Genomic DNA, 72,089 nt, shown 5'->3' with positions numbered 1-72,089 from the left:
GAAGAGGCAGGCCCAGGAGTGCTTCAAGCTCTGTCTCAGAGTCCCAGATCCGATCCTCCAGCCGTGTCCACCCTCCGGTGGCAGTCAAGAAGGGAACTAAATGTAAACTTGGGGAAAGGGCACAACTGCAGCCAACTTCTCACACACTTTCTTTAGGTCTAGACCTGTGCTGTCCAGTACCCAGCTTGGAGCCACCTGCAACTCCTGGAGTGTGGCTAATCCGAATTGAGATGTGCTGGGTGAGATCCACCCTGGATCTCGAAGCCTTAGTATGAGAAAAACATGAAATATCTCAATAATAATTTTCATATTGATTACATGTTGAAATAACAAATATTTTTGATATATCGGGTTAAATAAAATATATTATTAAAATTAATTTCACCCGTTTCTTTTTGCTGTTTTTAATGGGATATTGGAAATTTTTTTATATTTCATATATGGCTTGCATTCTATTTCTACTTGACAGTGCCATCCTGGATAAAGGACACAGCCTAGGGTCCAGGCCCTTGACACAGCCACAGCTGGAGTTTCTTTCTCCACCCCTGCAGCCCGGCAGGCACAGTCACAGCCCCACCTTCCTCCTCTTTAAAGCCTGCCCCTCCCTTGCCCCAGAGCTCACCAAGGTTCCCCATTACAGGTCACGACAACCCTAAACTGCTCTCCCTAGGCTCCCAGCCCACCCTGGTTGATTCACTGGCCCCTGTCCTGACTTCAGGAAGTGACCCCTGGAAACTATCTTCACCTTCCTTTCATCCCTTCTGCCTTCCTGGCACGCCAGGGCCCCAGGTAGAGAACAACCCCCTCCTGCCCCCACTCTTCATGGTCTTTACCTTCAGAAGATTGCATGTAATTGTTCCTTCCCCTCCTCTTTAATGAGCTCCTGGCTCCCAGGATGCAAGGAGCACAGGCCCATACTTGCCCCTCCGTCTGGTGCCGTTGCTGCCCAGCCACACCCACCTCACCCTAGTGCTAATGCCCAACAGGTGTGGGCCCACTGAGCCCAGCCTCTCACCCCTGAGCTGCGCACCTGTCCAGCACTGACACTAGGCAGAGAACGGGGATGGGGTGCTCCCTGCTCCTGCAAGTTCTGCCCAGGACCTCCCTCATTAGTGACCGTCTCCCTGCCTGCTCTTCCTCCAAGAGTTCAGGCTCTGCCTCCTCCAGAAGCCCTCTGCCCCCTCTCCAGGCTTCCCTTCCATCAGATCTACCAAGTCCAAGTCCATACTTTCACTCTTAAAAACTCCAAAAGCTATCATCACTGGGGCAGAGGAAGCCTCTCTTGGCTGAGGTCTTTTGATGCTTACTAGCACTTTCACCTGTAGCATTTAATCCATGCAGCAACCCTGTGTGGTGAGCACCATACCCATTTTACAGAAGAAGAAACCAAGGAGGCTTAGAGTGATAGATGAACATGCTCAAGCGGTCTGTCTATACTTCCATGTTATTTAGCATCATAAGAGCACAGATGAACGAAGGTTTGAATCCCAGCTTTACCATTTTCAAGGTCTATGACTTTGTGCAACTTTCTTAGTCTCTCTGTGCCTCAGTCTCCTCATTTATAAAAGAGAGTAATTATCTTGGAGTTGTGAAGATTAAGTGAGTTTATGCAGGGATTGCACTTAAAACAGTACGGGTGCCGTGTAATTAGTGCCCAATCGATGGTATTGATATTAACGAGGACCCAGTCTTGTTCTCCACTCGGCTGTGAGTTCTTGGAGCATGAGATGTGCCCTGGGCCATTCTTAGTCTCCCTGCTCAAGTCTCTAGCGATGGTCTGCGAGGGTGCTGTGACCATGCCAGTGAGACAGAGGGATTTGGGTGAATGTAGTTGATATGGACTAAATGTTTGTCTTCTCTCAAAATTCATTGTTGAAACACTAACCCCGATGTGATGGTATTTGGAGATGGGGCCTTTGGGGGTAATTAGGTGAGGTCGTGAGGGTGGGGCCCTCATGATGGAGTAGTGCCCTTATGAGAAGAGACACTACAGAGCTTGCTTGTGTCCCTCCTTCCCCCCATGTGAGGACACAGGAAGAAGGCAAGCCGTCTAAAACCAGGAAGAGAGGCCTCACCCAAAACAAACCAAGCTGGCACCTGATCTCAGACTTCCAGCCTCCAAAATTGTAAGAAAATATGTTCATGTTGTTTAAGCCACCCAGCCTATGATATTTTATTACAGCAGCCCAAGTAGACTAAGATAGTAGCTTAGTCTGCTTTCGCTCCTTGATGAGAAAAGGTCAGAAGGTGAGAAATGATGCTACCCAGCCACACAGGAGTCTCCCAACCTCAGAGTTCCTCAGCATGGAGGCCCTAATAGCTCCTGCAGGAAGGCAGTCTTCTCACCACCTCCCTTAGACCCCTTAACCAAGAAAAACCTGGGCCATAACAGTCTGTTGATGAGAAACAAGCCCAGGACACTGACCAAGTAGGGTGTCCTGCCTGAAGGCTTCACCCATCATGAAGCCCAGACCATGCTTTAAAAAATAACCACCACACACAATTCCTTTTCCTGATTTCAAAAGGAGTAGTGAGCATTGTAGAAAATATTTTTAAGTATAAAGAAGAAAATACATGTTAATCCTACCATCAAGAAACAACATGCTATTAACATTTTGTGCATTTGCCCCCATCTCTTTAAGGCCTATATGAAAAGGGGGACTTCCTTTGGATTCTTCCATAGCTGGGCTCATGCTATAGATACTTTTCTGTGGCCTGGGTTTCCTCTTCAATATTATATCAGAACTATTTTCCCTTGTCATTAAAAATTCTTTGTAAACCACATTTTAAGGGCAGAATAATATTTTATCATCTGGTTGCACCATAATTTATTTAACCATTTTTCTATTTTTAGACATTTAAGTAGTTCCTAATATCACACTACCATAAGTAATGCTGCAATGAACATGCTGCTACATAAATTTTTATTCACCTACCTATCCCTGATTATTTCCTTACAATGAATTCCTAGAAGCAGGATTACTGGAACTGACTGCATGAGCCATTTTATGGCTCATTACCCACACTTATGTATAAATGGCAAATGTACAGAATACTCATCTCACCATATGCTTACCAGCATTGAGTATTACCTCTTTTTAATCTTTTCATGATGTTTTATGATACTTCTTTGCACATTACGTTGAATACTAGTGAGGAATAATTGGCACTTGGGTTTTGATCATCAGGCTTTGGAGAAAAAAACAAGCAGGAGAAATGTTCTATTGAATTTGATACCAGCCAGAATTAGACATTTGTTTTCAAGAAATACAATATTATGTTTAACTACAGTTTGTGAGATTAACTTGCAACTTGCAAACTAAATAAAGCAGAGGTTTGAACATCCCAACTTTATCAAACAGATAAGAAAAAAGGAAGGCAAATACCAATATGTATTGAGTGGTTTCAAGTAACCTGCTCTTAACATTCAATACTGTATTTATTCTTTAATCCTGTGAAATAATATTGTTTCTAGTTCTATAGACAGGAAAACTGAGGCTGAGAGGGGTTGGTAATTGACCTAGATTACTTGAGCAGTGGCTGTGCAGCCAGGAGTCAAACCCAAATCTGTTCCAGAGCAAACACCACTACCCCACGCTGCAGTGCAACTAGTGGGTAGAAATAAAGGTGACTTAGTCTGAAGGTCAGCTCCCTTGTATAAGATAAAATAGCCCCATACAATCTGCTTATTTTACTAGATTCTTCAGAACTTTTCCCTAAAGAATAGGAAAGAAAACTTCATCTAACCTCATCTAAATTATCATCTGCTGAAAATAGCAATGAATCACAAATAAACTTATACATTTGTCTGTATTGAATTTCTAAAATTAGACATGAAAATAACATGTAAAAATATTTCAGTGAAGGATAAATATGTGTCAAAAGGGAATTCCATTTACAGAAAGATAAAACCAAAAGAAATCCCAGTATTTTAGGGTTGTAATTGGTTTATGAAATCTCTAGTTGCTATACAACATGAATATGATTATTTACAACATACTAAAACACATAAAACCCTGGCTCATAGACAATAAAAATTAATTTCCTGAAATAATTTGGTATTGAAAATCTAGCACTGCCCGTGTGTAACTCAAAGTTACATTCATAAGGTGGAAACACTGATTCTAGTGTTGGGAAGAGGGACTTGATCATGATTCAGGACACAAGCAACGAATGTAACAGGAGATTGCTAACACTGACTTTAATGCTTTTAACCAACTATTTTGAAAACTTGGCAAAAAAAAAAAAGGTGATCATCTATCTTTCTCTTCTCATGATAAAGTGAGCTGCAGCAAGCTATATCTCTTTCAAGAATGCCCCAAAAGGCAGTTAGATGTATTCGTGGCTACAAAACGTTAGCGGGAAAACTTGGATAGCACGAGCCTAGGACTTCAGGCTGGGTCTTGTCTGTTCCCTGAGAATCAGGTCTGTCTGTCTGTTTGCCCGCTTTTCTTCCTTCTTTCTCTCCTTCCTTCAACTGCTCTGCTGTGAGTTACAGATAGAAATACAGTAGTCCTCCCTTTTCCATGGTTTTGCTTTCTGTGGTTTCAGTTACCCATGGTCAACCACGTAATTAAATGGAAAATTTCAGAAATGAACAATTCATAAGTTTTAAATTGTGCTGCACCATTCCGAGTAGTGATGAAATCTCTCGCCATCCTGCTCCATCACTCCAGTATGTGAATCATCCGTTTGTTCAGCATCTTCCTGCCATCTATGCTACCCACCCGTTAGTCATCAACATCGACATCATCATGGCTCGATGACCCAAGCTCATCCAAAGCAAATGATCCTCCTCTGACCTATCATCAGAAGGTCAATAGTAGCCTAATGCTGCATCATGACACCTAGGCCATTCCCCTCACATCATCTAAGCACATGCGCACGGCATCACAAGAAAAAGGGTGAGCACAGCATAATAAAGTATTTTGAAAGAGAGAGAGAAGCCACATTCTCATAACTTTTGTTATAGCATATTGTTACAATTGTTCTATTTTATTAACAGTTATTGTTGTTAATCTCTTACTGTGCCTAATTTATAAATTAAACTTTATCTTATGTATGTATGCAAAAACTGAGACCATTCCCAACAACTCACTAAAGGAACTCCTAAAGGCTGCACTTCAGGTACTGAGGAAAGTGAATCCAGATCACAGAAGGTAAGAGAGATAAGATGTTGGCAAATATGTTAGAAAATATAAACAAACATTGACCATATAAAATAATAATTACAAAGTTTATATTAGGGGATTAAACAGCTAATATACCAGTCAAATAAGAGCACATGCATTAGGAAGATGGTAATGAATTAAAATGATCTAAGAACCTCACATGGTTTGAGAAGAGGCTCAAAGTACTGATTAATATTAAACTTTATTAAGTATAAATGTTTGAGTGCCTAGAATATCCATATAAAAAATAAACATGGAAAATATAACTACCAAAACAAAAAGGGGGGAAATAGAAAGAAAAAAAGGAAAAAAAATCAATCCAAAAGGACAAGAAAGGAGGATAAACAAAAAGAAATTAAAAGTAGGACAAATAGAAAGCTCAAAATATATCAATGACCATAATCAATATAATGAACTAAACTTTTTCATTAAAAAACAAAGATTGTCAGACTAAAACTACGGATGTTTTAAAGAAACACCCAAAACCTAAAGACACAGAGCAGTTGAATAGAAGGATTGAGAAAGACAAATATCAACCAAACAAAGTCTACAGTAGCCACATTAATGCCAAACCCAAGAAATTTTGAGGTATAAAACGTTATTAGGTTATAAAGAGGGTCACTATATAATAAAAGTTTCCATTTACCAGAAACTTATGAGTAAGATACGATCAATTCATTAACAGGTTCAAGTCATGGGGAAAACATATCCATGGAAAGGGAGAAGCACTGTCCAAACCAAGGGGGAAACTCTTGATGAGCTGGCTGAGGATGCATCCCTAAGCTAGGAGCCTGGGGTCATCCTTCACCACCTTCCTCAAGCAAGGGAAGAGCTCTCCCAGATCAACACAGCTTCATTTCTCTCCACCACTGGCCAGGTGGTCAGGCTTCTGCTACCATCTGGCACAGTTCCTCAAGCACCATCATGTAAGGCCCAACTTCCACCCAATTGTCAGTAGGTCCTTGCTCTTCCAGCATCAGGTCAGAAACCTAAAGGAACCCAAATGCTCTGTGTCAGATAACCATCTTTCAATCCTCTCTCCTCCAAGCTTCACCATGTGAAATCATAAGTCTGACTTAGATTCTTTAGATTCTTAGATTCTTCATTCATTCATTCATTCATTCAATGCTTTTGCAGACTTACTAGGTGCTGAGCACTGTCCTAAGTACACAGGAAAAACTTCTTGGGAGTCCCCAGTCTGACTCTCAGGAGCTAGCCCAGAAGACTGTTCCTATTACATCCTGGGAAGTGAAGTGTGTGATACCAAATTGCCAAACTGCTGGGTAGTCCTGGGTCCTTGGAAGCTAAAACTTCTCCCAGCTTCAAGCATGAAGGTAGCCCTTAATTAACAGAGATTATTTCCCAAAGTTTTCAGGAGATGTAGTTACAAACATGTCACTCATTTTTATATTAAAAAGCAACCTTTTGTTACTGCAAAAATAATTCATGTTCATTGTAGAAAAATTATAACAAAAGTTTTATAAAATTAAAAACTAATTCTGCCGGGCCGGCCTGGTGGCGCACTAGAGAGTGCGCCGCTTGGGAGCTCAGTGGCGCTCCCGCCAAGGGTTCGGATCCCACGTGGAGACCGTTCCCGCTCACTGGCTGAGCGTGGTGCGGGAGCAACACCGAGGGTTGTGATCCCATTACCGGTCAGTAAAACAGACAAAAAGGGGAAAAAAAAAAAAAAAAACTAATTCTGCCACTTAGACATAATTACTGGGAACACTGCAGTGTACCGAATTTTTTCACACGAATAATTTTACCCATTCATTTCCATTATGAAATAGAACATTCAGTCTGAATGTAAAAAGGGGATAAACACCTTTGAATAGCAACAAGTCAGGCACTTAAAGCACTCCTTAAAAATCAGATTAACACTGGCTCATAAGACAATACACTGTGCAGTGTATTGGACTAATTAATGTTCAACAGATTAACCGTAAGTTTTGAATTAAAACATTGCAAAATTAACAGCACATTAAATAGTAAGACATACTTTCAAACGATTTCCCCAAAAAGCAAATAAACTCTAGCTAATAATTATGTGTTGCTGCATAATAAGTTGCCTCACAACCCCTAAAGTCACAAAATAAAGCAATGAAAATAGCATCGCTCCCACAGGAGGTGCATTTGTGCTGTCTGTACACTTCATTAAAAGTCTCCCCTTCTCTGTCTCTCCCTCTCTTTTCCTCTGTCACTGTGATAAGAACACTTAACATAAGATCCACCCTCCTAACATTTTTAAGTGTACAATATGACATTGTTAACCGCAGGCACAATGTTGTATGGCAGATCTCTAGAACTTATTCATCTCACATAAATGAAACTCTACACCCATTTAACAGCAGTTCCAGGATTTCCCCTCTCCTGAGCCCCTGACAACCACCATTCTACTCTGTTTCTGTGAGTTTGACTATTTAGATACCTCATATAAATGAAGTAATGCAATATTTGTCCTTCTGTGACTGGCTTATTTCACTTATTATAATGTCCTCCAGGTTTACCTATATTGTCTCATATGGCAGGATTTCCTTATTTTTTAAGGCTAAATAATATTCCATTGTATGTATATACCACATTTTCTTTATCTAGTTCATATGTCAATGGACATTCAGGTTGCTTCTGTGTCTTGGCTATTGGGAATAATGTTGTAATATAAACATTAGAATGCACACATCTCTTTGAGTTCCTGATTTCAACTGTTTTGAATATATCACCAGCAGAGGGATTGCTGGATCATATGGTAATTCTAGGAATTTAGCCACTGCAGTCAGGTTTGAGCCACAAGACTCCACTCCCTCCCACTCCTGAGCAGTACTGATTAGACAAGGGGCAGGCAGGCGGGCCATCCGGTCCCTCAGGAAGATGGCGTTCAATCTGAGAGCCACGGAGCAAGATCACTAGGAGCACAGACCAGGAGAGCTGGGAATGCAGAGCCAAGCACGGGTTTCCAAATGGCTACTTCAGTCTCACCTGAGGAGACTGGGAAAATACAAACTCCCAGGATTCACTCCAACCATCATGAATCTGAATATCCAAGGGTCCTAGAATCTGTATTTTATGACTATTCTACTCAGTTCTGAAGCTCTGTCAAATTTGGAAAGCACAGCAAAGGCAAATTCATGAATTCCTCACCGGAAGTCCCCAGAGCCACCCTGACTTTTCCTTGGATTCTAGGAGGCATCTCAACATTCTTCCAACAACTCTCTGCCCTGTTGTTGTTTACTCTATCTGGTGCTGGATTCTGTAGTTGCAGTTAAAAGAACCTTCACTAATAGGATCCAGAACCTTTGGCACTCTGAACACCTGTGGAGTTACAGACCTCAGTTTTGCAATCTTTGCTGGTTTTGTGTTTCATCTGCCTCTCTGTTGAGCATTTCACCTTGTTTAGACATTGTACATAGAAGAAGAGGGGTCCACAAGAACAGCTTATCTGAGAGTTTCATATTCTAAATTCTGGGGGACACTGCTCTCTGTAAAATGTATTTCTGACTTAATACAACCCACTGTTGACTGCAGGTGCTTGTGATTTTGAAAGGTAGTGAAGGTCTCAATTCCTCTTTTAGATGTGGAGTGAGCATCTATTAGGTGCAGGCTTGGTTCTAGGCAGTGCTGCCCAGGATAACTTTCTGTGACAATGGAAAATCCTACAGCTATGCAATCATTTGGGGTTTGGGCTATTGAGCATTTGAAATGTGGCTAGTACAACTGAGAAAGTGAATATTCTATTTTAATTAATTCAAATTTAAATAGCCATATGTGGCTAATGGCTCCTGGGTTGGACAGTGGAGTTCTAGATACTTTACCTAATTAATTCTGCAAGGCAGGAAGCACCAGCTTAGTTTAATAGATGAGGATATTGATACTTAGAGAGGGAAAATGACATGCCTGAAGTCACCAAGTAAGACAGGGCAAGAATTCAAAGCCAAATTCAACCCGTGATACAGTAACTGCTACACACACACACACACACACACACACACACACACACAATATGTGTAAAACTTTGATAGAGGATAAAATAAAATGGAACATCCCATTTCTTAGGCATCAGCTCTGTTTTAGTTACAAAGCCAAAACAAAAAGGAAAGCCATGAAGCAGGACACACACTATCAATTCTGCCTAAACATGTACACAGTCTGGCCAACAGGCTTGGCTCTCTCCTCCAGCCATCCTGGCTCAACACAGGCCTTGTGGTCGCGTATGTTTTATTGCATGCCGAAAACTCCAAGATAGCTCAGCCTCCAAGAACAAAAGTGATTGCAGGGTGAAGAGAGAAGGGGGCCAAGAGGCTGTCCCTCCCATCTCCTAGGGTGGACACCACGTCTAACACACCACATTCAGGCCTTTAAAATAGTGTACTGTCGCGGAGAGAGCTCCGCCGTCCTGGGAAGAGGCCCCAGCTGCCTCCTGTGCTCACGGCGCCCAGGGAAAACTCCATTTCTAACAGTTACGGTCAGCCATTTAAATCACATTACACTGTAAGTGGATATACAAATTGTCAGCCCTAATGAAATTTAGGAGGAAGCAGTGGGAGAGGTGAAAACACTTAGAACTGGTTTCTTGGTTTTCAAAACCCGAATTCAAGTGGTTTAAACTGCTCGTTGAAAACGTGCTTGGAGTGCGGTTTTTCTGCCAGCGTATGGAGGCGTCCCTGGGAATTCGCAATTGAGTCTTCTTGCCTGGTTCCGCCTGGAATTACACCACGTAGTAGACCTTGTTCTACTACATGAGGCATCAAGCTGCTCAAGGAAGGAGAGTCTTACTTCTGCACCCAACAAAAGACCTTGCACACAGAGGGAAGTATGGAAGGAAAGAATAAACCCAGGCTGAATCATGAGGGTCAGAAGAGGCCCTAGGAAAGGAAATCCACCTTGATGCCAGAAATCTTCTATCACAGACTGCTGGGGACTGCCCTCTTTCTGTCCATTCTCTCAGCAAATGCAGGCTCATAAGACAATATGCTGAGCAGCATATTGGACTAACTAATGGATTATCTGCCACTAAATAATTTATCAAGCTTCTCTCCAAGGTAGGAGGCCTAGCAGAAGTAAAGGTCTGTGAATTAACATAATAATACTATAGCCACCATTTATTGAGTGGTTACAGGTACCTGTCACTGCAAAAACCTCTCCCTGTGTAGTTCTCACAAAACCCCTGCACAGTGAGTAGGGTTTGTCCCTTTTACAGATGATGAAATGAAAGCTCAGAAAGGTCAGGAAACTTGCACAAGGTTGTGCAAGTGTTTCTCCCTGTGTAGTTCTCACAAAACCCCTGCACAGTGAGTAGGGTTTGTCCCTTTTATAGATGATGAAATGAAAGCTCAGAAAGGTCAGGAAACTTGCACAAGGTTGTGCAAGTGTTTCTGATTCCAAAGCACACAGTTTTCTTGTTCCCCCACCCCAGCTAGATAGGGCACCTAGATGGGATGTGGTGGGTATGTGAGTGTTTATAGGGGAAGAACATGCCAAAGAGAGGCTTTGCCTACATCATGGTGTCACTTAACCAACGCAGTGTAGGCCATATTTTATTAGCATTAATTCTATTTCCAACTATCAGGGTTTGAGGTCCTATTCTGCACCTTGATATAGCATCAACTCCCTGGGGCATGATATTGCTGAACAAGAAATCAAAGTCGCTGGCTGCAGCTGGCATTGTCTGGTCTCAGAGTACTACAGCCTCAACTGCCAGTCTCCCCATTTAGCAGTTTGTCCCACTCTCCACCTAGCTGACATCACTCCCACCACCAGCCCAGGTGCCACCAGCTCCACCTTTTCCAGATCAAGGTGTTCCTGTGTTTTACCAGGCATGAGGAAAGAGGAAAGAAGTGAGCAAGCACAGCTCCATGACCCAGTGGCCTAAGCACAGGGAAAATTATGCTGCTTCTGCAGTTGTGCACCTAGGGGGTGAGAACTACTTGTGCAGCCCACATGACTGCCTTGACCCAGGGAGAGACATGCACAGAGCCACCAGTGAGAACAGAAAGCCAGAATAGCCAAATAGAATGTGTAGAAAAAATCCCTGGCAACCACCAACCAGGAAAAGCCATGACCCAAGCAGAGCCCCTGCCTGCAAGGAAGAGGAAATAGAAACCCTACCCAGTGTGACCCATTCAAGCTGAGGAGCCTCAGTATACCCCAGTGCATCTATCAAGGTCATGGGATGCTAGCCAAGGTGCCAACAAATCTGCCCATGGTCAACCATCTCAGCCAGGGAGTGATAGGGCACCCAGGAACTTCTCCCAAGAACTTGAGATCTCATCTACATCCTCAGTGACTCAACACAGTGTCACTCACTTCAGCAAGGAGTCACTGAGTGCCCCAGTGCCATGGAGGCACTCACAGACAACTCTGACATTGAATACAGCTGAAGTAAACACAGAAACTATACTACTGCATCAACCTGGAACCCAAACTAAAATACCCTACCCAATGATCAATATAAAACACATCTATAGGAGGGAGTTTCTTTCCTCAAAAGCCACTTCAGAATAATAGAAGAAGCAACTGCTCCACCAGATGAAACTCGATGAGATACAAGAAGAGACTCAGATAGACAATGCAACAAAATGAGAAAAGACAATCTAGGTTATGAAGGAGGAAATTTACAAAGAGATAGCTACCTTAAAAAAGAATGTAGCAGAACTTCCAGAACTGAAGGAGTCACTCAATGAAATAAAAAATACAACTGAGAACTTAAGCAGCAGGCTAAAGCAAGGAGAAGAAAGATTTTCTGGTCTTGCAGACAGTCTCTTTGAAATAACCCAGGCATATTCAAGAAAGAAAGAAAGAAAAAAGAATTTTTAAAATGAAGAAAATCTATAAGAGCTATCAAACAACCTTAAGCACAGAAACATCTGAATTATAGGTGTTCCAGAAGGGGAGGAGAAAGGAAAAGGCATTAAAAACCTATTAAATGAAATAATAGTGGGAAACTTCCCAGATAGGGAGAGAGAGACAGTCTTCCAGATCTAAGAGGCTCAAAGATTCCCAAACAGATTCAATGAAAAAAGGTCCTTTCTGAGACACATTATAGTCAAACTGTCAAAAGACAAAGACAAAGAGAATCCTAAAAACAACAGAAATGTGTTGAGTCACATGTAAGGGCATCTCCATCAGACTAACAGCAGTTCTCAGCAGAAAACTTATGGTTCAGAAGAGAATGGAATGATATATTCAAAGTACTAAAAGAAAAAAAACTGCCATCCAAGGATACTATATCTGGAAAAGCTATGCTTCAGAAATGAAGAAGAAATAGTGTATTTCTCAGACAAAAACTGTGGGAGTTCACCCCCTCACAACCAGTCTTACAAGAATTCTACAAGGGAGTCCTGCATCTGGAATCCAAAAAATGATATTCAGCACCATGAATACACATGAAGGAACAAAACCCACTGGTAGAGCAGAGACGCAAACAAGAAAGAGAAGAAACTATATCTTACCACCCCAAAAAACCAACTAAAACTGAAGACAATAAAAGGGAAAGAAATGAACAAAAGATATTTAAAAGAACCATATGAATATCAATAAAGTACCACAAATAAGACAATACCTTTTGATAACAACCCTAAATTTAAATGGATTGAATTCCCCACTCAAAAGACATAGACTGGCTAAATGGATTAAAAATCTAGATCGAACTATCTGCTGCCTACAAGAAATTCACCTCACCCATAAAGACACACAGACTAATAGTAAAGGGATGGAAAAAGATATACCATGCAAATGGAAACCAAAAATGAGTGGTAATAGATATTCTTATATTGGAGACTTTAAACCAAAAACTATAAAAAGACAAAGAAAATCATTATATAATGATAAAGGGATCTATCCAGCAAGAAGATATAACAATCATAAATATATACGTGCCCAGATTGGAGCATCCAGATATATGTAGCAAACACTATTAGACCTAAAGAGAGAGATAGACTCCAATACAATAATAGTTGGGAACCATCCCTCTCTCAACACTGGACAGATCATCCAGGCAACAAATCAACAGAGAAACACAGGGTTTAAACTACATTTCAGACCAATTGGATTTAGCAGACATCTATGGAACATTTCATCCTACAACTACAGAATATATCTTCTCATCAGCACATGGAACATTCTCCAGGATAGACCATGTTAGGTCACAAATAGAGTCTCAACAAATTAAAAAAAAACGAAAGAAGAAGAAATCATTTCAAGTACCTTTTTTTTTCTTTTAACTTCTCAATATACATTGTAGTTGATTTTCATGACCTTTTACTTGTTCCTCTTTCCCCCCTCCCTCTCCCCCCTCCCACCCATCAACATCATATCTGTTCACCTGTCTGAACAAGTACAAGGAATTGTGATTGTTGTGTCTTCTTCCCCACCCCCCTATTTGTTTGTGTATTTATTTATTTATTTGTAGCTCCCACAAATAAGTGCAAACATGTAGTATTTCTCTTTCTGTGCCTGACTTGTTTCACTTAATATAATTTTCTCTAAGTCTATCCATGTTGTTGCAAATGGTAGTATTTCATTCCTTTTTTTATAGCAAAGTAGAATTCCATTGTGTAGATATACCACAGTTTCCTTATCCACTCATCTGATAATGGACATTTGGGCTGTTTCCAACTCTTGGCTATTGTTAACAGTGCTGTAATAAACATTGGAGTGTAGTTATTCCTTCAGCATGATGATTTCCATTCCTCTGGGTATATTCCCAGCAATGGAATAGCTGGGTCATATGGTAGATCTATCTGTAATTGTTTGAGGAACCTCCATATCATTTTCCATAAAGGCTGTACCATTTTGCAGTCCCACCAACAGTGGATGAGAGTTCCTTTTTCTCCACAACCTCTCCAGCATTTATCATTCTCAGTCTTTTGGATATTAGCCATCCTAACTGGAGTGAGACGGTATCTCGAAGTGATTTTGATTTGCATTTTCCAAACGCTGAGTACTGTTGAGCATTTTTTCATGTGTCTGTTGGCCATTTGTATATCTTCCTTTGAGAAATGCCTATTCATCTCCTTTGCCCATTTTTTAATTGGGTCATTTGGTTTTTTTGCTGTAAAGTTGTTTGAGATCCTTGTATATTCTGGATATTAATCTTTTGTCAGATGTATATTTTGCAGATATTTTCTCCCACTCTGTTGGTTGTCTTTTCATTCTGTTGATTGTTTATTTGCTGTGCAGAAACTTTTTAGTTTGATATAGTCCCATTTGTTTATTTTTCCTTTAGTTGCCTGTGCTTTTGGGGTCATATTCATGAAGTTTGTACCCACTCCTCATTCCTGTAGTGTTTCCCCTACATTTTATTTATTGTTTCAGAGCAGAACTAAATGAAATAGAAACTCAAAAAATGATACAAATGATCAATGAAACAAAAAATTGGCCTTTTAAAAAGATAAATAAAATTGACAAACCTTTAGCAAGGCTAACTAAGAAAAGAAGAAAGAAGACCCGAATTACAAAAATCAGAAATGAAAAAGGTGATATTACAACTGATATCTCAGAAATACAAGGAATCATTAGAGACTACTATAAACAACTATACACCAACAAATTTGAAAATCTGGAGGAAATGGATAAATTTCTGGACACATACAAACTACCAAAACTGAGCCAAGAAGATGCAGAAAATCTGAACAGACCAATAACAATAAAAGAGATTGAAGCTGTTATCAGAAGGCTCCCAACAAAGAAAAGCCCAGGACCAGACGGGTTTACTGCAGAGTTCTACAAAACCTTCAGAGAGGAACTGACACCAATTCTCTACAAACTATTCCAAAAGATTAAAACAGAGACCATTCTCCCAAACTCATTCTGTGAGGCAAACATCAGCCTGATACCAAAACCAGACAAAGATACATCAAAAATAGAAAACTACAGGCCAATATCCTTGATGAATATAGATGCAAAAATCCTCAATAAAATACTAGCTAACAGAATACAGCAAAACATACAGAAAATTATCCACCATGATCAAGTGGGATTCATCCCAGGGATGCAAGGTTGGTTCAACATATGCAAATCAATAAATGTGATCCACCACATCAATAAAAGCAAAGACAAAAGTCATATGATCATCTCTATAGACACTGAAAAAGCACTTGACAAAATTCAACATTGATTCATGACCACATCAATAAAAGCAAAGACAAAAATCATATGATCATCTCTATAGACACTGAAAAAGCACTTGACAAAATTCAACATTGATTCATGATAAAGACTCTCTACAAGTTAGGTATAGATAACGACCCTCTACAAGTTAGGTATAGATGGAAAGTATCTCAACACAATTAAAGCCATATATGATAAGCCCACGCCAATATCATCAAGTATCTTTCCAGACCACAACAGATTAAAAGTAGAAATCAATCAATAACAAGTGAAACATTGGAAATAATACAAATACATGGAAATTAAACAACATGCTCCTGAATGATGACCTATGGGTCAAAGAAAAAATTAAACAGGAAATCAAAAAAGTTCCTGAAACTAATAAAAATAAAGACACATCATACCAAAACCTGTGGGATACTGCAAAAGCAGTGTTGAGGGAAGTTTGCTGCAATAAATGCTTACAAAAAAAGAATAAAAAGACTTCAAATAAACAATCTAATGTTACACCTCAAAGAACTAAAAAAACAAGAACAATCCAGGTCTAAAATAACTAGACAGAAAGAAATATTTAAGATCAGAGCAGAACTAAATAAAATAGAGACAAAAAGAAATGATGCTAATGAGCAACAAAACAAGAAGTTGGTTCTTTGAAAAGATAAACAAAACAGACAAACCATTAGCTAGACTAAAAAAAGAAGAGAGAAGACCCAAATAACAAAAATCATAATGAGAAAGGAGGCATTACAACCAATACCACAGAAATGCAAAGAATCATTGGAGACTATTGACTACTGAACAACTACATGCCAACAAATTTGAAAACATGGAGGAAATGGATAAACTTCTGGACACATACAAACTACCAAGACTGAACCAAGAAGAAGTAGAAAACCTAAACAGACCAATAATGAGCAACAAGATTGAAGCAGTTATCAGCAGTCTTCCAACAAAGAAAAGCCCAGGACTGGATAGCTTCATTACTGAATCCTACCAATCCTTTAAAGAGGAATTAACACCAATTCTCTTCAAACTATTCCAAAAAAAAATTGAAACAGAGGCCGTTCTATCAAACTCATTCGATGAGAAACAACAATCACAATAATATGTTGAACTTTCAAAAGGAAAGAACAGAACAGTGGTTACCACGGCTAGGAAAGGGGGAGGAGGAGGGGAGTTAGTGAAAAATTGGTTAAGGGTCAGAAAGAATGATTATATTTTGTAATGATGAATATACTGATTACCCTGATTTGATCATCACTTGTTGTATGCAAGCATTGATATTCAATTCTGTACACCATAAATATGTATAATCAATTATGTTTCAATAAAAAATAGTTATTTTAAACAATCAAACTTATTCATGTGACCTTGTCCAAACCAATGAGGCCCAGAGAGGAGAAAAGAAGTGCCAAAAGCCACACAGCAAAATGATGGCCGGAGGGGGACTGGAATCCAGACACATGAAAGTCCTTTAGTGCCAGTCATGAGGTCTGGGTGCAGGACCCTCTCAGCTCTGGCTCATGAAACCCACTGGGGCTCTCCAATAGCACAAGAGAGAGAACTTGGAGAACCCTGAGGGGACCTCAAATAGAAAAACAGGCCAAGGGATGCTGGGTCAGGAATAAAATGTTAGGTTTCTAGTGTTTCTAGCCATCCATTTTTCTCTTCCCAGCACTTCTGAGTCCCTGTCACCTAGTGTATGAAAGGAAGGGCTGTATTAATCAGAAACTTAGCTTTGCTGCTTACCAGCTCTGTCGTTTGGGGAAAGATACTTAATCTTCTGGAGCTTCTGTAAACGGGGAGAGTAACACTTCTTTTTGCCAGATACCGTAAGATCAAACAAAATAATGTAAATAAAAACATTGAACAACAAGCCCGGTAGATATAAGCACTTAGTAAATGGGAGCAGTTGCTCATAAACCTGGATTGTGGTTGCACAGAATTTATTATTTTCATTTTACAGTTGAGGAAACTGAGGCCCAGAGGGAGCTTAGTGTCTTGCCCAAGGGAGCACAGCTCACTCCCCACAAGAAGCGCTGTGGGGTCCAGGGACTGGCGTGCCTAGGATTCAGGAGCCCACGGCTGCAGCGCCGGGTGTCACCTCACTGCAACATCATCTTCCTCTTCTCGGCCTCAGAATCTTGCTCTGTAGAGAGTAGGTAAGTCCCTACCCTGCTCATGTCATAGGTCTATGCCAAGACATGGGAAAACATTCTGCAACGTTTCCCATAGATGGGGAAGGAATCGGCATGTCTGAGCTGGGGCTCGGCCCATCCTCTGCCTCCCCACCCTCTGCTCCCCTGCCTGAACCTCACCAAGAACCTTCTGGAGCCCCCTCCCAGTGCCTTGAAGGGAGCGTCCTACAATTTGCTGAGTCAGGGAGGCTCATGAGTCATTGACAGCTGGTGATGGAAATGTGGCTGGTTCCTCCCCAAGGCCGGTGGTGGCCACCATCATCCTCCCTCCTACTGCTTGAGTGCCTACCCTGTGTCACGCCTTTACTTACATGGTGAGCAATGCTCAGCATCACCCCATAACATTATCATAGCCTCATGTTACAGATGAGAATACTGAAACAGAGAGATTAAGTAACTAGCCAAAGGACAAACAGCTAATAAGAGCAAAGCTTGGAGCCAGGTTTTTCGACTACAAATTCTTTGTCCTTCTCTCTGCATCATGCTTATGGTGGGTTTGTGAGGATGAGGGAAGGATATCCTACTATAGGTGCTATCACAGGAGAGAGGAGAGGTAGAGCCGTGTATATGCTGTGGAATCTTGGCCAGTGGGGGCGACTGGTAGAGTCTATTTCTCCACCTCTTTGAGTATGGGTGGTCCCTGGGCTTGCTTTGACTCATAGAATGTGGTGGAAGTGATATAGTGTAACTCCAAGTCTAGGCCTCGGGAGGCCTTGGAGCTTCCAGTCTTGCCTTCATGGAACGTGGTACCACAGTGTGAAAGAGGCCAGGCCAGCCTGGCTCCAAGCCAAGATAAGAGGCCACGTGGAGAGAATGGCCCAGCCAACAACCAGAATCAATGGTTGACTGTGACCACGGCCAACCAGGATCATCCAGCCCCTAGCCTACCTGCCAGGGTCGAAGTGAGAGCAGCAGAAGAGCCTCCATCCCCACTAACCCAGCCCAGATTGTTGACTCCCAGAATCATAAGCAAATATAATGGTTATCGTTGTGAGCCACTAAGTTTTGATATGAGTATGGTGTATTATTCAGATAATGGATAAAGTGAGTGACTTCATTTCTCCCAGCCTCAATTTCGTCATCTGTAAAATGGGGGTAATGTTTGCATCCATACTTGATAAACTTGTTATGAATAGTAAATCAGATGAAGCCTGCAAACCATGGAGCAAGGAGTCTGGCACAGAGTTAGCAGCATCAGCATCAAGGAGGTCACCATTGCTATGAGTGGCTCTGGTTGGGGCCTCTGAGGCAAGGGGCATGAGGCAAGCCCTTCAGCGGGTGGGGGGTGGGCAGCTTGGGGACAAGAGTGAGGTAGAACTTACAGGAGTCATGCTGGTGAATCAGTGGGGGGCGAACATCTGGCTGGCATTGTCATAATTACAACATTAGGCCACCCTCAGTTTGGCTGGAAGCCCAGGATTGTGGGGGGTTGGGCCAAGTGGATGCAACACCAAAATGTCCCCAAGACCATGGGGGCCTCAGCGTTCCATGGCCAAAGTGAGGGTCCAAGAACTAAGGGATCAAGGAGACAAAGGTATCTCCACGGGGTCTTTGGAGGTCAGTCCTGAACATGCCCCAGGCCTGCTGAATGCTTCTTTTCCATGGCTCCCTATAATGTTGTCCTCAGCAGGAAGTCTGTGCTCCTATCACAGGCCTGCCTGACTGCAGCCTGAGCTCATCTCCCACCACCCTTCAGCTTCACACTGCAGTGCACCTCCAGACTCACAGCTCCTGGGATGGCCCACATGGTCTCCTGCCTCTGGGCCTTTGCACAAGCTGCATTCTCTTTCCTGAGTGCTCTTACCCACTCTTCCCTGACTTAACCTGGATAACCCCTACTTGCCTTTAATAGCTCAGCTAAAATGTCCCTTTCTCTGGGGTGCATTCTGGATTCCCCATCTGGGTTCGTCTCTCCTCCCTGGCCCCCATGACATCCATCCTTCCCTGATGCCCCGCCGTTATGCTGCTGTTACTAGAATGTTTGCTCTGGGAGGAGAGGGACAGGGTTTACTTTGCTCACCTTTGTAGCACCATCACCTAAGTCCGTGTCCAGCACATAGTTGGTGTCCATTCAATACCCCTTCCTACTATGAAGGATATGTAAACGATAAATCGATAAATGAGTGAAATGGGTCCTTAGAGAGAAAAAAAAATGACAATAACAAAAAGAAAATCAGAGGCTTGGAGAGGGCAAAAATCTTGCCCCACATCCCAAACAAGTTATGTCAGAATCAGGACAAGGGCCTGCCTTGACTGAACGAACCCCATTGTCCTGGATGGCTGGGAGGTTCCCCCATTGATGGAAGGAAGAGCCTTCTTTGTAATGAGCATGGACCAGTCAGCAGATGTCTGAGATCCCGGCAGATGGAGTTCTCCAGGTGAAATGCCATGCTTCTCAGGGTCTGTCCCCTGGTGGTAAGAGGGTGGCATACAAAGGATCTTCCCGGTCTATGAATTTTTTGGCTAGGGGACTCAGTGACAGCCTTGAGAAGTACCAGGAGAGGCGATTTGTTGGGTAGACTTACTAATTGCTGTATCAAACCCCAAAATGTTAGTGACTTAACACAATAGAAGTTGACAGCACAGTCACACAACAGTTTCTGGTTGTGTGAAAGAGTTTCTGGTTGGCGCTTGGCTTTCCTGCATGTGGTGAGTCAAGGACCCAAGTTTCCTCCATGTTTGGCTCCATCAACCCGTAAGAGTCCTCTGCTCCCAGCTGCTGGAAGGGAAATATGCAGTGGAGAACTCATGCCGGCTTCTCAATACCCGGGCTCCAAGGTCTACACACATCTGGCATTCACCTTCCATGGTGGGAGCAGTCGTCAGCAGGACCTGGATACAAGCGAGCCTGGGGAGTGTGGTCTTGGGTTCGGCAGCTTTTCTCCTGTATCAGCGCCACATGGGTGAGGGAGAGTTTGCATTTCTGGTGGACAAAGGAGCTCTCGGGTCAGACTTGAGCTCTCTAAGCTTCCATTTCTTCATCTACAGAACTACCTCAGAGGACTCTTGGGAATCTTACTTAAATGGTATGAAAGTAGAACCCTTAGCAAGGGCCCGGCACAGAGTAAATGCTTATCAGATACTAACTTTCTACATCACTTTTATTTTTGGAACCAGTAAAATGAGATTCGTCTGAAGGTGATAGTCAGAGGACAGCCGGAGCTTCTCATTCCTTCATTTGCCTCCTCTGCATTTTCCACCTCCCGCTCCCTCTTTCTGTCCCCCCTCTTCCTTCCTCTTCCCCATCTTTTGGTCTAGTTTTGACTCAGGACTCCCCTCGTCGCCTCCCAGAGCACATTCTTCTCCATCCCAATCACCCAGGCTGCAGAGTGGATTAACCATCACTCAGGGCCAGCCCCTCCAAGAGCAAGAGGACCAGATGCCAGCTCTTTAGACATGTCACCAGACAGCACTCCCTCACTGTGCAGCCACAAAGGTCAAGCCACTCAGCACTTGACCACAAGAGCACACCTGCCCACAAACCCTGCCAGAGAGAGGGGCGCCCCACACTAGCACTTCCGAACTGGCCCAGACAATGGTAACAGGCATTCACCAAACAGAAGTCCAAAACATTCAGCAAACTCAGAGTAAAACAGCAGACGTCTTTCCTGCCGCTCTTCGATTTTAGCACTACCGATATGCTAATGAACATCTTACACCTCTCAGTGGGGCAATGGTCCGTCATTTGTCATTTGCTAAACTTGTTTGGCCACAAAACACTTCCTGTTGATTTCCTGGGCCTGTGAGTGATGGAATGCTCTTTAGAAATTGCAGCTTGATAAGGAGTATCAAAGAACTCATGTTCATTTATCTATGTAGGAGCAGGCTGGCTAGACAAATTTCCCTGATAATTTATTTTCTTTGTTTTTAAAACGAATTCTACCTCCTATTAAGTTGCTGCTGTTGTTAGGCTTTGGAGGCGGCCTTTTGCAGGTTATATCATGTAATTTAAATATCGAGCCTAACTGAGCAACCGTTTTTGACCCCGTGTTCCAGCTGAGGACACTAAGATCAGAGACTCAAGAATCTGCTCAAGGTCACACTGCAGGAGAGTGGCAGGGCTGAAACATAGGAACGGATGTGTTTTTCATTCACTCACTAAATATTTATTGAGTTCCCGTGATATGCCAGGCATTTCTTTACATCAAGAGACTAATCCTTTTTGTTTGCTTGTTTTATTTCTTTGTTTTAACCTCATTGGCTAGCTTATAAATACAGACCTTTTCGGTTTATACCAATGGTTTTCACCCAGGGTGATTTTGCCCCCCAGAGGACATTTAGAAATGTCTGGAGACATTTTTGGTTGTCACAAATGGGAGGGTGCTTTTGGCATCTGGTGGGTAGAGGCTAGGGCTGCTGCTAAACATCCTACAATGCACAGGACAGTCCCCACAACAAAGAATTATGTGGCCCAAAATGTCAATAGCAGTGAGGTTGAGAAACCTTGACATAGAAAAAAAAAAAAAACACTTTTAAAAACCACCACCAATGCAAAAGCCTGCAGGGGCCAGTGAAGTGACATAAATGAGTAGCTAATTGGACATGCTCAGTCTTGTCTAAAAGGAAGCAGCAACCGCTTGGATTCAGCTGATTATTACTACATGAAATCTGTGACATATGTACCCAGGTGGTCAGCCCTTCCCATTTTCTAAGCCAGAAATCCCAATATTAATGTGAAAATACTTATCTTTTAAATGCTGGCAACTGGGGTTAGCCAGTTAGCTCAGTTGGTTAGAACACACTGTTGACAACACCTGGGGTAAGGGTCTGGATCCCCGTACTGGCCAGCTGCCCCCCAGATAAATAAATGCTGGCAACTAATTTGAGTATTTTTTCTTAATGCTATGTCAAACGGAATACACCTGCAAGCATGATGAAGACAGCTGCCATGATGTTTGCAACCTCCCCAAAACACTAAGGGTGCCTTCCCAGCATTAAGGCAACAGTGTTAGGGGTGTTAGACAGCTGTCCCCACACTGTCTTGGTTTAGCCCTCAGACTTATTCTACTGTCCCTTTCCTTATACCCTTTCTCTCCTAGCTAACATTTATTGAGCTCTTGCTACATAGTAGAACCGGCTCTAAGCACCTCATAAGTGTTAACTAACATCTCATCTTCAACCCTCGGAGGTAGGTAGTAATAGTCTCTTCCATTTTAAAGACAAAGGGCTCAGAGACAGAGAGAGGTTATGCAATTTTCCCAAAGTGACACAGCAAGTGGCAGTACCGGGATTTGAACCCAGGCAGTTTGGCTCCAGAGCCTGTGTTCTTAACTGCTAAGCCAGGCTGCCCTGCAGAAGCCGTGGCATCTCCAAGCAACTTCTCTTGCTTATGAGTCAACCTAGGCAAGTAACAGTCCCTCACTGCAGTCAGCCTCAGTGCTCAGAACCTCTGTTCCTCCATCTAAAGCTGTGGTTTTCAACTGGGGATGATTTTGCTCTCCAGGGCACCTTCAGCAACGTCTGGAGATGTTTTTGGTTGTCACAAATAGAAGAATGCTATTGGCATTTACTGGGCAGAGGCAAGGGATGCTGCAAAACATCATACAGGACAAATCCTTACAACAAAGAATTATCCCACCCAAAATGTCAATAGTGTCAAGGTTGAGAAACTCTGATCTAACGACCTCAGTAGCAACCATTGCAAGATAAAAGAAAGTAAACGGCAGAATATTACAGGTGATCCGGTCTGTTCTTCATCACGAACATCGTCTCATTTCTCTCCTCAAATCATTCTATTTTTCTTCCCTTGCCCTGGAATTTTACAGTAATCCCATCTCACTGTGCTAAATGCCTACAATGAAGAACAAACTCCAGGTACAGCTCTGACATACTAGCAGCAACATAGCAAATAAAAACTGGAAAAAATAGTAATAGGCACAACCAGCAAAAGAAAAATGAGTACTAAAGGACAAAATAAATTTCTGAGATTCATCCACAATATCACCTACATGCCTGAAATGTTAATGTTTCTTCTGGATGCCCTAAGCCATCATCCATGCCTGCATCAAATTTTGATGAACGCTCTCTCTCTGCTAAACACACACACACGACTGCACTGGATTTCATAAAATGATTTTAATAGAAAAGTACAAGATATGAACAAAAATAAATAATCTTTATCTCATTTCTAGCCCAGCAAATTGTACACTGCATATAAAAATGGTCTAAGATGCAATTTTCCTCCATTCCTGTTTTGCTTTTGAAATATTGAGACAGCATTTTAATTAAATCTTCTAGATTCAAACTGATACATATTTTTAAAAAATCATAACAACTTTTAATCATTCTACATCCATTTTTTAAAATTGGCTAACAAGATATTTCACTAAAATAAAATATTATCCAATTATCAGATTTAAGTGTAAAGTTTGTGTGAACAGGTAAATTAGAAGATCCCTTTTCTAAGTTTTAATTCCTATGTTTCTAAATGTTTCCTGAAATAAAAATTCATTTCATCATCTTACTTTCAAAACACAGCATCTTGTTTTCACCATTCCATAGAGAGGGGACACTAGAAAATACTTCTTTAAAAAAAATAAATATTTTAAAAGTATACTTTACAGTGATAATGCAGTATTTTAGACCTGTGCCTGGGTGCTTATTTGCATTAAATATATGCTTCAAGTTAGAACTACCTTTTCTGTCTATCTGTCTATATATTTATATTATGGACTACTTAGTCTTTGGGGACTGTTTTTGCTAATGATCCCTTGGAGTCAGCTACTACCAGTCTTATTTGGAGCACTTATACTGCTATAGCATCATATTTGATAATTCCAGTGGCTTGAATAATGTTGTGTAAAAACAAATTGAAAATTGGTATTGGCAAAATCATATAAGAAAAGAGTTTGGGTAGGCTACTAAAACATATAGTGCCAGTCTCAGGAGGTCAATAGCTCAAAAAACTGAGCAGAAAAACTGGACTTAAACTTAAGAGTCTCCTTTTTACTTGAGCCCATAATGACTATTTTGAACACGGCTATTTGCCACTGACTATATATAAATTTTTTTTGTTAATTTTCCTGTATTGGGAAGATCTTGAATGCACTCCAGGATGAGAAGAAAAAATATGCTGACACTGTTAAATCAAGTATATGTTTTTGCAATAAAGAACACTGGTCAATATACAACTGAGGAAAAACTGAAACAGATGTGAGTCCTAGAACCACAAGCGTTTGAATTTGCCCAGAAATGCTATTTTAAACACACTATATATTGGTCTACTGTTTTTTTGTGGAATAATGCATTCCTGGAATCCTTAAAAGGTTTCAATATGTTACAAGGTTATCCGGAAGGAAAAAAAGCAAGGGGCTAACGTATCAATCTGTGCAGCACTGGCCAGATCTCGGTGTACATTTTCATAAAGCACAAGAACGTGTATTAATTGCACTTAACACAACGAACCTTTAGTTTCCAATAAGCTCTCATTCTCTGCAAACTAGGGCTTTCTTTACATAAAAACTGCTTTCAAAGGGGCAAAGAGACACCACATGCAGTCCATAGTAAATTCAAATAGAGAGGTGCGACAGTTGCAGTGGTAAACACAAAACTACATTTTTGGGACTAAAAATCTAGTCATGCATAAAAACATGTGCCTTTTTGGTTCTTCTCTGGGCTGTTACAATAGCAACACGCTCTAAAACAATTAAGTTACATGCATAATGCTGAAAGAATGTGAGCAATACTATAACCAGCTTTAAGCCATCTGCTTGATTTCTTTTTTTGAGGAACGTATATAGGAAAAGAGAATTCCCCTTTTGTTCCGTTACATATAGAAATCTTTTGAAGCTTCTGAATAGTTTGGTTTTGGTAAAATTCTCCAGTCTTCTATTATTTTGACATGTAGTCATTCTAAACTATCCTTCATGGTTTCTCCAAAAATCTCCACATGAATTATCTGAAGGACAATTGAAACCACTTACCAATATACAAGTAACATTTTATTTTAAATTCTATCTTCCATTCGGCATAAGCCTTTCGATGTTTGTTTTTAAAACCAGTGAAATATACAAATCACGCAAGACAGAAATATGTACATTAAAAGTACAGAATAAAGGCCATAGAAGATATACATAATATCTGAATGACATGTAGAATATTTTACATTAAATAGTTTCTTTTAAAAGCTAGGATTGTTAAATTCAACTCTTTTCATAAACATGAATCACTAAAAAGAAACAAAATCTGATTTAGCAAATAAAAAAGTACTTCATGGTTTTTGTATAATAAAAACCAAAAAAGTGACATTTTAAGCTAATTAGTGCTTTTTAATTCAAGATCTTTTGCTTGCAATTCACTGCAACTGAGGGGAAGTGAATATCCTTGTGCAATAAATTAAAAACCGCAGTTGGCTGAGGTGACATGAAGGCCACCAAGCCTATGAAGGGTGCGGGAGATGTGTACCTTTCCAAACGTTTAAAACAATGTAAGTCTGAAATAAGAACATTTAATGGCTCTTTTTGGGAAGAGGTGTCCTTGTTTAAAAACATCTTTTAAACTAGCTATCTATGTAGTGGGCTGGATTTTCCTTAGGGACTCAAATAAGGACTTACTAAATCTAATAGGCAACAGTTTCCTCTCTGCACAATGAACTAAGAAAAGAGAAACTTTGATGATTCCTCTGAGTTTTGAATATCTCCTAATGTCCATATCTATGACAAACAAGTAATGCCCTCTCCACAAAGTGTACAGAAACAGAGGTTGGAGAAAAGGGGTTGGGACAGGAAAGATAAAAGAAATCTTCAACCCAACATGCATTTCAGTGAGTCAGACCTTCAAGCCTCCTCAGAAACAAGGCTGCTTTGTGGTGCTCAAGGTACAATCACAGCAGGACCACAGCCCAAGCTCAAAACTCAAAAAACTTTTGGAAAAACCCCAACTGGATTGCAGTGAAGGACAACAATGCTCTAGACAGAGAAATAACCCCAGAGTAAACTGTAAATCTAAATCACTGGCTGCACTGAGATATAATAATATTTATATTTATATATATGTATATATATATATATATATATATGTTATGTACAAAAGACTTTGAGATATCAGGCACCATTGAACCACATTTCCCCCCTCCCTTATAAATGCAACTGTTCAAGTATACTAGAAACAGTTTTAGGGTAACCTGCAGTATAATAGGAAAAGCTCGAGTGGATAGTCTAAACACAGGATCATAACAGTGAAACACTGCAACACCTCTGTGAACTCCATTAGCCAAGTAATGTCATTAAAACATAAAACTACTGCTCCTCAAAATAAAAGTTTTAGGAAAAAAAAATCCCTAAGTAGCAAACTATTTTCCAAGTGGAGCTCCTAATGTTTCATTTCCTGTCCTACAATCAAAGGGGACCCAGTGGAGCTGCTTTTGGAAACGTGGCCAGCATCACATCACGGCACAGAGGAATCAGAGAGGGCCTGGGGTCAAGTGGGAAGGTGGATTTCACTTGTTTTCCTCAAATAGGTTTTCTATTCTGGTGCAATGTGCTGAACTACATGCAATTACCTTGTTGTTTGGGCTGAGGATCTGTCAATGAAATTCATGTATTATTTTCATTATTATCATTTATGAACCAAGTATCCCTAAGAAAATTACAGGATATTTTCCTTTATATTCAAGCCAACACGGTCTCCCCAAACAAAAAGTGTCCAGAATCATTTGGGGATCCTTTTCCAACCTGAAAGCCTAACTCCTGTAACAGCTTCAAATCATTGTCTTCATATAGAAGTTTTCAATTATTTAATTTAGTTTCTAGGGGCTTCCCTCCCTTCTCCCCAAGTTTTACAACCTATTAGAATAGGACCGTCTGCAGATGGAATATTTGAGAAGAATGAGACATATGATACGCCTTTTTTCCTTTGGGGATAATGTAAGATTCGTGCTCTTAACATTTTAAATCATCATTTTGAAAATGTGAAAAGCAGGCTGGCAGCCCCTGGAGAAGGGGATCTTATTTTTCTGTTTTTTCCCTTTAAGAACCTTCTATCTTGCACCACAGCATTTACAATTTAAAAGAATCTAAATCATGCATACATTTGTCCCACCCTCTTCCAATTGGATCCTACCCATCTCATATGATGCCATATTTGAGAAAAAGAAAATGTACTTCCTTTACCTTCTGGATGTATACTATGTCCACACAGCAAAATTAGGGTATGTGCTATTTCCCCCTCATCCTATACTATCAAAAGAAGTCTTGTATTACCTTTTCAAAGATCCACAAAATAAATATTTTTCTTGGTTCCCACCCCCCATTATTGCCAAATAATAATTGTAATATAAGTAACAAACCACTGAGTTCTTAGATGGTAACAGAAAAAAACGGTTCCGGTTGCAATTCTTGGGGAAAAATAAAAAATATTTTTTTAAAAAACCAGAATCACTGTACTTTCTATAAATAAGTAGGTCCTGGGAGTCGGGCTGGGTGATGGGCAGGCACCCACTATTTGCACACGAACTGGTCCACAATCTCCGTGCACTTCTTGCACTTGACGTAGCAGCACCAGTGGAACTTGCAGTGGCAGCGCTCGGTCTGCACGGTCTTGAACTGGTCGTAGCCACGGCCGCAGCACATGAGCTCGCAGCCGTCCATACCCTCGGACGTCTTGTTGCACAAGCGGCCCTGCGTGCCCAGCGAGCCCGTGCTCTCGTTGCGCACGCAGTAGTCAGGGCTGGGGTCTATGTAGACCAGGTCCTGCGTGGTGGGCGAATTGAAGCGGCTGTTGACCTGCACCAACTTGCCCCGGCTGTTGAGCCGCATGGCCGCAGCGCTGTCATACTTCTCTTTCAGAGCGTCACCCACCTTGCGGAAGTCTGCAAGCTGCAGCCAGCATGTCTTGAGGCTACATGAGCCCGACACTCCATGGCACTTGCAGGCCACATCAGCCAGGTTGTACACCGTCTGCAGGAAAGCGGAGACAGTCAGTGTACAAATTCATGGACGATCCCAGATGCAGGCATGAGCTATGTTAGCAAAGCTCTCCTGGAACGGATTCTACATGGAGCCCTGCTCCCCAGATGATTCAGCGCCTGTGTTATTTCCCCTTCATTTTCCACTACTAGAAGTTTCGTGTTGCCTTCTTTAATAACTTTACAAAATAAACACTTTCTTAGCCCCTCATTATTACATCATTATGGTCATTATCATCATCAACAACAACCACACAGTTTTTGAATGGGAACAGAAAAGAAACATTGTTCCTGTTGCTGCTTTTTTGCAGGGAAACGTTAGCAGCAACTCATTAACACTCATCCCAGAGATTGTTCACAATTCCTTACCTGCATTATCTGAATTAATACCTACAGCCAGTCTCTGAGAGAAGAGGAGATTATCATCCCCATTTAACAGACGGAAAGTGAGGTCGAGAGAGATGAGTTACCCAGCCACCGGGAAGTAGGGGTGCCAGAATTTGTACCAAAGCAGTGTGATCCCAAGCCCATGCTCAGTGACTTGCCAGGGTAAGTTGCTGGGATGGGGTCCAGCCTCAGTGGTATCAGGGTTCAAATCTTTACCCACTACTTTTATTGCTTTGTGCCAGGCACTGTTATAAAAGTTCATTCAATCATCCAGGCAACATTGTAACATGGGCTGGATTAGATAATGGCACAGTGATGCAGACAGGATAAGTGGCCGACACAGGTCACATAGCTAGAATGTGGGGGAACTGGGCCTAGGTCTCAGGTATCCTCACCCCTGCTTCTTGCACAGTCCCTATCCTGACCACCACCCCCCTAGGCAAGAGTACCACCCTGGAGCCAGGCAGATTATGGACTCTGTTCCTGACTCTGCCCCTGAACTTAAGCAACTGGCTGCATCTTTCTGAGCCTCCGTTTCATCTGTGAAGGGGACTGTGATGGTACCAACCTCCCAGCACTGTTGTAAAGATAGAACTAGGAGAGGCATGGAAAGTGCTTGGCACTCTGGACACACTCAGTAAATCTGGCCTCTCTCCTGGGTGACGAGGGCTTGGCATCTGGGCCCTTGCCTGGTCACCTCGGTCCTCCCAGTAGCTTTGTCCTGAATCTGGTCCCATACCACTGTGCCCAGCAGTCTGGGAGGTGGTGGTTGTCTATTTATAGTAACTACTGCCCACAGTTCCTTGTGCCAGTGACCTTCCAGAGTTGCGTGGTGTGGGCGTGTTGGAGAGGAACTGTCAGGGACCTGGAGGCTGGGTGAGTTAGAAGGCTGCTTCCACCCAGAACAGCTCCCTTCTTCCTGCAGGGATTCATCAGTGATTTTCTTTTAAAAGGGGCCAAAGTGTACTCTCTTGGCATAAAGAGTTTCAGGCATTCAGCTGGTCTGAAGAAGGGTTTTGTAAACATATTTAACCTTTTCTCCCCTGTAAGGAAAATAAAAAGCTAATGCCCTGAGGAAATTCTAACATGATTTCCTGGCACAGCGCGCAACTTTCCACCCCCTACCGTTCACCATCCTAGAGAAAAACTGTCTTCCATGCAATCTCACCCACCAGGATTCAAACTCAGTTCACTGCTCCAATGATATAATTTATCCCCAAAAAACTCACTATTAAAAAATGCAGATGTCAAATGAAATTACAATATTAGAGGTGCTTTTTAAATGCTCCAAAATCCCCTCTTGCCACGTAGAAATCCCTTGACCCTCTCTCCTTGGTTGCCAAGCCCCTGATGACTTCTCAACAGGAGAGAAGTCTAAAGAAAGTCTCAAAGATGGATGAGAGTACCAAATACAGGTGCACCCCTGGATGGGGCCCATAAGAGCCTGGCACATCTCTGTCCTGGAGGCATTTCTGGTCTGAGGAAGTGAGCACACATAACGTGCATACAGTGGAATGATGTGTCCCTGATGAGGGTGGCAGCAACGTCTTATGGGCTTCCAAAGAGAATGGGGCTGACCCTCCCATCACGTGGCCCTGGGTTGGCAGCAGCCAGAAGCAAGAGTCAACCCACACTGCAGGCACCACAGCAGGGGGACACCTGAGAAAGGAGAGGCCACACTTTCCCTGTAATAATTATCTGACCCCTCAGGCCAGCACAGGCAAAATTCTGCAGAGTTTACTTCTTCCTCGACATCCCCAAATGTTTTCTCAGGTCAAATCTGAGAAAAAGATAAGTTAGCTGGAGTTATCTACACAGTCTTTGACTTCTCCACATCCTTTCCTCCATGATATTTAGTGATTGAGTTATTTATCAAGAACTTACTACGGCTGACACTAAACTAAGGCCTTAGATTGAACCTAATGAGATTGTTATTTTGTAGGCCAAAAATAGTCAAGTATTGGCAATTTTGTATGGGTCAACCTACTACATGATCTCATTTAGCCCTCACAATAACCCCAAGGGATAGTTATTGCCATGGCCATTTAACAGATATGAAAATGCAGATGAGGCTCAGAAACAGAAAGGAACAGACAGCATCAGATTTTTACCGAGATTACTCCGATTTCAAAACCTCTAGCTCTTCACCCCTAAATGGTAATACTTGAGTTTAATAAAAACACACCTGGGCTTACATTAATATCCATTAATTTCCTTCCACAATGATGAAATGGCTCTCTAGGCCTCAGTTTCCCAATCTTTAAAATGAGGGTGTGGGGCCAGAGGGTTCTAAGGCTCCTTCCAGTTTTCTGTGATCTACTCTGTGATTATCTTCCTTTTTCCTCACCCCAAAATACAGAAGAGTGAAATCTCTGACCAGAAAGTTCCTGGCACCTACCTTGAGTTCTGTGAAAAAATAATGGCCCTGGTTTTCAATGCTGCCAAAGTTAAGAAAAGTTTTCACCCCTTCATTTTAAAGCAGCCATAAAGTGCCATGTGTTTAACCGCAGGAAAAAAAGGGTCTTTTTAACTATTGAGAAGTAGCTTTTCATATCCCCACCAGGGGAAGGAAAGAGCAGGGACTGGGGACTCATGAGGGCTGCAAAGACGGTCCTCTCTGGGCACTTCTGTTTCTCTCTCTTCTCTCCAGCCACCCTGTGATTGGCCTGATGGTCAGACCTATAAAATGCCACACTGCTAAAAATGCTGTAGTTTTCCTAGAAAAGCCCTTTTTAGAAAACCCTCAACCCATCAGGCCTGCTATCTAATGACATAAAGAAGGGCAGGGAGAAAGAAAGCAGGAGAACCAGAAGGCCTGAACGCTGGGGTGACGGCTTTCTCAGCTGGGCACCTACTAGGGTAAAAAACTCCCTGTCCCAAATTGAAAGCCAACCACAACCGTGTTCCAGGGAGGCGGGAGAAAGTTATTAATGTTTTTATTTCTGAGCTCCGATAGCCAATGGCACTTGGGACTCATTTTAAAAAGCAGGGTGGGCCGCGGGGAGATGATTCTCCCCCAGGAAGCCTCTCTGGGGTGCACCCCTCTCCGCAGAGGCCTGAGTATAGGTGGGACTACTGAGGGAAAGAGATGGGGGAGAGAGAAGGAGCGAGGGAGAGAGAAGAGAGACAGGGAAGGAGGGAGGGAAAGGAAAAGGAAGGACACCAACAGGAAGAGGCGGAAATAGATGCGCAGAGACAGAGACAGAGGGGGCAGGAGAGACGACGAGACGCAGAGACAGGGAAAGGACTACACTGAGGGGCTGGGGCGGCCGAGGAGGGCACGGAGGGACAGGGGGAGAGCTGGGCACTGGATGACAAGGCCAGCGACACGGGCAGGGGCGGGCACTCACCCTGCGGCCGGCCTCGTTGTTGTGCAGGTTCATGAGGATGCGCGCGCTCTCGTAGGAGCCCTTGGCGTGGATGCGCTCCCGCTCGCGCGCGTCCACGAACTCCTTGGCGAAGCGGTAGCCATAGTCGATGTTGTCGCCGCAGCCGCCCCAGAGCCAGTCCCGCGGCAGGTCCTTGGGGCGCGCGGCGCGGCTGCAGCCGCAGGTGGACAGCTCGCCCTCGCGGCAGGCGCGGCTCATGGCGTTCACCACCCCCGCGGCGCTCACCGCGTACGTGAAGGCCGTCTCTCGGCTGCCTGCGGGCGAGGACGCGGGTCACCGGGCCGGGCCAGGGCCAGGCGGGGAAAAACCTCCCTCCGCTGGGACCCCTTGGTGGGGAACTAGGATGGCCTCAACCCCAACATACACCCCGGCCCAGGGCCCACCTTGCAGAGAAGCCAAAGAGATCTCTGCAGACACACAGAAGAAGCAGATAACAAAGCAGCAGCCGCTTATCCCCATACCTTCCCTCGGACATTTCAGAGCCTAAGGCAGGAATCTAAGCAGTGCTGATTGTTTTCCTCTGCAACTCTTTTGAAAATATTCAAAAGTTCTTATTTCCAAAAATGCACATTAAAGAAGTCATGGAAGGAAAACTAAGAGTTTGGGTAGACTTCCTTACATTTATCTTAAAGTTTAGTATTATTTTCATTTTGAGTTCCGTATAGGGCAGGAGCAAAGAATTTGCCAGGGTAGAGCCTCTGAAGGTCTTAGGCCTGGAATCTAACTCAGACAGGCCAGTGTTGCGGCCACACTAGTTTTTGCCTCGAATCCCCTCCTGCCTTGGATATAACCTCTCCCTCCTCCATCAAGCAGCTCAAAGTCTGTCTCAGGACAGGGCTCTTTACTGTCCCAGAGCACAATTCTAAACCAGTTCATAGAGATTATAAATGGAACTTGCCTCTTCTTAAATCCCAAGCTGACTGGCCCGATACTTCTCATTCAAGAACATGAGTGTCTACTTTTAAAACAGCCTGCTGTTCTTTAATGACGCTTCTGCAGCCACCCCTTGCACCCCACCCATAGCCTTTGCCTCTAAGTGTTAGAATGGCAGCAAGAACGAACAAAGCACAACCTAGGAGAAAAGGGGGAAAAACGTTTTCTCCTTCCCCAAACCTTGTAAAGAATATCTTCCCATAAAACAATTATAGGAGAAAAATGAAGGCCATCATAGACTACCCTAAACTCCACTTGCACATGGAGACATTTCTCCATGTAATAACTATGAGAGAGAAAGGGTTAACACCCAGCCAGCTGAAGCTGGGCTGGGGGTGGGATGAGAGGGGCCTCACTTTCCTCAACTGTAAAATAAGGGTATTGACTAAACACCTAGGGAAGAAAGGCCCCTTCGGGTGCTAAAATCCCTGTACCCGAATCAGTTTCTCCTATACTTATTTTGAGAACTTGCTAACAATCTTTTTGGGGGAAAGGGGGAAACACAAGAACAGCTAACGACAGGACTGGGCCCCAACCAGGGGGTCATCCTGCAGGAGTATGGCTGTGACAATTCACGTATCCAGCAGGCCGCCTTTTCTGTGACTTCTGCTCCACACTTCCATCACAGCCATTTGTGATACCCCCTTCCAGGAATGCCCATGGTTCTGATTCACCACAGACCCTCCCCCTCCCACATTTTAAAAATGAATAACTTGAGGAGTGTGCTGGTGGTTGGCTGGAGGATCCAGAAAGTTCCTGTGTGGTGTAACATCTACGTAGCTCAAATTAGAGGCAGAGAACGTCGGGGGAGTGGAAAGGAATGTGGAGGACAGACAGATTCTAGGGAGTTATTTGAGGATTAACACTGATAATACAGAAACTGCTGTGGCCCTGGGTGGGAGACTTGCAGAACAAAGAGGTTGTAGCTAGAGGCAGAGGAGATAAAATGATCCTCTGGGGACAGAGGAAAATAAGACACTGTCCTTTGAGTGTACAGTAAGCATAAAAGAGCTTTTATACAAAACACAAATAATGCTTTTTTTTTAATACGTCTATCTTGAGCATTTCCTTTTTTGCCCCAAAATACAAACCTGGTAGAAATTGCTAAACTAATTGGTCACTGCAGGGAAAACATCAGTTTGAAAAGTACTCTTTGGCCACTAAAAAGCCTGTGGATACATTCACCCTCCTTGGAATACTGCTGATTCAGTTAGGTGTCCCTCTGTGTGAAATCTACATCTACTTGGATCTTCACACCCCTTATACATGGTGCCTTCCTTCCATATCTTTTCACAGCGTGGAAACAAAGAAGAGATGGAGACAAAAGCTGGAAGGAAAGGGTAGCATGATGAAAAATGAGAAAGTGTCCAACATGCAGAGTGGGGCCTTCATGAGGCGATTGTGCACGCTGCCTCCAAGGCAATCGGCACCTTAGAAAAATGAGTAGAGGAGGGGGATGAGGTGACAGCCAGAGTTTTTCAGACTCTGGCCCCATCACGGGGTCAGATTCTCACAGTCCTGAATTACTCTCAATGTCCTTGGTGTAGTAAGTGCTTTGGGGTGGGCACATACACCTTTTGGCATCAAAGGTGTTTTAAATGTCCCTTTAGCTCATTCTCTTCAAACATACCCTTAAGTGGAAAAGTGAAGGCAAAGTAACTTTCCCACTATTGGTGTTAGGTCCATGTTCCTCTTCCATAAGAATCTTTTGTTTTTTCTTCTCTTCATCTCCTTTTTAAATAAGTTAAAAATTGAAGGCCCCATCAGCATCCCACCACAAGTCACCCAGCAGCAGCTTTCTGCTCTGAGACACCAGGCACTTGGGGGGAACTTTGGCTTGGGAGGATGCATCCTGGGTTCTCATCTTCCCAGGACATCAGCTGACCTGACAATAGTATCTAGGAGGGCTCCCTCGGAGGCTGTCAGGAGGCACCACTCCCTCCCACTTGCCATCAACCCAGATGGGAGAACCACACAGCTCAGGACCAGACAGTATGCTTACAAGGGACAATTAAATATAGGCCTTGGACCACATTTAAAATAAATCTCCAGCAGAACTCAAATTCATTTAGCAAATGATAGCGTATTCTGAACATTTTAGCTTCAAACAGGCTATATATAAAGACGAGACGAGGATCTTAAATCAAAGCTGTGTTCAAGTGACTACACCGAAAAACAGTGCCAACTCCTGTTTTCCTTCCTGGTTCCCATCGGAGGGGTGTGATTTTTGCTAACTCACATACATGTGAAAAAATGATCTCACAGTTTGAGAGGAAGGCAGTTTAGGGGGAACACAGGAGAAGGGGAGAAAGCAGACATCTTACCATTCTGATATAATTTTTTAAAAGTTTTTAGCGCACTCACAATATCAAAATGCAGAAAATGAAATTTCCACCACAACTCCAGTTAACTACAAAAGACAGCTCATATTCAGGGAAAACTCCTGTGTTTCTGAAGCTTACCTCCTAGACTCAGATCCCAGTATATATACATTAGCACATTTTAATCATTAACAGAAAGGACAAAGCCCTACGAAACTTTGCAGGCTGAGGCTACAGGCCATTTTCTCATTCAATTAGAGGAATGGCTTCCAGTCCTGTATTATTTTAGCTTATGAAGCTGTTTGGCTCAAACATCCACTGACAACTCTTTTTTGTTCTCAATGAATGCACTTTTCAGGTTTTTTTAAAAAAGCATTTTATCCATCCATGATGGATATTAAGCCAACTTTTTATCTTCAGTCAGTATAGACAGTTAATTGCTTTGATAAATTGCTTTGATAAATTGCTTCTTATTTTAGGAGTCACTGCAGTCATATTAATTATAAGAGCTTGTTTGCATAAAAGTAAGGAGACCTAAAATATTCACACTAGAAAACACACAAGGACTACTACATCTGTTAAACAGTATCCCACACTATTAAACCAAACCAGAGACAAACTGATTTTTTTCAAAATCATTGCCTCTAGCCCAGTTTAAATGCCATCTCCTCCCTGAATGGAGTAACAAGTTCAACATATTTAAAACTAAGAATCAGACTCTGAGCAGTACACTTTAAAATTTCTTTTAAGTTCCTAGATTGAGATCCCATGCATGTGCTTTTATATAAATTGCCAAAATCACAAACGTAAATTGGACTTTTAATTAAAATTCTTTCTGGGACTAAAAATAAAGCTTTTGACATATACAAGTATATCTTAACAGCCTCAGCAAATATCTATATTAGGAAAATAAAATCTTGTCCACTTACAACATATCCGGCATTCTGAAAGATGACAATTTTTAGTTTGATGCCTAGGCCATTTGAATTGTGGCCTTAAAAATTTCTAACAGTCAAGAGTTTCGAAGTTTAAAAGGGTATAAATGATTCAGCTTCCCCCATCTACTTTTGAGAAACCAAAATGAGTGTTCTGCTTCTATTTTAAACAAAATGCTTTTTAGAAAAATTAAGTGTTCAGAAAAATGAAGGTGTCTGTGATGTTCACCTCCTGATTGGGTTAAAGAAGTCCAAACCTCATAATCAGATGTGGGGAGGACCAGAATTAACACCACTCACTATAATGACAAAAATCCCCAAACCATCACTCAAGCTGGAAGGTGCCCTCCTCATCAAGCATGTTAGTAAATACTAAAGGCTTTTCCTAGGAAAAAGTTTATATATATTTTAAAATATGTTAAATGGTTTCCTACCTATCTGCATAACCCTGCCAAACACGGAGGTGTTATCCACAGTGCTGCAGTTCCATCTTCGATGTCGGAATTGGTACTGGCATTCTTTGATGCCCGTCTTCGCGCCTTCTCCAATATACTGCATGTGGTCCTGATACAAGTGGCACAGTTTCTTCTGTCCTTGAGAAAGTCCTGCCAGTTGGCTGCAGAGAGGCTGCGCTCCTATGATATATACTTCTGACATCTGAACAGGGTTATTCATACCTAGCGACCTGCAAAGGGGGGTAGATGTGCATTCAAGATTTACGTGAACTCTCGAGGAGGGCCCCCTGAAAGCATGTCAGCAATACATAGTTTTAAGCACACAGATGCTTTTTCTCTCCTGCTTGTCCTCATGACAAAGTATGAGAAGGGCTTCATAAAACTCCTCTGTTTAAACTCCACTCAGAAAACGGAGGTATTGTGCAGTCCTCATCCCGCCATCTGGCCCCTCAGTTAGCATTCTCGCTCCCTATTCCTTGCCCCTGTTGCCATCTACCTGAACCAGTATTTCCAAATCCCATTCCAAAAGGGGGAAATGGTGGTTTCAGGGACAGGCCCCTGACATTAGAGAAAGCGATTCACTTTGCCCCACAAATTGGACCGATCTGCCTTGAAAACACAGGAACGCCGAAAGTAGACACAATTAGACACGGGTAGGAGATAGCAGTTCCTTTTGACTGATGGAAGAACAGAGGGGCAAGTATACAGACTGAAGAAAATTCACCATGTTTCTGGACATTTTAAAAGGGCTCCTTATGTGATTGTGAAGGACCCAAGACAGGGTATCCGGTGAACAGAAGTCACGTTTGACAGTCAGAAAAACGCTGTTCATTTACAGGGAAAAAAATATCCAGAACACCGTCAAAAATAATCCTCTGGATATACTGCAGTCTATCCACAAGGTCAGTACCAGAAAGAAACCCCCATTTAGGGACATGTGACTACTTCAAGTTAACCTCCATTTGATCAAATTTCAAGCCCAAATACCTCTCCACTTAGAGCTTAGCTGTCTTCCTAGAACTCTGCCTACTTCAGACTCTGTAGGTTAATAACCTCAAGTGACAGAAAATAAAAGTTGAAACTCACTTTTACTACTGAAAGGTGGCAAAAAGTAAATTTTATAGATAGGCTTACAATTATTAGGGAAGTGAATTTCTGTTCCTTTTTATTACATGATGTACTACAAGCACACATCTGAACAAGGGCCTCATAGAAAAAGGCCTAGATTTATAGGTTCCGATTCCCTGTGGAGCTGAAGATAAGCTTTACAATTTAGCACATTAAAAGAAAATTCTTCTTTTAAAAATATATGTAAATAAAATGTATTATATACATATGTATTAGATCAATGCAGCCACACTACTCACTATCCAGCTTTAACTATTGAAGCATCAAACAAACGAGTCTTTTTCTAGAAAGAATATGCACACAGAATAAACTTACCACCAAGAATTGGCTTCTATTACAACCTGGGCAAAGGAGAAAAATATGGCCAAAGCCATTAGGAAGAACTTGGAAGACATTGCACTTCCAGCCGTCCCCAAGACAACTCCTGGGCTCAATATTCCAATCGACTTCTGGAGAGGGAAGAAAGGAGCAGATGTTTATTGCCTCTCAGATAATTTTCAAGCGTACAAGTTTAAACAACGGAAGCATCCGGGGTCTCTTAAGTTTACTGTTGATTGACTGCGCTTCTCCTCCGTGAGTTTTTTGATGGCAAGATATAGGCAGTCCTTTTTCCAAATTAATCCACCCACGCAACCTCACCAGGAAATCTGATTTCGCTGGGATCCTGTGCGCGGGGCACGCCAGCGATTACAAACATGTTTCAATGCTGTTGAGTCAAAGCCCTGGTGCCAGGCGCTGCCTCCTTTCTGCTTGCTCGAGTCCCGCACCCCCTCGCTCGGTCCCTCCTCGGGAATTCACTTGGGAACCCACCGCCACCCTCGTCCTCTCCCCGACCTGGGTCGAGCAACAAGTGGAGCCAGAATTAATTCCATGGGCGAGGGGAGCTCGAAGGCGACTGGAGCGCGCTGCCGGCGGCTGCGGAGGAGGCGGGGTGGCCAGTGCGGGGGGGGGGGGGGGGGGCGGGGCCAGGGTGGGGGTGGGGGGTGGGGGCAGGACGCTGGAGGGAAGGGCAGGAGGTGGGGGGCGAGGCCCAGGGGACCAGCGCGCGCAAGAGTGCCCAGCTGGGAAATGCAGCCCCGAATTAACATCGTATGTTTCATAATCAGTTTACGGGCCGATTTGGGGAAAGCTACTTCCAGATGGGGACGAGCAGCCCGGGTTTCCTTTAGGATTCCCTTCAGCCAGATGGGGGCGGGGAGAAGGAGATGGGGGACCTAAAGGATAATGGCAAGAGAGGCCTGCTCTCCCCACCAAGGAAACCAGAAGAGTGCCCCTCCTCCTGCCTGCGGGCTCCCCCTCGGACTGGGAGAAGGGATGGAACCCCAGAGGAAAAGAAAGTGTCCCGCTGTCCCGGGAGAGGATTCCTTCTGTGCCCTCACCACAACTTTCCCCAAATTCCGATATTTCATTTTCCCTCCCTCCCCCACTCCTGGCAGCTGCTGTGCAGGGAAGGGACAGAAGCCAAGGGGGACTAGTTTCCTTTGGTCCTGGTCTGGGGTTGTCGGCCACTTCGCCATAGTGGCACTGCGAGCCTGGCCTTGGAACACTGCCACCCCGCCCCCAGCTTAGCCTCTCCAGCCCAACTCAAACTCAGTTCAGTCAGTTCCGAAAGGTGAGGGTGCGGGGCGAGGACAGGGCCCTTGCGGAGGAGTCCCCGGCGGGGCCAGAGATGCGCTGCCTCCCGAGCCCCAGCGGGGCCCCCGGATTCCAGAGCGAAGGGGTCCTGGCGGCGAAGGTTCCCTTCGGGAAGAATTTCGGGGCAGAAGTCGGCCTTGGAAGCTTCCGCTGCCGTTCCTCCCCACTGGTGACTTCTCCACCTGTAGGCGGCGGGAGCAAGGCGGTGGCGGGCGCGGGTGGGAGGAGCGGGTTTCCGAAATCCCCTTTCATATCTATGATAAGTGTAACCCTGAGGCGCTGCGCCGCCCGCAGCCCCCGAGGGAGCTCCTTCCTCGGGAAAAGGAAGAAAGGTGAGACTCCTCCAGGCGGCGGAAGAGCCCGGCCCGAAACCTGCGCCGTAATAGGGACAGGAGGACCCAGGCAAGCGCAGACGCTAAAGGGCTCAGGAGCGTGCCACGGCTTTTCTCTGCGAGCCGCCCCTTTGGCCCGGACACCTCAGGGCTTCTGGAGAGGAAATGCTTATGTGGTCCCCAGCGCCTGCTATCCAGGGCTCCGCGCCCGTTGCCCAGTCGACCCCAAAGAGCCACAAAGCTGGGGGCGCATCCCGGAGAATAGAAATTCGGGGTTTCCCCAGCCTAGGAGAGAGAAGGCTCCGTCTTCCTCCCCACCCCCGCCCGAAGTGTCAAGTTTCCTCCAGGGGAGGGGGTGGGTTGCGAGGTCTGCCTTCGCGCGCGGCCCAGGCTGCAGTCTACTCTCCCTCAAGGCGGCCGAAGCCGAGCGCACACACATGCACACACACACTCGCGCACACTTACACACTCACACGCGTGCACAGACACACACCGTGCGACGTGCTTCCGAGTCGGCGGCCAGGATCGCCGCCGGCAGCGCGCACTTTCCGAGCTTTGCGGCGGGCGGGGTGCGCAGGGCGGGGCGCGGGCAGCGGAGAAATTGATAACAGATTCGGCGGATTACAGCGGATCTCTTTGTTAGAGCCGAAACCACACAAACCGAACCCACTCTCCTCCCGAAGCCCCGGGGGAGAGTCCATCAGCTCCCAGACTCGGAGCCAGCTGAGAGTGGGGCCATCCGGTCTCCGCGACTCGGGTCATCCTAGCTCTAGGGTAAGAGGTAGGCGACGGTGTCCCAATGGGAATCGGGCAGAAGAGCCCCACGAGTCGCGCCTCGACTTAACCCCGCGCGCCTGCCCGGAAACACCTTGGCCTTCACCCCGCTTCCAATCCCGGTGCAACCCAGAAGAGGCCCCACAAATTTGGGAGACTCGAGGAACCCACAGCGAACTTAATAAAAAAATACGTCGATTCTGTAGGGTAAAACATCCCCGCCTGTTTACCAAGAGATGTGATCCGAAAAGACTACGAAATGAGATCTCTCCGGAGCGTGTCACACGGGGCGGGAGGTGGAGACAAAAGTTCTGGTCAGAAGCTGAGTTTCCCAAAGAACCGGCTAAGTGTTTTCGAATGCTGTCGGGACCCAGGGAAACACACTCTGCAAGGACCCTGGGACTGTGTTCCTCGAGTGCCCTGAGAGGAGGGCTGGGGTCAGCACAGGGGAGGGTGAGGCGGGAGGAGGGCATTCGCGCACCCTCGTTTCCAATCCCCTTTACATCTCTCCCCCAAAGCTTTCGCGTTGGATTAAAGGTGTTCTTAATCCTCCATCGACTGCGGTGCGGGCCGGGGTGATGAGGGGTGAGGGAGAGGAAACCTGATGAGGAGAGCGATCAAAGGACGCACGGGGGCCGCAGGACGCGCGCACAAACCCGCGCTGCGCCCAAGTCCTCGGCAGTCGGTCCCTCCAGAGAAATTACGAAAGGCCAGGCGAAGATCCTCGACCCTCGGCCACTGGCGCTATCTCACTCGCTCTGGGCATCCCCTTCTACTAGACTCGCTACGTTAAGGCCCAGTGTCTGAGGGTGGAAATGATGAAGGACGCCAACTAGGCGGAAGAAGTAAATTGACCCGCGGTGGCGAAATGAAGGATGGGAAACTCCCAGAAGATTCTCCTCTCTTGGTAGAAAAAACCTGTCTTCCCCACTCTGATCTCTCCCTAAAGAAAGGAGAGAGATGGTGAAACTTGGGAGAGAAAAATTCGGTTACAGCTACAAACTTGGGATGTCCTGTCCTGAAGAACGCGGAGAGATGCAGGAGGAGATGATGGAGAATGGGCCGGCCGAGACCGGTAGGAAATCCGCTTCGGGGGCTCGGGAAAAGGAGCCACTGCTCCCCCACGCCTGGCGCCCGGGCGCACGGGAGCTGCGGCTGCCCCACGCCGGGGTATGCGTCTACAGCGCTGCGTGCCTGCACGAGCGGAGCGGGCATGGGGTTGGAGAGAGCAGCCAGAGAGAGAAGGCGGAGGTTGTTCTGTGAGCACGAATTAGTGCAAGGAACGTGAGCAGCCTCTGACCGCCCCGGCCTCAGAACCGACAGTAAGTCCAGGAACCAGGGGAGCTCCAAGGGAAGAATGGTCTGGCCTGGTTGTCTCCCGTTTCCTGCCTTTCTCCCCACTGCACTACTCCCAAGTCCGTCCCCTAGACATGGCTCTCCAGACCTTAACACACACACACACATCACTTAGACCTTCTCACTGAGGGAGTCTAACTGTGCACACAGTCTCAAATCTGTCAATTCTGTCTAGAGGCTAAGCTGAGAGTACGGGGACGGAGAAATAAAAGATCAGTCCCATCCATTCCCACTCCTTAGAGGTAGTTTTATCCCCACTTTTTAAAAGACGAAAAAACTGAGGCCAAGAGAGGGAAAGCAACGCTAGTCCTCGACCACAGAGAATTGGTGAGACAGCTGTGGCCAGACACCAGGCCTCCTAGGGCGACACTCTCCTTCCTGTGCCCAGGAGAAAAGGTACCGACCCCTTCGTCCAGTTGCCCGAACCCCATTTGCTGGGTGGGACCCACGGCTCCTTCCGTATTGCGGCGGCCAGGCAGCGAAGCTCGTCCTCGGGGGGCCCTGCTGGGAGAGTGGGGCCTGGTGGTCGGGAGGGACACGGGGAGCAGAGGTGGGAGGGAGAGAGGAGCAGCTGCCGGCCCACCCCCAAGGAACGGAGACTCGGAGGCGTCCTACCTCAAGGAGGCCAACAGGGGGCAGCCGGCACCGCACCGCCGGGGAAGAAAAGGCAGAGGGTAAAGCTCAGAGTTCTGCGCGCACTGTGCTAACCCCTTGTGCACCGGAGCGCTCCGGGGAGGGGAGGGAAGACAAGAACTCTTGGGCTGGGCCTCCAGGGGAGGGTCTTCCGTTGGGGAGAGGTGGCTGAGGCTAGTGTGACGAGAGCCTGAGAACAACTGATCCTTTACACACACAGGCCAAGGGTCCACACACTCGGACATGCACACCACATTCGACTGCCCCTCGGGTGCTGCGCACTCTCAGCGTTGCCCCCTCGAAACTCTCCTGGCAGAGGTTGTCCAGAAACCAAACGTGGGTATCTGGCTGGTTGGGCAGTGCATGTGCGAATGTTGGCGGGAGGGCAGGGGCTGAGGGGGCCGAGATTCCTCCGCAGGACCTAAGTCACTTCCAAACAGAGAGTTGTCCATTTAAAGAAAGACGAGAGAGAAGGGGCCCCAATGCCAGACAGGGGTTGGAACGTAAAACGGCCGTGGGGTCTCCAGGTTTAGTTTTTTAAAAAAACCTTTCTTAGGGAAAGGAGAATTGTTTGCTTTTAGGAAGCATCTCAATTCTAATTCCAGCCTTGTTTTCTAGGAAACTGAAAAATGGAAATAAGGATCGAAGCTTGGAGGACAGAGAGAAAAAGTTGTTTGGAAAACAGCAAGTTGTATAGCAGGCAGAAACGTTAACTTTTCGTAAAAGTGAACTCTCGGTGACCCTCGGAGTGTGTGACTCGGCTTTAACATACAACTGACAATTAAAACAAACACGAGTTCACAAACTGGCCCCCGCCCGCTCTCCCAACGCAGAGAGGCCCAAGTGTTTCTAAAGGACGAGGCAGACTCCGTTCAGGGGGTCGAGGCGCGCTCTCCCAGCGGATAGGACTAGAGCCACCATAACCACTACTCCCCGCCCCCACAACCACTGCAAAGTGCCTGAGCTCACCCAGTGGCGGCTAATAATGCTAATAACGCGACCCTGCTCCCCGCGCCGGGGTGCGCACTGGCCCCCCGCCAGGCACTCTTAAAGGCACAGGGGCCTGCAACGCTCCGGTTACCCAGCGGGGACAAGCCTGCAACCTGGCCTCCGTCGGGGGGCCGGGGGGGGGAGGGGGGTACGCTGCTCTGAGGTAGTTGGCCCCTAGTCACGCTGCCGGTCCCCCCAACCAAGGGGTCCCCTTTCCCTTTGCGAGCCCGGGCCACACACCCTCCCGGTGTCCGCGCAGTGGGCACTTGGTAAATATTTGTTGAATTGAATCATTATCCTGTTACTGAAATATACATAGTAAATTACACTCAAGGTTCTCAGGGTAAAAGGAAAGTCGTCCGTGAACTGCACTCAGTTTTTCTGCCATCGCTCTTCCACTTTTTTCCCAAATTTGAAAAGGTCTGTAGAACAGTTGGTGCTACCAGAAGAGGTCTCCCAGGACACAGAGGCAGTACGCGGGGGGTGGGAAACGAAGGGGTCGGGGTCCCTGCCAGCGACGCTGTAGTTCCAGCCTCTCGAGACGGTTGGAGAAATGGAGGAGGAATACGAAGAGGTAGAGGGAACTCAGTTCGCTTCCAAAAGAAAAAAAGTAAAGAAAAAAAAAGTGGCGAGCATTGGCGACGCACTGAACACCTACCTTCATGGCGAGGGGGAGGGGGTGCGGGGAGGAAGTCGCCACCGGAGCGAGGGCAGCCGAGGAATCCGAGCGGAGCGGCCGGGTTAAGCCTAGGGGGACGATTGGGAGCTGGACTGCAGAGTCCTCCGGTGCGCGTCGGGCGGGCGCAGTGAACCGGAGCCGAAGTGGGCACTGGCGCCTGGGCTTGGGCTCCCGAGCCGGAGCAACGCTGAGATGAGCCCAGGAACCGAGAGCGCGCCGACGCGCGCGGGCCGACTGCAAAGGCAGGGCCCGGCCGGGGCGCAACGAGGAAGCCGCGGGTCCAGCAAAGGCGCGCAGGCGACTGTTCCGCTGCGAGGCGCTCCCTTTCCAACGTCCATCAGCGACGGCGGTAATTAGGGCTTTCCAACCCCAAATGTGGGCGTGATTGTGCAAAAGACTTTACAACAAATAATTTTAAAAAAAATTCTTCACAAGAGGGTGAAAAAAAAATTCCCCACCACTCAACTCCGGACGGGGCGGGGGAAAGGGGGGCGATCCGTGAGCCCAGGTGCCCCAGTTCATTCACACCATGGATTCTGCAAACTCCCGGCGGCTCACGCCTCCTGATCTCCAGCTCCTCCTCTCCGGGTCTGTGGCCGAAAACTCTGCTTCCAGGAGCTGATCGTGCAGCCGCGAGTTAGTGTGTGGACGTCTGTGTACACACACAGACACACACCCAAACACACACACCCACACCCACTGCAGCTTTGGGGCCACAAAACAATCAAGCGCGCATGGCTTTTTCTCCGGGAGATGCCGCTGAAAACGCACAAGTCGCCATCTGAGCTGCAAGAGTCAGCGCCAAATTTTGTCCTTTCATTTTAGGGTCTGGCAAAACTGGGGTGCAAAATGGGTGAAAGCCGTACCCGAACTTTCTGAAGAGCTGTAGATTCGGGGGGAGGGGGCAATGGACGATTGCTCCAGGGGATGCACTGGCTCCCCCCTCCTCGCCCCCTTCTTTCTCTCTTCGGATTAACCTCCCTCTTTTCCCCGCCTTTCTAGGGCGAAGGGCGAAGAGAAGCTAGGACACCGCGGGGCTGGGGAAGGACGAGAGTTCAGGGCTCCGCAGCGGCGACTCGGCTCTGGCGGTCCATGGCCGCGAGGCTGCCCACCTCCTCTTTTGGCGCCCGGGTCCAAGGGGCGGGAGAGAGGGCAGGCGGGCGGTCCGGGGCACGGCGGCGGCGGCGGAAGGAGCTCACTGGGAAGCGGCCGCACCGAACCGGACTCTGGGCGGCGGAGGCGGCGGCTTGGAGCTTGCGGCAGCTTTCCACGCGATCCTGTGCCCTACAGACAGACTGACCGACCGCGGGGACCGCCTCCCCCACCCCCCACCCCCCGGCCCTCCTGGCCAACTGCCTCACTCTCTCCCTCCCTCTCTCTGGACTCCTCTCTCCCCTGGTGTTCTCAGAAAAAATATAAATATATACATATATATTTTAAAGTTGCAGAACCGAAGGCGGCTGGAAAGAGAGAGGGAAGGGGGGGAAAAGAAAGAAAAAAAAAAAAAAAAAACCTCAACTTTGCCTTTGCGCATGCGTGGTGAGACCGGCCTATGACAAACTCCGCAGGATTTTAAAGCCGTACTACGGGCTGGGGTGCCGGGAGGCGGGGTACGCTCCCCCCCTTGTGCCCCTTTCTCTAGGCTCCCCACCCCCCAGGCATCTGCTGAGAGACAGAGGTCCACTCCGCAGCCGCTGCCTGCCCGCCGCCTGGCTGGATGCGCTCTTTCCAAAGCCGCCGACCCGCGGGAGGCTGAACCCCAACTTTCCGGGCTGAACCTTCTGGCTCGCTTATCCTAGCCTCCTTCCACTGGGGCTCCGCGGAGGCTGCTGCCCTGACGTGGAACCTCGTGGGGACCTCCTCCTCATTCTTACCCGAGGGAGGGTACCTAAGCCCAGAGGCTGGAGGATAGGGCAGGCGCGCACATTCTGCGACACCCCCAGTGTAGTAGGGGTTTGGGTACTGGGGTGCACAATTGCTCCCCTGGCTCTGACCCAGCGCATCCAGGCGCGAATCGCGGTCCTGTCGCGCGGATCTCGGCGGGTGTCCTCAGGTGAGAAGACAGCGAAGTTCGGCAAAAACGGGTTCCGGGCACCGGAACTGCTAGCCGCTTCCAGATGCCGGTGGTGGTTGGGACTCCGGCAGGGCGGGGTTGGTGGATGTGTGCCCCCTGCCTCCAGCACGCCAGAGGCGCCACCCCCACACAGTGCCTCACACTGGAAAGAAACACACACACACACACACGATTCAATTTCCGCCATCCACTGGCATGCACTTGACCTTAAGGCGCAAAATCCGTGGCCTGGGTACTTCGGGGGTGGGGGCTGTTTTGTTTTGTTCTGTTCCTCCTGTCTTCTACCCCCATCCCTCGGCTGACCACCTCAGAGCGCGCAGGCCGAGGCTCCGACAACGCTATCCCACCCTCCGCAGCCCCTTCCGTGTCCTTATTTGTCCCAGCTGACTGGACCCTTCCCCAGCCCTGCCCTGCTTCGCCTGGCGCACAAAATATGGCAGTGGGAGCTTCTCACAAACTGCAAGAGATGGATGCCCCTGCTCAGTCCCGTCTCCCTTTCTTTCGCCAAGGGCGCGTGCAGCCTTATGGAGGAGCCCGACGCTCTCAAAACTCCCCTTGGGACATCTCCCCTAACCCTCTCTAGGCCTTGACCACTTAGCGACCCTTGGGCATTGATCTGCCCACGGGAGGCAGGGGTCTAAAAAAGAAGGGTCTAGGCGCCCGGCGAATCGCCCCTGGGCAGCGTCCCTCCGCCCTTCCCTCTCTCCCCAGCTGTTCTGCCCAGTGGCTGCAGCCAGAGATTTTCCTAGCCAGTGGAGGCACGTGCCCCCTGGGCAGCCACCCCAGCTCCGCCCCGCGGGCATCGATCTCGATCTCGTGGACCCAGCTCGCGTGTGGTGGCGCTGAGAAGAGGCAGGAAGTGAGCTGGCTATGAATGGAGCTCCTAACGGGCGCCAGAGCCACCTGGTACCCAAGCCCCAGAGTCCAGAGGTGGTTCCCTTAGAAAAGCCTATTCTATGAAGAGAAATGGCATTAACCTGGAGAATTTGCTGTACCCACACAGCCAATCCAGAAACACTGGCTACCCAACCACAAACCTCTTTTTAAAAATCTCTTTTCTGAGTTATCTGTATAATCTCCTGCTTCTCTCCAATTGCCTTTGCTTGTGTAGACGCAGCTCCAACAGTTCTATTTCCTGTTTTGCAGTTTTTCCTCTAGTGGAAAGACGATTTTGGGTAGTGGTTAAGCGTGCCAGCAATGGAGTGTGGCATTCCACCCCCTGCCCTGCCACTTTCTAGCTATGAAAGCTTGGATAAGTCATTTAGCCTCTCAGCACCTCAGAATCCTTTAAAACACACACACACACACACACACACACACACACACACACACACACACACACACAACGACACCAAAACAGAAACAGCATGGTCTACCTTGTAGGAGGGTACTGAGAATGAAATGGGATGACCTTGAAAATTAGGGGAGCAGTGAGAATGAACCATCATGACCATGGACACACTTAGCATGGGTCAGGCACTCACCTGGCACTTAATACCTGCTCTTCTAGAAAAAGCAGCTCTAAAAACAGAGGTTTTCAAACTCCTTTGGTGGCAAAACTGGACCTCACATGACAGGACCATTTATATAGTCTTGAGTTTTTTCCACTTGCAGTGAATGTTCATACTTTTCATTGAAGAACTATGAACACACTTTGTTGCTGGGTACTTCCACAGCCCTCACTGAGTGTGTTGGCAAACTAATAGTCATATGTCCCATTTTATCTTTCAAAATTTTCAAAATTTCCAATAGACCTATATGGTCCCCAGGACTTCAGATAAAGGGTTGTGAATTTTATCTGACAATATTAATAATGTGTGTGCTGAGATTATGCCACAAGAGCAATAAACTCTGAGTCAGCAGGACCTCATTTGTGTTCTTCGTGGTTGTAACCCCAGTACTCAAAACAGTGCCTGCACTTGGTAGGAGCTCGATAATGATCAAAAGAATTGGTAGATGGATGAAAAATTATTTCAGAGGATGATGTCATGGGGAACCAACTGGAAATCCCCTTTGAGTTTTCAATGGTGGCTAGAAGTGGGAGCTGCCCTGGAAAGCCAGGCTCCTTGTAAGAACCAGTCCCACTGTGGGTGTTGGTGCGTTTGGCTGGGAAGTGAGCAGACAGTGGGAAGGAGAGAAATCGATTGCCTCTCCATCTGCAAAGATTCATGTTGGACAGACCACCAGTGTGTGGACCTCCACGTTTCCCCTTGCAAACTGTGTATGCATCTGGTGTGTGTACTCACACTGTGTCATCTGAAGACACACTGGCAAGGCATCACCATGCTCCTCTGCTCATTCAGAATGCTTTTGAATCTGTGGAACTAATAAATCAATATTTTTGGCTGCTCTCCCAACAGGGTTATTTCACAAACCAGAGTGCAAGATAAGGAATTTATGAACGACTGCATCCCTGTGCCGCCTTTCCCAGCAGGAGAAAGCAGGGCCTGGGTTGTCATTCTGGGAAAATCTACCCCCTTTTATGCCTGGCAAATAATATTTTATGGCCCTGGGTTTATGGTGGTGTTTTAATGATCTGCTGTAGAAAGCGGTTTTCTTTCCAGTCACTAGAATTTGTCAAGAAGGGCTGGAGGCCATAAAAGAGGGATGGACCCCAGGGGGACAAACAGGCTCCATCTTCTGAAATAAACTAATAAAGAGCCTCAAGATGTTTACTCCTTCGCCTCAGAGTCAAGACCAGCAGGGCTGTGTGAGAGGAGCCCACAGATGGAGCAGTAAACAGGACAAAGAGGCCGGAAGGGGGTTGGGGGCTTCCTCCCCACCACATGGCCACAGTCAAAGTAATACGGCCACATTGTGCTGTCACCAGCCACTGGCCTGACGGGGACAAAGGTTCCCTTGAGATTAGAGGACATTTTTGGACTCTAGACTGACTCAAGGAAGCTCCTTGAGAATCTCAAGCTTTCCTTGTACTGGCCCCTCCTGAATTCAAAGCCCCCTTGGTGCTTGGGGGGGGGGGCTTGCATGGATGCTTTGATTTTGTTTGGTTTTGTTTCATTTTAAGGGACATCAGGGTCAGACAGACGTGAGTCTGAATTCCACTCTGCCTCTTGCTGCAGTGGTCACTTACCCTTTTGAGCCTCAATTTCCTCACCCATAGAGAGAAGAAAGAAACATATGAGGGTTGTTCTAGCAATTGAGATCATGTACAAAAGACCTTGGTCCAGCCTCTACCCACAGCATCTGCCCCATCCGCCATGTCTACATGATGCGATTCAATAAGAATGAGGCAGATAAGTGCTGAGAAAATAAACAGTCATGAATAATAATAATTGCTGGTGATATTTATTAAGCTCCTACTATGTGCCAGATACCAGCCCTATTGAAACTCTTTACATTCATTGCCTTCCTTCATCCTCACTAGTTCATGAGGTAGATCCTATTATTATCTGCACCACATTTAGAAAAGGGAAATTTCAGAAGGGTCACCATTTCAATAAACCCAAGCTGTTTTAGTGGGGCAGGAGTTGTGAATCCTGACAGCTTCTGATTCACTCCACTAAGCACCCAACATGCACACCAGCAGAATGAGCCACGTCAGGAATGCCTGATTCAAGTCCAGTTGAATGGAGCCATCAAAGCTTTGTTCTTGATTCATTAATTGGCTTATTTTGAAGCCATGACTTACCTGCCCTCTCCCCACCACCACCGTCAAGAACCACAGCATCCATACTCAGCAATTCACCTTGAATTCTTACCTGATATTGAGCAGTGTCCTTGGACTTCCCTGCTCTCTGAACAGAGCTTGGACCGGTACGTCTCCTATGTTATCCCTGAAGTGATGGATAAGGGCATGAGGGTGCTGTCTCCCCACTGCAGCTCAGAGCATGTCACTTCCCTGCTTAAAGTCCTTCAGGGACTCCCCAGTGTTTATCAGATGAAGTCTAAACAAGTTAACCTGGCCTGCGAGGCTCAGCAGAATGCATCCTTTGTGCTCACTCTTCCCTCTGCTTGAAAAGCCATTTCTTCCAACTGTGCACTCCCACTCCATTTAGGTCACCTGTTCAATGTACACATCAATTTTAAAGTAGCCCCTGCTCCTCCCCCCATGATTCCCCACTCCCTATGATTTTCTTCTGTCATCCTGGTCTAAAATTATCTTATTTCATTTACATGAATGGCTGCTATTTTCTGTTTCCTTCACTACAATGTAAGCTCAACAAGGGCAGGGATTTGTCTTGGTCAAAGCTGTGACCCCCAGTGACTGGCACAGAGAATGTGCTGATCCCAGTAAATGAATGAAAGGATGATCTTACCCATGGTCACATCACGGCTAAGCAAGAGTTTGAATGCTAATAATCTGACTCTAAATATCGGGGACTTGACTACTATACTTTACCTACCCATAAATAAAGACAAAACTCTTTTTTAGAAAGTATCTCTCCAGTTCGCTAAATGTGCCTCTGCTCTTTCCCTTGGCCTCTTCCATGCAGGCTTGCCTTAAGTGGAAAGAGCCTGATGAGAAAAATAGTTTTCATCTGAAGAAAGACAGTATTCTGTTGACTCTCCCCTTTTGTCATATTGTTTCTTCTGAAAAGTTGTTTTTTCTTAAGTAGTATTTTCTTATGAAAGGCAGCTGGCATGGTGGGTCCTGGTGTGCAGCACTACATTGTCCATTCCGTGTTCTATGTGGGCCGTTGGAATCATGTGCTGGGTTTAGAATAACATAGATTAACCATTTCCAGAAAACACGAGTCCTTTTACTCACGTGGAAGTAGCTGACTTTATTATCAGAAAGACAGTAGAAAATGCTGGGATTTCTATTTTGTTTTACTTTATATTTTTTGCAATCATCAGTATTGCATGTCTAAATCTGTGTATTAAGGCTTTGGAAATCTTATTGAATTGTTCTCAATAATTACTTTTGTTCCTGAGCAACCCATCACACAGCCTGGGTATGTCATACTCCTGGGTATGTCATAGCAGGTTTTTAAACTGTTCAGCTAAGTTTTATTCTGTGGAAAGGAATTCTAGAAAAGTGGAGTATTTTTCAAACTTTTCAGACTTAAGCATGCTGTGAAACCAGCTGGAAGAAGTATAAGAGCTCATTAGAAAGTTGCTGGCAAATGCTTAGATTTGGTTCTAACTAGATGCCTATATAGATGAAATCTATCCCTTCCAGATAAGAAGCAAGAACAGTCCTCCTTTCATGACCACCTGGAAAGCATACCTGGGGCACATTTAGGGGAATGCTAAAGTAGGCTTTGCCTGAAGAAGGAAAGTACATCCTGCCATCTCAAGACTACTTAAGAATATGAACATTTCTCCTTGTCAATTCCATCCATGTAACACAATACCTCATTATTAACTATAGTCACCAAGCTGTACAATAGATCTCTGGAACTTATTCTTCCTATCTAACTTAAATTTTGTATCCTTTGACTAACATCTCCCCAGGCCCCCACACCCACCCCAGGAACCATCATTCTACTCTCTGCTTCAATAAGTGCGACTGATTTCTTCACCTTCTACAAATAAGTGAGATCATGCAGTATTTGTCTTTCTGTGCCTGGCCTTTTTTACATAGCATAATGTCCTCTAGGTTCATCCATGTTGTCCTAAATGACAAGATTTTCTTCCTTTTTAAGGCTGAATATTATTCCATTGTGTATATATAGCACATTTTCTTTATCAGTTCATCTGTTGATGGACGTAGGTTGATTTCATGTCCTGGTTTTTGTGAATAGTCCTGCAATGAACATGGGAGTACAGATATTTCTTCAATATACTGGTTTCATTTCCTTTGGATATATACCTAGAAGTGAAATTGCTGGATTACATGGTAGTTCTATTTTTAGTTTTTTGAGGAACCTCCATTTGCTTTCCATGATGGCTGTACTAATTTACATTCCCACCAACAGATGTGACACTTAATGTTGAATATCAAACCAATGATGGAGAAAAATTTTAAGTAAGAGAGCTACACAATAACATTTCTCAGTGAAAGGTCCGAGTTTAGCCATTTAGTCAATTACTTGGTCTTTCTTACACCAAGCTGTGCAAAAAACGTTCAGGAAGCTAACTGCATTTTTTAACTTTTCAAGAATGCTCTGTCTTATCATAGCAATTTCATATCTTATTGAATTTTAACTTGAATTACTCTAATATAATTTTTTCTTCTATGCAAATATTCTCAACCTCCTTAAAAGAGACCTCAATTAATTCTAAAAAGCAGAATTAAATTCCAAGTCTTTTTAATTTTGTATACTTTGCTGCCATAATCATCAATGCTGAATAAACTGGCTCTGTTATGACTTCCCAAATATGTTTCAATAAATCAGTGAATTTTGGATAAAAGCTTCTTTTCTCCACTCAGTTTAATCCTCAGTTCAGTGATCTATAAGTGTCCATTAAGGTCAAGTGACAATTCATTGGCTTTGAAAACCATGAGAAGCACTCCTAGGGCAAAAGATCCCAGTGTCACTGACTGTGTTCAAAGTAAGTGGTTTTGACTTAAGCAAAGATTTCTACTTAACCCAGAAGAAAAGCAGTCACTCTTTGGAAATAGCACAGAATTCAGGAAAGTGAAATGAATCATGGCAAAGGATTAAATTTACCTATTCCAGAGGGTACATATATCTGCTGAGTATATACAGGAACATGATGGCTCCACTCACGTGTCATTGGTGGACAACCTTCTTCTGCTCAACCCAGGAGCATGATTCTTCCCCCCATGGCCCTCACTCCTTAGTCATGCAGATATGTCATAACAGAGATTAGTTGGTACATAAGCGCCATCCCTCCCCTGTTCTGTATGCTCAACTCAAGGAGGTTTGAAAAGATCTCTTTGCCGTTTGAAAATGGGATTCAATCCATAGTATATCAACATCTACTTCAAAATTTACTAACAGAAAATAAAAGCAAATCATAAATTTAGAGAATCTGTTTGTTGGGACTGAATTATAGCTACAAAAAAATAAATCAGAGAGCAGCTTAAAACATATGGAAAGTAATAGCCATAGACATAACCAATATGCTGTTCATTCATTCACTCATTCATTTCATTGTTTGCTCATTCAACAGATATCTATGGATCACCTATTGTGGATCATCCATTTATTTAACAAGCATTTATGGCACACCCATTCATTCATTCAATTAGTATTGTATATGCCAGATCATGTTGATTTGCTCATTTTAGTCACCAGATAATTACTGAGCATTTACTAAATGCCAGACTTGAACAAGCTTTAGAAGAAAGTCTCAAATGCATGGGTGAGAAGAGAGTCCCCAAACTGTGTTTGTAAACATATCCTGGATCTTACTGCTGCTTGGACAAGGTCATTGGACCTGTGCCCTCTTACCTTAGTTCTGCAACAGGACTAAAAGGGCTTAAAGCCCTAGGTCAAGATTAGGGATCCCTCTTTGTGCTGGCTGGCTAGACTTAGAAATCTGCCAAAGGGAGTCCAGCAAGAGAGTGGATCAGTCACCGTTAGAAGACACTCTGCAGTGGCTATTTTATTGCTGGGGATGAAGAAGGGAATTAGGGAGAAAGAAAGGTGCCAAGACAATTCTCCCAGAAGAGTGAGGGAAGGAATTGCATTTGCTTTCTACTCTTTGCCTACAGACAAGGAGCCTGCAGGATACCAAATACTCAGGTTTAAATCAAAATCGGAATCATTTGCACATTGCCATACACCTGATGAACTGTTCAGGAGGCCAAAATTAGATTGCTTCTTTTCGTTTGTTTTGTTTTGTTTTGTACCCAGCTATGCAGTCTCATAATGACATATTCCTTAGTTTGCTTCTGAGCATCTTCCTTATGTGGCATCTGCTACTATTCATAATGAAGAGTTTTCACAAAGGCTATAAAACCAAGTTCATATCTTTGAACAGTGTCATCCAAGTCAGGGGATTGATTCCCAGGTGGCTTATCTATTTTTTCCTTTTTTGTCAAACTTCCCCTGATTATCTACTACTATGTGCCAGGAATTATGCTAAGCATTGGGGATGCAGAAATGAATGAGCCACAGCACCTGCTCTCAAGGGCTCACCATGAAGCAGAGTATCCAGGTGTGTGCAAAAATGATGATAAGGGTAACACCTATTAATGCTACACAATGAGGTAAGTGGGAGACACAGCAAAGAGGAAAAGCAGACTGACTACTAAAGAAAGAAAACAAAGGATTATGTCAGCTATGGAGACAGTGCACCTAGTCTGGACACCTGTCCAGCATCAATTCCCCCTTTCTCTGTCAAGAGTAGCTTATTCTCCCTTGAAGACTCACCCATACTGTCCTTCTAGACCATGTGATTTGGTGGGGCTGGCTCCGCCCCCTGACTCAAGGTATAGGCATGTGACTCAGGCCTGGCCAATCAGAAAAGAGTCACGTGACACAGATTACACAAACAGAGATAGTCTCAGGATTTTGGGGGGAGAGGGGACAATAATGGGGTAGAGGAGCCATCTTTACTTTGAGGTTTCTGACCTGGTAGTCTGTAAATGTGTAGTTTCAGGGTAAGGAGCTGGGAAGCACCACAGGAAAAAAGCAGTCTTGAAAATAAAGGCAGTATGAAAGAAAAGTGTAAAAGAAATGCAGAGAAAAACGAGTCATTGATCTCTGACCTTGTTGGAGCTCTTGATTCCAATTGTGCCTACGGCCATTACAGTCCTTCCTTTTCTCAATTTCTGATATCAGTTTGAACTGGGTTTTATCACTTGCAACTGGAAGAGTTCTGACAGTACAACGTTTGGTTGTTTTAGGGAAATTGATGTTTAAGTAAAAAAGGCAAAGTCAGGTTTAGGGTTAAATGGCAGATACCTGGTGCCTGCTGGGGTTTGGACCAACCTCACAGAGACTAAAGGAGATTTGATCTGAGACCGTCCTTAGATGCCCTTGAGGCAGGACATCTTGTCAGGCCAGGAGGAAACCACTGGAAGTGAATACTAATGTATGAATGGAGCAGAGTAGGAGGAGATTCAATACATTATTTCAGCAGGGGTCTTGAGGATAAGCCGGTAAGGTCCAAGCCATGAAGACAGCATGTGAGGGGTTTCTCTTAGAGACAGAGCACCCTAAGTCTGAGTGACAGATGATGCAGCCTGTGACCTATACCTACATCTACAGGACATCTGGCTTTGACATATTTGGGACTATGAGTGAGAAAGTCAGCAATTGTCTTTTAAAAGTAGACTCTTGATTTCTGTGGTCTTCCTGATGCTATTTCATTTGGAAACATAAATAGTTTAAGTAAATGAAATCTGTAAGTTTCTGACTTTGGGTCTTAAAATCCAAATTCTTGGAGAGGAAAAAGAAAGACCTTAAATATCCTATGCCCATTAGGAATGAAATTTTAAATAACTAGTTTGTCCATGTGGATTCATTCATTTGTTCCACAAAGAATACTTATTGCCACCCTTTGTGTGCCAGGCAAGGCTACAGAGGCCTTATTAAAGACTGTGTAATGGTATAGTGGTTAAATCTATACTGTCCAGTACAATGGACAAGTGGCTGTTCAGCACTTGAAATGTGTGGCTAGTCCAAATTAAGATAAGCCATAAGTGTAAAATACAAACTGAATTTTAAAGGCAGTACAAAAAAAAAAAAGACTGTAAAATATCTCACTAACAATTTTTATATTGATAACATGTTGAAATGATAATATTTGGGATGTATTAAATTAAAGAACATATATTACTGAAATTAATTTCTCCTGCTTCTTTTTACTATTTTAAAACTATGGCTACTAGCAAATTAAACATTATATACACGGCATGAATTATTTTCTATCAGACAGCACTGGGTTAAGAACAGAACTCTGGAGTGAGTAAGTAAGTAAGGATTAAAATCCAGCTTCTCTATCAAATAGCTGTGTGGCACTGGATAGCTTATTTAACCTCACCAAACAAACCTTGGTTTCCCCTTCTGTAAAAGGGATTACTAAAAGTACCCACCTCCCTGGGCTGTCAGAACTATGAAATGAGCAAATATATTTGCAGTGTTTAATATAATGCTTGGCATGTAGTGCATTCTTAGTAAATGTCAATTCCTCAGAGCTACCCTGTAGTATTGTACCTGGAAAGTCAGGAGATTCAGCTAAATCACTAATGACAGAAAAATACACTATGGGAATTTACATAAATTCCTAACACAAACTTGTTTCCTTTTGATTTGCTGTTTTCCTAAATCTAAACTTCTCACAAAATGAGGGTATTGGTAATGGATGGCTACGGATCGCCAGGCTCTGGTTAAGCACAAGCTCTGGTGAGTTAGGTTTTAACTAAGGACTAGTCCTCATTATAATTCTTCATGGCACTAGAATAAATGCAGTTACTCTTACACATACTATTAATGTGGATAATATTTCCTGACAACTTGACATTGTGTTAAGCATAAAGGTAGCACAGGAAGGTTGAGTGATTTGTTCAGGGTCACCCAGCCAGGAAGTGGCAGAGACAGGGCTCAGTCCAAGTCTATTTGATCACTCAGATCAGTCTAGGTATTACTGAAACATAAATACTTCAGTAATTCCCTGTGACCATGAAATGTAATTCGGTCCTCAGAGCTCCATATACTGTTTAGATAGAGGAGAAAGCTTGGTTTACCACAGGAGTTCCAGACTGTCACAACAACAAAAAGAATCAAAGATTTCATAGTGATGAAAAGTTCTGCTTTCAAAAGGGGCCATTCCTTAAGTTATAAGGAAGCAGAGAACATTTGTCAGTAATAAGGACTCCATTAAATGTAGCCCTGCCCATCTATGGTCCTAAAACATTACCAACTAGAATCGCAAAAGAGGTAGAATGTTTTCTCTCTTGAGAATTTTCCAGGACTTTACAAACATGACCCCATTAATCCACTCAGTAACCGGATGAGATAGGTAGTTGGAAGTTATTATTATTCTCACTTTCATGATAAAAAATCTGAAGCCAAGAGAGATTAAGCAATTAGTCTGAGGTCAAGTGGTGAGCCAGAGACAGACCTGGGAATGAAATAATTATCTTCTGAAATTCCAATCAAATGCACAAACTGATTGGCTGGCTACCACTGAGTGCTAATGGCACTCGTATGCCCTCAGTGTGAAATACTGGCTTTTAAGGGAGATTTCTGCAGCTTCATCTGACTAAATTTGTATGGATTCGTTTAATACCAAGGTCCAAACTCACATCAGATTTTCCAAAGAATTGGCTGAAAAAAATACAGCTCCTTGCTCTTTGCTCCAAATGTGGTATCCATTTTACCTAGCTCTGTTACATTTAATCATACCTACAAGCACAGTTTTGGAGAATAAAGAGAGAATTGTTCTACCAAGAAGTCCTGCTTGTGTGTTCTTTTCTTTAGAGCTCTGTGGCACATAAAAAGGTGTGAGGGGCATCTTGCAATTTCTCTGATATTGAGACTAAGAAAAGATGAACACAAACTATCTTTGAATTGTACAAAATCTGAAATCCAATTACTCACCTTTGAGCTCACCACCACTCTTCAATCAAATACCCTTTACTATTTTCGGCTGCACATGTTCAGCAGTAGGTGAGGCTGTATGATCCAAAGTCATAGGTTGGGAAGAGAAGACTTCCAGGTGAGCCAGGAGGAATGTATGCCCTAAGCTAACAATTTCGAGGGCATATGAACACACAATTGGTCTAGTAGAGAAAGTGCTGCTAGGGGCCGGCCCGGTGGTGCACTGCTACAGTGCGCCACTTAGGAGCGCGGCGGCACTCCCACCGAGGGTTCGGATCCCACATACAGACGGGCCGCTCACTGGCTAAGCGAGGTGCGGTCGCAACACCAAGGGTTGCGATCCGTTGCCTGTCACGAAAAAAGACAAAAAAAAAAAAAAAAAGAAAAGAAAGTGCTGCTAATGATCCCTCTTGTCCAAATTTGCAAAAGTCCCCGCCCTTCCAGATACCTAGAGGAAATTTTTATTCCTTTCTGCCTATTTGAGACTTTGGTGATTTAAAATCAACTACTATACTCTTTTATCAATTTTGACCAGTTTGGGACAAAGTGAAATTTCAGTGAAACTGTTGTTATCAAAAGAAAAATAAGACCCCATTTTATTAACTTAATGGGAAGACATTGGCATTTTTACAAATGGCCACATGTCATACTTTGAGCTTGTTCTTTAAGAATTCATAGTGGCCAGTTTTGGGTTTATTGAATTTTAGTTTGTTTGAGCAGCCAAATCAGACTCTTGGAGAAATTCTTTTCCTGTGACTTCATAATTTCTGAAAGTACAGAGATTTGGGACTAGTCACCCTAAGAAATTCCAGTTCTGTTCCCTATCACTTCTTGACCTGTTCAACCTCTTCTCAACCCCCTTGGTCCCACGCTGATGTGGTCAGTTTCTTTCAGAAACAACAAATGCAATCTAATTCTACTGCAGAAATGCTACCTTACTAATGCACAGACATGGCAAGGGAAGAAATTTGAAAAGCTTATACTCATTTTCTTCTTTCCAAAAATCAAACATTTTGGAGGAATCCAAAGACAAAACAATTCCTTCCTTGCAACCCACTTTCACCTCCTTTCTCATAAACTGAAAACACGATGTTCAGAAACTACAATATCATCAACTAGAATGTGGGGCCCAAGGCCAACACCTTGCAAAGAACTGTCTTGAGCATTTTCAGATGGAGTTAGGGTGTCTTAATATTTCCAAAAGTCCTACTATGTTGCTGTTCAGGGATATTTCCACAGAACCTATTAAGCTACCTTGTTTGAAGGATGTTGAACAGCATGTGGCACCATTTGCAAACAACCATACTGTAAAATTAACTGAGAAAGGCAACTGCAATACAAAAGGAACACTGAAAACCAAGGTGATGGGTTTTGCCACAGCCCAAAAATACTGATTCCAGACCAACCCATGGCCAATCCTAAAGCCTTAGTTCTTTTTACAGATAAGTGCATATGAAGCATTTGGGTGGGAAAGAAGAAATGATGTTATCCAAACCGAAGGCTTCTGATGGTGCTTACGCCACACCGGCATGAGTCCTTTTTCTGTTTTTCTCACCAAGCACACAGTTCTTATCACACAAGTTGGGCAGGTCTTTCCTACATTTTTAAAACCCAGTGTTTTATTGTCCAAAACCCTTGCTCTTGAGTTGAGTTCATGTGTTTTGTGGAAGTACAAGTGGTAATTACACAAGTCTTTCCTTCCCTGTCATTGGCAACAGTCACCAGGGAAATTTACAGCCCCCAATATCCAGATCTGGAAACTGGTTATTAAACGTGGTAGAGGAAAACCCTGACGTGGCAAATGGGACCTGAACAAGGACCAAGCTCAGCAGCAGTTCTTGTGAGAGAACGGCTGGGAATGAGCAAGTGACTGTCAATTTTCTTGCATTAAACATTTTTATTATTTATGACATTATTACTGCTAATAATAGCTATCATTTCTCTTTGTTCAGGATCTGTTATGTGGCTGGTATTGTGTTAAGTACCCATTTGATCCCCATTTAAAAAAAAAAAGAAAAAACTTCTGGGACTATATTATAATTTAAGGATGAGGAAACAAACACAAGGAGTAACCAACCAAGGTGACTTGTTCAGCATGTGGTCGAGTCAGGACTTTAACTGAAGCTGTGAACTCAAATGCATTCAGGGGTCGGGCAAGTAAAACACTGGAGGGAAGTTGGTGGGGCGTGACATTTTAGAGAGGAGGAACAGTGGAGGAAGAGCAAGTACAGCTAACACCTCCCTAAGCTCCCCGGCTCCAGGCCTACCGTCACTGCTGTGTCAAAAAATTGTAAGACACTGTGCTGGCCAAACAAGAAATATCTGAAACCTAAATTCATTCCACAGGCCCTAGTTTTCCGGCCTCTATGATCTGAAACTGGATTAATGTGTAATGGCATTAAAACTTTTGGAGTAAACCTTTTAAATGAGATGTAACATACAGACAGAAAAGTACACAAAATCCTAAGTGCATTGCTGGATGAGTTGTCACAAAGTGAACCGAACCTTGTAACCAATTTCCAGGTCAAGAAGCCCAGCTCCTAATCCCACGGATTAATTTTGTCTTTTCTGAGCTTCATATGAATGGAATCACACGGTATATTCTCTTTGGTCTGTCTGCTTTCACCAAGTATTATGTGAGATTTGTCCATGTTGTGGCGTGTAGCAATAGTTCCCTAGGAAGAGCTTTTATTCTCAAATCTATTGCTTAATATATTCAAGTGAAAACCTTATACCTGAGCAACTAGGAAGGAGGGCCTCTTTCTCTAAATACAGATTCTAAAAATTGAAACAAGGTGCTCTAGGACTTTCTTAGAGTCATGGGGAGAGCTCTGTTGTTAAAATATTTTTTCTGAGCAATTTCTCAGAATTTCTCAGCAATGTCTCATTTTATTCTCTCATATCCTATGTCAGGTAGTTAGAAGCCTTATTACTCCCATTGGTTATATTCAGAAACAGAGACCACTTGCTGTGACATGATTACATGCTTCTCCAAGAGCAAATGTGGCAAAATAGTTATAGAATTGAGATTTTTAGTTGAAGTGTCTTGATTGCCCATCTGACGCTGTTTTCACTTGAACACACATTCTGTCACTCCTCTCTGGGTCAAAACTCTATCTTCAAAAGAAAAATCAACCACTCTCTAATGCTGCTCTGCCATGAGCATTCACTCTGCTGTGTGCATCTATTTGCCTACCCAGCATCCATTGTCCTTTATTATTTGGCAGTGGCCTTCTCCTCTTTGTCAGTCCACAAGGTTGAGGTGGGGCTCCATCCCCAGCAGAAAGGAGCACATGACTCCTCCCCTTGGGAGAGGGATATAGAGTCTCAGACCTTACCTGCAATATTGAGAGCACCCAAGCATGTGTATGTGTATGTATATACTTATTTTTGCTTAAGTTATCTTGTGTTTGTTCTTCTGTTCTTTTCTTTTGTGTGTGTATGTGGGGTGGCAGTCCCTGCAAAAGAAAAAAAGACCTTAACAGACATACTTATTCAAATAAATACACATATTTCTCCTCCCGAATGCAAAGAGCCATAACATCCTTATTCAGCAAGATGCAGTAGAGAGGACATGAAGGTTTTGTCTTGAATTTATGAAAAGTTTCTCTCCTGAGTCTCCCCTGAGTGAAGTCATGGTACTGTCACAGACAACATCTGTTTTTCAGCTATGGAAATGCAGATTTCCTCTGTACTTGCGAACAAATCTACTCCCACTCACATTGACCATTTCTGCCATAGATGCTCATGTAATCCAATAGGGAAAGGCAAGACTAGGGGCAGCAAAGGTATTCTCAAATAGAAGGGAAAAACTGATCCAGACAGGTATCGATCCAAACAACTTTGGTCCAAAAGCCTTTTGGAATTTTTTTCTTCTCTAGCCAGTGCATCCTCTACGCTGCCACCAGAATATTCTTTCTATGACAGAGATCCAATCATTTATCTCTGCACTTTAAAAATCCATCACAAAGGGTGGTAAAGAGTAACTATGGTGGGGAAATCTGGCAAACACTACATCAGCCAAGTAATCAATGTCAACATCAACAGTGATATTGTGTTGAATGGTACACACCCTTGACATGACTTCAAGAGGATGACACTTCACCTCTGAGGGTGCAGTATATTGATTGAATCGTGTCCTCCAAAGTTCATACATTAGAAGCTTAATCCCCACTGTAACTGTTGATGGTAGGAAATCCTATTATGGTAATTGAAAGGTGGGGCCTTGAAAAGGTGATTGGACTATAGGTCCATGCCGTAGTGAATGCATTAATAATGGTGGTCAGGGGTGTGGTTCTTAAGGCTTTTAGAGGAAAGCACATGAGAGTGTCTCTCTTTCTCTCTGCTCTGCCATTTTCTGCCATGTGAGACCCCTGTATTGCTGTAAAGCCACAACCAAGGAAGGACCTCAACAGATACACTCCCTGGAATTAGGACTTCCCAGCCTCAGAAACTGTAAGCCATAAATTTCATTTTCTTCATAAATCACCCAGTTCCAGGTATTTTGTTATAAGCAACAGAAATGGACTAATACAGAAAATTGGTGCCAGAGAAGTGGGCTGCTGCTTATAACAAATACTTGAAAATGTGGAAGTCGCTCTGACTGGACGTTGAGGAGAGGCTAGAAGAATTTGAAGGGGCAGGCTAGAAAATGCCTAGTTGCTGGTGGGAATTTAGAAGATCAGAAAATCAGGGAAAGTTTGGAATTTCTTAGAGATTCGTTAAATGGTGGTGAGCAGAATGCTGAAAGAAATATGGACAGTAAAGGCCATTCTGAGAAGATCTCAGATGTGAATGAGAAGGGACTCATTGGAAACTGGGGCAAAGATCACCCTTGCTATAAACTGGCAAGGAATTTGGCTGCATTCTCTTCATGCCCCAAAGTATTACAGAATGTGGAACTTCAAGGTGCTGACCCATGGTATTTGGTGGAAGAAATTTCTAAGCAGCAAAACATCAGGAAGCTGTATGGCTACTTGAAATAGCCTAGGCTGAGTTATGGCAGAAAAGGCATGACACAAAGCCAGAATTGTACTTAAAAGGGAAGCAGTGCGTAAAGATTTTGAAAAGTTACAGCCTGGCCATGCAGTGGAGAAGCAGAGAGCATTTTCAGGAGAAAAATGCAATGGTGCTAAGAAGATAGTACAAAAGAAAGAGATTATCAAGAGAAAGGAAACAAGGCCCTGAAGGCATTGCAGAAGCCTCTGGGACCAACCTGTCCATTATAGGCCCAGAGGCCTAGGGAGACAGAATGGTCTTGTGGAACAGGCCCAAGGCACCCTGCAGGGCCATCTCAGGAAGCTGCTCTCCACAGCAGCACCCCAGCTGCTTTGGCTGCTCTAGCCATGGCTAAATTGGCCCCAGGTGTGGCTGGACCTGCAGCTTTGGAAAATATAAGCCAGAAGCTTTGGCGGAATCTATGTGGTGTTAGGTGTGCAGGCTCGCAGAATGCCAGAGCTATGGAGACTTGTGAGCCTCCACCCCAATTTCAAAGGATGTATGGAAAAGCCTGGGGGCTCAGGAAGAGATCTGTTGCAAGGGTGGATTCACCACATAGAGACTTTGCTAGAGCAATGCCAAGAGTAAATGTGGGGTTGGAATTCCAGCAGAGAAGCCCCATCAGTGCCATGTCTAGTGGAGCTGTGAGAGTGGGACTACCACGAAGACCCATGCAACACCAGCCTGTGTATTGCCTGAGACCAGAAAAGCCACAGAAGCAGAGCTTCCTGAGGAATTGGGGACCCAATCCCCACACCAGAGTGCACAGAACATCAAACATGGTACACGATTAGCCAGCTGTAAGATTTAATGTCTGCTGTGCTCAGTTTTGGATTTGCTTAGGACCCATTACCCCCTTCTTTTGGCCTATGTCTCCTTTTGGAATGGAATATGTACCCTGTACTTGTCCCACCATTGTATCTTGGGAGTAGATAACTTGTTTTGATTTCACAGATGGCACTTTGAACTTTGAATTTTTGAGTTGAACAAGTTACAACTTCAGGGCAATGGGGATGAAATAAATGTATTTGTATGTGAAAAGGACATGAGTTTTGGGAGGCTTGGATGGAATGCTGTGGATCGATATCCTCCCAAAACTTAGTCCCCACTGTGACAGTGTAAGGAAGGAGAGAAATCCTATCATGGTAATTGAAGGGTGGGGCCTTGAAGAGGTGATTAAGTTGATGTTTAATAGTGGTCATGGGTGTGGTTCTGAGGGCTTTAAAAGGAGAACACGTAAAAGTCTCTCTCTCTCTCTCTCTGTTTTGCCATTTCCTGCCATGTGAGAACCCCATATTGCTGTAAAACCACCACCAAAGAAGACCCTCACCTAATGTGATCCCTGGCCTTTAGACTTCCCAGTCTCTGAAACTGTATGCAATAAATTTCATTTTCTTTATAAAATACCCAGTTCCAGGTATTTTGTTATAAGCAACAGAAATGTATCAATACAATAGGGTTCTTCAAATGGGGATCCATGATCCCCAAAATGTTAGAAACTGCCACAATTGGAGTATTTATTAGAGATGAAATGAACTCACTTCAGAAAGAAACAAGGTTTATTTGATGAATATAAATAAGGCGATCAGCACAAAGTACTTCTCATACACATGATAACAAATTTGTGAACTGTACATACCTTGTACGTTGTACTTCTACTAGACACAAGATTACAATGACTGGCTAATACATGCCCACTGGTAGTTTCAATGGTTCCTTAGTTTTATTTATTTTTTCATATCGATGTCCATAATCACATGGTCAATATCACAACCCACATGCCACTCACTTGAAGAAATATTACAAGAAGCACTGTCAAACGAGGGTCTCCGGGAATTAGATACACTGACCCCTGGCAGCATTCAAACGCCACTCTATACAAAACATTGCAGATAGAGCTTATGTCAACACATTTGAGGTCTCGTCATAAACACTTTAAAAAGTAAATTGAAACCCACTTTCAAATGAAAGTTGACACGCTGTTAACGTGCATCTGGATACACAAAAATCATTAAATACAAAATTGAGACTGTACATTGAAATCAAATGGGGTATAAAGTACAAGTCTGCTTTTGCACAATTTGAGAAGACCAACTTCTCCTAAATGTTAGCCCAAACTTTTCTTCAACTACATTATGATTAGAAGGGAACCTGCTAAAGTTGCGCAAAGGAAATATCTTTCCAACATCACAGTGTTTGTTGTAAACCCAGAGACTATTTTTAATATGTGAAAAAAGATTTTTTTGGTAACCCCCAAACATTGGAGACTACTACATGAAATGGGAAAAGGTGCTATGTTAGATAGAATTAAAATTTTAAAGGACCAAATGATATGTCCCCATAAAGGTAAGATCAATAATACTTTTAACCAACAGAAGTGGGGCCAAAAATGATCCCCAAAATTATAGCTGTGACAAAATTGGCACATATATAGAAATAGCTAACTATACATGGTTGGTTGTTTTTTCTGTTTCAAGGACTCTGTTTTCCCTACTGGATTTCCTACTTCCTACTTCAAGTATTCAGTTGCAGAGTTCAGGTCAAGACCTGGCTGTAGGAGGCAGTAAGGACTGCCTCTCTGAGGACACTCACACTGTTCATGGGAACACGTTTGTGGCATGGGTTTTCAGTGCGACATTGTGTCAAAATGTGCTGAACAAACTTGCAAAGAACTCTGCTCTCTTCTCCATCCAAGCCCTAAATCCCTTTGAGAATTAAAGGACAAACTTTTTAAACATGAATGTATTTGGATTATTTATGCAACATATAAGCTTTACATAGTTTGCTATACTTTACTGACGACAAGAACAAAGCCAGAAGCAAGAAACCTGCTTGAATTTATTACTCCTAATGCACCAAGAATGAACGGTACAACTCAGAGATGGTTTCATCTTCCCCGACAAATAAGGTGTCTATCTTTTAAATATCTCTATGGCTCACGAGAGAGGTCCAGAGTTAATTGCACCAACAATTTAAGAAGTAATAAGAATGACTAAATCCGATGCACGACTTCAGGAACATCTGTTTAGAATCCTTTCCACAGCAGCAAAGAAAGACAACTATATTTATTAAGGCCACTCATGCTTAAATTCACTGTTTGTCCTCTAAAAATGCAGTTTTTCATCTCCCACTTGCATACATGTGGAAGGGTTTCTTCCATTGACACGAAAATGGATCAATACAAGAGTTGCACATTTGCCAGACATAGTCATGAGTTTTATGAAGTTATAACAACTTTAATTTTTTTTATTCTTCAGAGGAAGCAGTAGGAGTTTAATTCTCCTTAGTACCATGTCACTGTATATAAAAGACCTCAAAACTTGGTCTCTTTCCCTGGCATGTGCTTTAAATAATGACTCCGTCTCCACATACATGTTGTGTAGAGCTATATACAAATACACAGCTTTTGTGATTGTTCCTCATTCATCAATGTTTTCATGTTTGATGCTGAAAATGCTTTGGAATCTGTGTTAAAGACTTTTTTAAAAAATGAGAAATGACCCTTCATTTACAGAAGATCTCAACTTCACTGTTTGCACAGCATTTGGATCTTGAAATGTGAATGAATCCCAGCTTCTTCATGGAGTCCTGCATGTATGGGAATGGTAAGAGTCTGAGGCTCGGTCCTGCCCCACCATAGGGACGGATAGAACACATGGAATAGAGGTGTGCAGGTGCCTCAGCCTCTTGCCACTCTCCAGTACATGAGCATGGTAGATAAAATGATAAACGATCAATTTAGATGTGTCATGCATTGTCAGAGACACACACCATGTTCTCATAAGGCGGTTTCTTGGCAAGTATTAGTGGTTTAAAAAATTAATTTCATTTCCAACCTGGCCCAGAGGTAACTACTACTTACACCATCAAAAAAGGGTTCTTCAAACAGCAGATTAAAGAAATAGAGGAGGGTAAAGGCTCGCAATTTTTGGTGTTTTGGTTTCTCTGTCAAACACTCCACGCATCGTGGTATACAAACACTACCAACGTCACTCACAGCAAATTCACACTTCTTGATAATCTAATGCATTAGGAATGACCACTTAGACTGAACCAGCAGAATAACTGCAGATGAAGCTAGTTTTCCAACAGAAGCTGAATCCATAGTTAAAAACCCATGGAGTTCAACTTTACCCCGTGGTGTTTAAGTAACAGAAATAAAATGTTATCAAATAATAACATTCAGAAGAGATGATCACATTTTAAATGCTCAAATCCCGACCAAAAAAATGGAGGATCTGTCATTTTTCTCCTTCTCTGCATTCTTCCTTTCTGACATATCCAAATCCATGAGAAACGATGTGGGATGGTCAAGGAAATATCAGTAATGAAAGTGAAAACTCCCCTTCGGTTCTGGTGAGCCGCTCCAGGTGGCACTGGACAGTGATGTGAGCCGCACTGCAATAGATTACCAGAATATTGCTGCAGAGCTGCGTTTTCCCGTTTTTCAGCCCTTCTGATAGCTGTAACAAGAAAGCACATAATTTAGGGAGAGAAACTGGCAAAGACATCTGAGATAACCCTGGCAGGAGCTCCCCCCTCTCCTTACCCTGCACCGGTCTCTCTGCCACTCTTCTTGGTTGGGATTGGGTGGAAGTGGGGAGCGGACAATGGAGAGGAGGCATGAAGGACAAAGTGAACAGAAAGTTAAATTATGCCCTGCAAACACATCTGAGAAGGGGCCTCTTTCATATATGTAAATGTCTCGTGATATACAAAAAGAATTTGAAGCAAAATATGCCAAAATGTCCTAGAGATTACTTCTACATGATCAGCCTATGTGTCAGTTTCTTTCTCTCTACACTTTTCTACAATGTTTATGGTTTTAAACTTATTTTTTTATCTTAATTTTATAAAGATGAGAGAGTTAAAGATGGTCAAGACACGAGAAAACTTAACATTCACTTAAAAACCGTCTTAGAGCAACAATTTAAAAGAATGCTGAACCAAGCAATTCTACTCCTAGGTATATGCTGAAAAGAACTGGAAACAGGGACTCAAACAGATATTCATGTACAAATACTCATAGCACCATGATTGACAATAGCTGAAAGTGTCAGTCAACAGATGAATGGCTAATCAAAATGTGGTATATACATACAATGTAGTATCATTCAGCCATAAAAAGAAATGAAGTTCTGACGTGCTACGATGTGGATGAACTTTGAAGACATCACGCTCAGTGAAATAAAACAGACCAAAAAAGGCAAATACTGTATGATTCCACTTATATTAATTATATAGAATACACACATTCATAGATGCAGAAAATAGATTAGAGGTCACCAGGGGCTGGCAGGATGGGGTAGTGGGGAGCTATTTCTCATTGGTTACAGAGTTTCTTTTGGGGGTAATAAAAAAGTTCTAGAAATGAACAGCAGTGATGTTTGTAAAACCCCATGAAGGTATTTAAATGCCACTGAAATGTAGTCTTAAAATGGTTAAAATGGTAAATTTTATGTTGTATATATTTTATTATAATAAATTTTTTTAAAAGAGTATTGGCATATCCTTAAATAGAGCAGATGAAACAAAGTTGGCTTTCATCCCCACATCCAATGGCTTGTGCATATACTTAATGCCACAAAAATGCAACAGTCATCCATTTGCATATTTCATCCCCTGGGGAACAGGTATCCAGAAGTTCCCCAGGTTTTCTCACTGTCCCAGTGAGGAGCTCTGCATGTGGAATACAACTGCAGCCTGGGAAGAATCAGTGAGATGGGTGAGAAGAGGGGACCAGCCCACACTGCTGCTTCACATGATGACTTTCTTCCCTGCTGATGCTCAACTTGGTGCGCCTGTGCCATTATCATTCACATATGGCCTTTGAGTTCTTTGGGAGTTTCCGGGCACATGGCAAGAGAACAGCTATCTGGGGAATATGGCAGGGAGGGGAAAGATCAAACACACACACGCTCACACATGCACAAGCCACTTTTTATATATAGCTTGAGCTGCCTGATTGGGTAGTTGATACACAGCACTTCAAAAGTCACACTAATTAATGAAAGCACTGAGGATCCCAGTGTCTGTGCAGGTAGGCAACTATTTCAAGCCATCATTAAGCAGTGCAAAAGAAATATGTGGCTTGGATGAACTCTGATAATTCATACTCTAAGGAGTTTGGTGTAACCCTTCTGGTTAAGAAACTTGAATCAGGGTGAAAAAAAAAATGACTTTTGCAGAGCCAGAAAGTTAGGGAGTTCCTAGAGCAGATCATATTACTCATTCTGGCACATAAAATCTCTGCAAACTTTGTATGAAAATTGTAAGTCAGAGCACGCTTTCTGTTTCATGAACTGTGCATAGCTCTAATTCTTTTGTGCATTAAGCATTTCTTAATCATCCTTTTAAAGGGCTGACCAATATATTAAAAGGCCATATGATTAAAAGGTAAAGAGAAATGCATAGTAGTATTAAAATGCATCAGTCATTTTTTGCAGATGGAGAAATGAGTGAAAAATAATTACAGTGAATGTCCAATGTCCTTGATGTTTTTCCAAGATAAAGTAGCAAAGAACAATCATGTATTCAGTTGTAAGAAAGATTTCCAGCTGGGTAACAGGTCACAGGGCAGAACACAGTGCCTCACAATTGCGGAGCACTGGTTTTGGGTAGGGTTTACACTGCAGACAAGAGAACTCTCAAAAAGTGCTGCCTTTCCTTCAATCAAACAATCCATTCACCAGGAGGCCTACATGGGTTTGAGGGGAAAAAACAAAACCTCAAATGACAGTGCTGGCAGTTAGAAATGCAGATGATCCCTTGCTGAGGGACAAACAAGCATAGGCTTTAAAAGAAAAAAAAAAAGAACCCTGGCTTCCAGCAGCAAGGCAATCCATGCTGCCACCCACTGTGAGACGATCTCTGGCCAGTCCTCCCTTACCTGGATGGCCACGGCAGCCCTATCCCTTCTCCAGCATCCTCTTACAGCACCCAATTCTGCATTCTCACCGGAGCAGCCAACAGTGCTGTCTCAATAGTGACACCTACTTCACCGTGAGTCCCCATTTACAGTTTACAGCCCCTGTTTACAACCCTGTTTACAATCCCATTGCCAGGCCCCCTCCGGCCTGTGGCTCTCCATGTTCCACCTACGCTGAATGTGCTTCTGTAGTCCTAAAACTTTCTTTTCTCCTCATCTCACAAACGTGCTTTTCTGTCTGACATGCATTTATAGCAATTCTGGACCTCACTGATCCCTATTTATTCTGGAGGATATAGCCAAGGAAGTCTTACACATATTGCAGGGCCCCCTTCTGGTGAGTTGTCTAGACCTGTACTGTGCAATATGGTAGCCACCAGCCACATGGAGCCACTGAGCACTTGAAATGTGGCTGGTCTAAATTGAGATGTGCTAAAAGTGTAAAATACAAACAAGATTTTGACAATTCAGTATGAGAAAAAAGAATGCATGCTAGCTCAGTAACAATTTTTATGTTGATTTCTTGTTAAAATGATACTTTAGATATACTGGATGAAATAAAACATATTACCATTAATTTCATGTTTCTTGTTACTTTTTAAAATATGGCTACTAGTAGACTCAAAATGACAGACGTGGTTTGCATTATATTTCTATTGAACAGCCATGGTCTAGACTATAAACTCTACGAGGGCAGGGGCAGACCAGTATCACTCACTTAGCATTTCCTGTGCCTTGTATAGTTCCTGGAACAGGGTGATTCACTCACTCATTCCACAGGTATAAGAGAGCACATAAAGTAGGTAGAATCCTAAAATCCACCCTCCTCCAAGATTTCCTACCCTGATCCCTGGCAATGGGACTGAGAACATATCAGATCACAATTATGTTACCTTACAGATGTAATTTAGGTTATTAATCAGTTGACTTTAAATTAATCTAAAGGGAGATTATCTAAGCAGACCTAATTTAATGACAGGAGTCCTTTAATAGCAGAGACTTTTCTCCTGCTGTAGCAGAAAAGAAAGTCAGGGAAATTAAAACACGATAGGAATTCGCTGTGCTGAGATGGAGGGAGCCACCGGGCAAGGATCTCAGAGCTTCCTCCAGGATGTGACAGTGGTCCCCAGCTGACAGCCAGCAGGGAAACAGGAACATCAGTGCTACAACCACAAGGAACTGAGTTCTACCAACAACCTGAATGAGCTTGGAGATGGATGTTTCCCCAGAGTCTTCAGGTTAAATTCCAGGAAAGTCTACCTTGACTTTGGCTATATGAGACCCTAAGTAAAGAACCTTGAGCCCATCTGGACTTCTTACCTACCTACAAAAGTGTGAGATAGTAAATGGGTGTTGTTTTCAGCCACTAAATTTGTGGTAATTTGTTATGCAGCATTAGAAGAGTAATACAGCACCTCACTTTGTCAAGCAGTATGCTTGGTGCCAGGGATACCACGGTGGAAAATGAAAGACACAGTCCGTGCCCTCACAGAGCCTGTATTCTCAGGATGAATACAGAACAACAAATAGACACACAAATCGATAAATGAATGAGGGTTTCAAAATCTGTGCCATGAAGAAAATGAACTGGGAGCTGTGATGGGGATGCTTAAGATTTATTAAGTGATGATAATTACAATGTAGATCTCTATTTTTTGACAGGGAAATATGTCCACAACTTCAGTGAAAAAAGCAGATTACCATTTTATATGTATAGTTTGATCTCATGTTTGCATCAACACACACAAAGACATAAACATTTGCAAGTGTATATACCAGAATATTATTAATATTCATCTCTGGGTGGTATTTTTAAATTTTCTCCTTTAGAAAAATTTTGTACTTTTTGGATTTTTTTTAACTAAAGAATGTGTAACTCGTATCGTACTAAAATATAAAGGTATTTCCTTTGTGGAAAACAATCAATATTGGATGGGGTGGCTGCTCTTGACTTGGTCTGGAGCAGGGGTGAGCGGAGAGGTGGGCGAGCTGAGCACAGCAGTAGGATTCCGCCTGGGACAGGCGTCCCTGGGAGAGCCAGCTATAAACGTGTGGTGTCTCACAAATATTCCTTCAGACTGTTTTTCTTTGGAATAAAGACACCTGCCTGATTATGGCTTTCTTCTCCTGCCCTTTCAGTAGTGATTTGCAGAAACAGGCTGGGAGAAAGGGGTCTTTGGTAAACATGGAGGGGTTAAAGGGGAAACTGTTTAATAACAGTAGTAAAACGCAGGCTATTTTTGACATCTGGGTTAATGTCCATTATGCTCCATGTGCTTTCCAAATGTGTGCAGTGTGCCCCCAGGTACAAAAACAGACACCCATTCACGACGGCTCTGGATA

At 43.9% G+C, this 72,089-nt stretch overlaps 1 protein-coding gene across 2 annotated transcripts; it reads right to left on the bottom strand.

Annotated features, from left to right (window-relative positions):
- Positions 1-25,391: 25,391 nt before the first annotated feature.
- Positions 25,392-44,860, bottom strand: WNT5A (wingless-type MMTV integration site family, member 5A). 2 transcript variants are annotated; one of them, XM_008581067.1, is made up of 5 exons: positions 44,303-44,860; positions 38,240-38,373; positions 36,776-37,026; positions 32,114-32,406; positions 25,392-28,368 (listed from the first exon to the last, which is right to left on the bottom strand). In XM_008581067.1, exons 1-5 carry the CDS (start codon positions 44,306-44,308, stop codon positions 27,910-27,912), a joined length of 1,143 nt encoding a protein of 380 aa, XP_008579289.1. In that variant the 5' UTR covers positions 44,309-44,860; the 3' UTR covers positions 25,392-27,909. The 2 variants fall into 2 exon arrangements, with proteins under 2 accessions (XP_008579289.1, XP_008579291.1); XM_008581069.1 differs by lacking the exon at positions 44,303-44,860 and adding an exon at positions 38,759-38,797.
- Positions 44,861-72,089: the final 27,229 nt, after the last annotated feature.

Source organism: Galeopterus variegatus, unplaced genomic scaffold (genome assembly GCF_000696425.1).
Source record: "Galeopterus variegatus unplaced genomic scaffold, G_variegatus-3.0.2 Scaffold2250, whole genome shotgun sequence".
Taxonomy (NCBI): Eukaryota; Metazoa; Chordata; class Mammalia; order Dermoptera; family Cynocephalidae; genus Galeopterus; species Galeopterus variegatus.
The sequence above is the reverse complement of the archived record's forward strand: the minus strand, read 5'-3'. Positions and strand labels throughout refer to the sequence as shown.

Excerpts from the sequence above, each read along its gene's own strand:
- WNT5A (XM_008581067.1), bottom strand. Across the intron at positions 32,407-36,775 it reads TGGCAGGGTTATGCAGATAG|GCAGCCGAGAGACGGCCTTC; the intron begins GTAGGAAACCAT and ends CCTCGCCCGCAG. Across the intron at positions 28,369-32,113 it reads ACAACGAGGCCGGCCGCAGG|ACGGTGTACAACCTGGCTGA; the intron begins GTGAGTGCCCGC and ends GCTTTCCTGCAG.